The 72089-nt window shown below is 48.5% G+C and overlaps 1 protein-coding gene across 3 annotated transcripts; it reads right to left on the bottom strand.

The window, feature by feature from the left end:
* Nucleotides 1-13038: 13038 nt before the first annotated feature.
* LOC123116927 (vacuolar-sorting receptor 1) lies at nt 13039-60220 on the bottom strand. Of its 3 annotated transcripts, XM_044537797.1 has the most exons (12): nt 59739-60218; nt 45447-46139; nt 45096-45184; nt 44889-44958; nt 44725-44808; nt 44567-44643; nt 44387-44468; nt 28089-28171; nt 20739-20805; nt 20102-20230; nt 19912-20021; nt 13039-13303 (listed from the first exon to the last, which is right to left on the bottom strand). In XM_044537797.1, exons 1-12 carry the CDS (start codon nt 60043-60045, stop codon nt 13196-13198), a joined length of 1899 nt encoding a protein of 632 aa, XP_044393732.1. In that variant the 5' UTR covers nt 60046-60218; the 3' UTR covers nt 13039-13195. The 3 variants fall into 3 exon arrangements, 2 of the variants coding, with proteins under 2 accessions (XP_044393732.1, XP_044393739.1); XR_006457242.1 differs by lacking the exon at nt 20739-20805 and having other exon boundaries at nt 13089-13303; nt 59739-60220; XM_044537804.1 differs by lacking the exons at nt 20739-20805; nt 28089-28171 and having other exon boundaries at nt 59739-60219.
* Nucleotides 60221-72089: the final 11869 nt, after the last annotated feature.

The following is a 72089-nucleotide window of genomic DNA, read 5'->3' as shown; positions in this document are numbered from 1 at the left end:
TTGCATAGAACTGGCATCTGTGGCAATGCTGAAAGATCTCTTTGGCTGCTTCATTAGCACGTGGCCAGTAAAAACCGGCTCGGTATGCTTTCGCGACGATTGTCCGAGAGGACGTGTGGTGGCCACAGGTTCCCGAGTGAATCTCTTATAGGATCAATCGTCCTTCCTCTGGAGAAATACATCATTGGGCCATGCCAGTGACACTTTCTCTGTATAGTTATCCGTTCATCACAGTGAAAGCTTTGGACATGCGGACAATCTGACGTGCCTCAACTTCATCCTCTAGGAGTTCTTGTTTGAGAAATATGCAATATACAGCACAGTCCAGTCGGGTGTGATCACTAGAATCTCCATAACCAAGTCGATGACTGCACGGACCTCAATTTCAGTCGGGTTAGAAGGGCTTATAGCCTGAGGAGGCTCCTTAGTGAAAGGATCTTCCTACACTGACGGGGAATGGAGGTGCTCAAGGAATACATTCCTGGGGATAGGTTTCTGAGTGGACCCGATCTTTGCCAAATCATCAGCTGCTTGGTTTTTGACTCAGGAAATATGATAAAGCTCCAGACCTTCGAATTTCTTCTCTAACTTCCTCACTGCGTTGCAGTATCCTGTCATAGCAGGGTTTCTGACGTCCCATTCCTTCATCACTTAATTGACCACCAGATCTGAGTCACCGTATACCATCAAGCGGCGGACGCAAGTGAGATGGCCATACGCAACCCATAGAGGAGTGCTTCGTATTCGGCCTCATTGTTGGAGGAATCGAAGTGAATCTGGAGGACATAACTGAGCCGATTGCCTTTTGGGGATACCAGGACCACCCCGGCGCCAGAACCATTCAACATCTTGGAGACATCGAAGAACATAGTCCAATGCTCTAGGTGGATCTGAGTCGGCTGTTGCTGTTCTATCCATTCGGCCATGAAATATGTGAGTGCTTGGGACTTGATTGCCTTCTTCACTTCAAACTTAAAATCAAAATGGAGGAGCTCGATGGCCCATTTGGCCACTCGACCGGTTGCATCCCGATTGTTCATGATTTCTGACAGCGGGGCATCTATGATGAATGAGACTGAGTGTTCTTGGAAATAATGTGCAACTTTCTTCGCTGTTAAGTAAATACCGTAGACAAGCTTTTGGTAATGGGGATACCTCTGCTTGGACGGAGTCGGGACTTCAAAGATGTAATACACTGGTCATTGAACTTTGTAGGCCTTGCCTTCCTCTTCCCACTCCACTGTGAGGACTGTGCTGACGAGTTGGCCAGTGGCCGCAATGTACAAGAGCAGAGGTTCTTTGCTGTTCGAGGCAGCGAGCACCGGTTGGGTGGAGAGCAGGGCTTTGAGCTCAACAAATGCTGCTTCTGCTTGGGGGTCCACTCGAACGTGTCGGAATTCTTCATCAGTCGATATAAAGGCAGTGCCTTTTCTCCGAGACGAGAAATGAACTGACTCAGTGCCGCGAGATAGCCTGTGAGTTTCTGGACATCATGCACTTGCTCAGGGCGCTTCATTTGGAAAATTGCACTGATTTTCTCAGGATTAGCATCTATTCATCATTCGGAAACGAGGAAACTGATTAACTTGCCTCCAGGCACTCCAAAGGTGCACTTGGACGGATTCAGCTTGATGTCGTACCTCCTTGAGTTGGCAAAGGTTTCGGCAAGGTCAGTCAGCAGGTCAGAACCTTTGTGCGACTTGACCACGATATCACCCATGTAGGCCTCAACATTCCGACTGATCTGAGTGAGCAGGCACTTCTGAATCATGTGCATGATGGTACCACCAGCGTTTTTGAGACCGAATGGCATGGTGACATAGCAAAAACACCCGAAGGGGGTGATGAAGGCAGTTTTTATTTCATCTGGTCCATACAGTCAGATTCGATGGTACCCGGAGTACGCATCAAGGAAAGACAAACGCTCACATCACGCAGTGGAATCCACTATTTGGTCGATGCGGGGGAGCGGAAAATGATCTTTCGTGCAGGCCCGATTGATATGTTTGAAATCAATACACATACGGAGTGACATGTCCTTCTTAGGAACCATGATGATGTTAGCAAGCCACTCAGAGTGGTAAACTTCACGTATAAACTCAGCTGACATGAGCCGAGCTACCTCTTCCCCAATCGCCTTTCTCTTCTCTACAGCAGAGCGATGGAGATGTTCCTTAATAGGCTTGGCCTTCGAGTCAACTCTCAAACGGTGCTCAGCCAGTCCCCTGGGCACACCTGGCATGTCAGATGGTTTCCATGCGAAGATTTCCCAGTTCTCACGGAGGAACTGGATGAGCGCGGCTTCCTATTTGTTGTCGAGTGTTGTTGAGATGTTAGTTGGAGCGGCTGCAAGATATTCCGGATGAACCTAAACTTGCTTTGTCTCACCCACTGACTAGAAAGTAGATTCAGAGGCTGGCTTCTTGGAATGAAGCAAATAAGTTAGATCAGCATTTCTCTTGTACTCTTCCAATTCAACCATTTCCATCTGCTCATCAGCAATTTTGGATCCTTGTTGAAGGCACTCCTCGGCTTTCTACCTATTCCCCGTGACCGTGATTACACCCTTGGGCCTGGGCATCTTCAGTTTGAGGTACACATAACATGACGGGCCATGAAACGAGCGTATGACGGTCGGCCAAGGATAGCATGATAGGCACTGTGAAAGTCCACCACTTCAAATGTCAGCTTCTCCTTCCAAAATTCTTCGAGTCACCGAAAACCACATCCTGAGCAATCTGACCGAGTGATTTTGCCTTCTTCCCTAGAATGACTTCGTGGAACTGCATGTTGCTCTCGTTGAGTCGGGACATCGGAATGCCCATTCCCTTCAGGGTCTCAGCATAGAGTATGTTCAAACCACTCCCACCATCCATGAGGACCTTAACCAACCGAGTGCCTCCCACAACTAGATCAACCACCAGCGCCTACCGCCTAGGGGTAGCAACGTGGGCCGGGTGGTCCGACTGATCGAAAGTTATGGGAGTTTTTTACCACCTGAGGTGCATCGTAGTTGCTGGAACGGCCATATTCAGCTCTCGGTTGACAACATTCAGTCGGCTTTTGCTCTCGACGTCAGCGAAAATCACCAGAGTGGCATTGACTATGGGGTAATCTCTGACTTTTTCTTCAGTGTCGTCCTTGTTAGAGCTCTTTTCACTCGGCTGACCCTCGCGGAACTACTAAATCAACAGCCTGCATTGCCTAGTGGTATGCTTGGGTAATATCAGGTTACCCTCTTCGTCTTTCTTGGTGTGAATGGCACACGGCAGATCGAGGACATCCTGTCCGAACTGATCTCTCTTCTTATTGGTATCTACTGCTCTTTGGCTTTCCCCTTGAACTTGCCTTGTGCAGCCAAAGCGGCTGCTTCTGCTTGACCAGTACCTTCAGCCTTGCGCTTCTTTTTTTGACTAGAATTGTTGTTGCCAGGATCAGGATCACCAGCTTTTCCCTTGCCATTGCAAAGACGGTCTTCTTCCTCACCATTTGCGTACCAAGTGGCTATCTCCATCATTCTGCTCATGGTCAAGGTTCCAGCCCAACCAAACTTCAGAATGAGCTCTCTGTATCTGACACCAGCCTTGAAGGCACAAACTGCCTGATGTTCGGTGATGTTCTCAACCACATGATGAAGCATGGTCCAGCGATGTATGTAATCTCTCAAGGTTTCATTCGGCTTTTGAACACAATGCTGCAATTTAGTTAGCCTGGCGGGACGCTTGCACGTGCCCTCGAATGTCTTGATGAACACTCAAGCCAAGGTGTCCCAGCAATATATGCTAGCTGGAGCCAACTGGTTCAACCACGCCCGAGCCGACCCTTCTAACATCAAGGGTAAATGCTTCATGGCGACATAATCATTGCCTCCGCCAATATTCACAGCCACTCGGTAATCCCCTAACCACGTCTCTGACTTCGACTCGCCAGTGAACTTGTTTACTCCTGTGGCCAACCTGGAGTTGGGTGGTATCTCTACATCCCGTATACCCCTACTGAAACACTCAGGCCCAGAGACGAACACGCCACTTCCACTTGGATGATCGCTATCCAGGCTCTCTCGGTGAGCTCTGCCCCTGTCGACTAGATTTTGAACGAGAACTGACCTTGCATTGAATCCTAGATCTCGGGTGTCGATAGGCTCCCTCCGCTCATCATCGTATGGGCGCCTGTCGTCGTAACGTCGGGGCGCATATGAACCACCCCTCGGAAGGGGGCATCGGCACTCGACGATGGTTATCACGGTGATGTCGAGGAGCAAACTGACTGCGGCCTTGGTCCAGGTATGATCCTAGTGGTAACCGCGATCTTCACGTCGTGGAGGCGATCTCGGGCTATGGGTCGACTGAACTATGTCCGCCCTAACGCATTTGTTGTGAATTCTGTTGCGTGACTAGGAAACGGTTGTATTCTGCTCTCCAGCTGCTCTGAGGAGCTCTCGGATCTTTTGTAGACCTTCTCCAGCCTCGGATCAGGACGGCTGGATAGAATCTTCAATACGGGCAGTAGCCGCAACATTTTGGATCGGAGTGCGGAATACCTGGTACTCGCTTTGTGATCCACTCGGAAACAATTGCCGCTGCCATTGATTGGAGCTTGGGAGTTTTCTGCAAGCATGGTCGTCGAGTGATTTCTGGAGCTCCTCGAGACGTGTGCGCTCAGCCAGAGTGGCTACACGCATAGCTTCCAAAGCCTGGGCCTCGGCGGTCATGCCGACGATGGGAGTCTGCAGGACATGCTCGTTCCTGCGATGCAGTTCCTCCTTTTGTTCCACAATGAGAGGTTGCGGGTAATACTCGTTGTTGACATGCGACGGACCACCGCTCCCATCTCCACCACGGGGAAATCCTGGTGGGCTACGCTGAGAGAAAATCACAAGAACTTCCGCCGCCCGTTCGTTGCTCTCGCACTCGGAAGGAGTATCCGAGTGATCGGACAATGGATTGATCAAGTCGTAGAGGGATTCATCAGGCTCGATTGCCGCGATCTGCAGAGTGGATGACTAACGAGCCACCGCATGCCTCACCCACTGCCGGAGCCTAGAACGACAAGATTGCTTGCGACGGTGAGCAGTGGGGAGGGAAAACGCCACTAGAGCTGACTGGTACTGAGTCAACGGCTGCCGGAGGAGGACGCCGCAGGGGCCTGCACAGAAGTGCGCTGCCCCGCCAATAGGGAGCGCCTCGACGTCCAGAGGGGCTTCTTGGAGCCACGCCAAATAGTCGACAACGAAACTGAGAGCATCGAGACGGATCTCCCGACCCAGGGACAATCCGCCGCCAGAAACCATGGTGAATGAGTTTGAAGAACGCAACAACGCCGGAAGTCGCTTAGACGTCTGGCCCACGGTGGGCGCCAACTATCGTGTGAACAGATCTGACAGTAGAAGTTAGGGGTACGTAAGGAGGGCAGAGCCTAGCTACGGCAAGGTTGTACACTCGGATTTACGAGTTCAGACCCCTCTCAGAAGAGGTAAAGACCCTACGTCTCGGTGCTGCAGGAGCTTTGTTATCTTGTGTGATGTGTTACAGGGGGTCTGAACCCTTGTGCGGGAGCGGTGGGGTGGCTTATATAGAGTCTACTGGCCCCTCATGAATGCCCCATTACCCAAGGGTTCAATGGAGAAGTAAAGGATTCAGTGTTACTGGTAACGTCTGTATTTGATGCTCTTTATGGTGATGAACTGATTGCCCGACCGCTGCCATCTCAGGGTGGGTCTAGGTCTTCTGCCTTCGAGTGATGCTTGGTACTCTGAGTGAATAGGGGAGGTCGAGTGGTGGAGAGGTTTCCGAGTGGATCATGTGTTCGAGTGACTTGTACGCTGCGGTCATTCCAGTCGGTGCCTCCTTTCTAACTTTGTAGGTATTGGATTCTTGTATGTAATGCCCTTGGGTAGGGTATGTAGGTCAGGCCTGGGACCCTACCCTAGGTACATGTCCTTGTCATCCGTCAACGAAATTTCACTATATCGAAAGAGTTAACAAACGTCGGAGATTTATAACAGTGATCTTATCTCATGCAGCAGCATAAAGAGGTACTCCCTCCGTCCAGGTTTATTGGGCCCCTTAGCCAAATCAGCGGGACAAAGTAGCCTCATATGCAAAGATATTTTTTGTTATATAGCCAATAATTATAGGTCATTAATTATGGAGAGGTATTTTGGAAAACAACAAAGTTAATGCCTTTCCTTTGCGCGCACAGCAACGCATGAGAGCAACTGGTTGACGAGCGCTCCTTCGAGAGCCTCTCAACGATCACTTCGAGGTGGGCTGAGAGTGCATCGCTCTCAGCCGCCGTCATGTGTCGCGCTCTGGGCGCTTCCTTCAGATTTTGTTTTTTCATTTTTTCCGCACGCATTTTCGACTTTTTAAACGTTTTTTCTAGGGTTTTTCAACTTCTCGATTTTCCACCGGTCTCTTTTAGCTTTGGGAGAAAACATTTGATTTATTTTTATTTTTGCATGAAAAAATGTGTTTTTTCTTCCATGATAGGCACGGATTTCAAAAAGCATCTTTTCTCTTTTTTCCTTCCACGAAAGGCACGGTTTTGTTCTGCGAAAGGCACGGTTGTGCCTCTTGGAAACGAAGAAAAATCTTTTTTCGCTTCAGTGATAGGCACTGTTACGCATTTTCTCTTCTTTTTCTTCCGTGAGAGGCACGCTCGTAAATGAAAAAAGACGTGTTTTCTCTTTTCTTTCCATAAGAGGCACCATTTTGCTTCCGTAACGTGCCTCTCGAAAAAGGGAAAAAGAATCATGTTTTCTATTTCTTATTCTTCTGCGAGTCGTCCGGTTTTTTCGTGGAAAAAATAGTTCGTCAAAACCTATCAATATGGGATCTAGTTTTGAAGATCCCGACGCGAGAAATCCAACAGCGAAAATGGTTTGAGATTTGAATGCACGGTTTAAGAGATAAAATGTCTTGAATAAACTGATGTACAAAAAAAGGAAAAATCCTGACAAGTGGCACACATGCAACGCGCCACTTGTCGCAATCTTGAAAGGTGAAAAGTGATCTTTGGAAGAATTACTTCTCGGTTAGTGATTTCGGGAACACATGCATCCGCACCAATTCCAACTGCATGGGCCCATGCATGCCTATTGGAAAAGAAAAATGCATCCATTGGTAAGTCGTATGAGGCAGTTTCCCTAGTTATGCACATATAAGTGACTCAATTAATCATAAAAAGAAAACCCACAGGAATCTCCGCATAAGATCAATGATATAGATTAGATGTGCTTTAGCAAAACTGTTCCGTTTTAATCACGGTGCCATTAATTATGCTGATTAATGGGCCTTAAAAAGGGGGGGGGGGCGTGCTTGTATTGCCCACGGGCCTAACAAACCCATAAACCGAGACAAAGGGAGTAATATATAGCAATGGTAATCTAGGTTGAAATTGAATTCGCCATTAGAAGTTAGCCTCAATATGAATTTGGATCACAACTCAACAAATGTTATACGCTAATAGTGCATGAACATTCACACGCTACAAGTTTTTGTGCAACAACATGCATATAAGAACATCAGCGCAATAAATGCAATTTTTGAAACTTCAAACTGTTTTAAGACATGTTCGATATACAATTCATCTTCACGGTCTTCTTTGTCTCAACAAGAGCATCATTACTAGATCTCACATGCGTAAGTTTCAATGGTAAAAATCAACTTACGAATTTGCCTCCTAATGATTAATAAAATTTTCAAGGTATTGGTATTAAAGTTACCATGTGGCAACTTTGATAAAAAAACACATCAGCAATTTTGACACAAACACATCTTCATATTTCTTTATCACAGGGCGACAAAAAATCCATCTTAAAAGTTCTCACCCAATAATTAATTAAGTTGCCATTGTGTTGATATCAGAGTTGCCATATAGTAATAATGCCAACACGATGGAAACTTCATTTATAATGGGGTGGCAACTTTAGGGTAAAAAAAAGGTTTGCCAAAATATTCACGAGTGGAATCTACTCCCTCCGTCCCATTAAGCCTCAAAAACGTCTTACATTTTAGGACAGAGGGAGTAGTTACAAAGTCCTTGATAGTACAAAGCCACAGCTTAAACACATTGTGAATTGGGCATATGGTTCGGTACGCAAAACATTTTTTGGTTTAAAACAAGTTGAAATTAGCTTGCATCAGTCAGCTAGATGGAATTGTCGTAATAGTTTGCACTAGTATTGCTCAGTTTATATACATCAAGTACAGCTTCAGTTACAGATCAAAAGATGGTGGATATTTAAGAGAAAGGTCTCTAGACCTTCTACATTCTAGCACTAAGCTATAATGATCATAATAGGCAGCACTAACTGAATCCAAAAGGATGTGTTGCTTAACATTCCCCTGCAATCTTAACCTGTGCTAAGGTTTAGATTGGAACGTAATCGAGTAAGCATAACCTTGGTGAGAGGCTTGGTGAATGCATCAGCTACCTGATCTGTTGAAGAAATAAATTTGACCTCCAAAGCACCCATGGCTACCTTCTCTCTCACAAAATGAAAATCAACCTCGATGTGTTTCGTGCGGGCATGGAATACCGGGTTCGCCGTGAGATATGTTGCGCCGAGGTTGTCACACCACAAGACAGGCGCACGAGGCTGAGGAACACGTAGTTCCTTTAATAATGATTGTATCCAGGTTGCTTCAGCTGTACCATTTGCCAAAGCTTTGTATTCCGCTTCTGTCGATGATCTGGACACGGTCGGCTGCTTGCGTGCACTCCATGAAATAAGATTCGGACCGAAGAAAATTGTGAACCCGCCAGTAGAACACCTATCATCGCTACAGCCAGCCCAATCCGCATCCGTGAACACACTCAATAGAGTTGAAGGCGAGCGTCGAATAGTTAAGCTGGTCGACACCGTCCCTTTCACAAACCGAAGTATTCTCTTCACTGCTTCTCAATGAATATCAGTGGGACAGGACAAGTACTAGCACACCTTATTAACGGCGAATGAGAGATCAGGCCGTGTTAAGGTCAAGTATTGGAGAGCGCCAACCGTGCTTCTGTAACGAAAAGCTTCATCTTCGGACAGTCCATGACCAGATTCCCGACTAAGCTTCTCATGAGTGCACATCGATGTTGAGACTGGTTTGCAACTCGCCATGTCTGTACGTTGTAAAAGATCAAGAGCATACTTCTTCTGATTAAGAGTGATTCCCCCGGAATTGCGAAGCACCTCAATGCCGAGAAAATAATTAAGACAGTCAAGATCTTTCACAGGAAATGTGATGGAGAGTTGTTGAAGAAGTCGTGTCATGGCCGATGATGAAGAACTCACAATGACTATATCATCAACATAAACCAACATGTATATGGTGACACCACCGCGTATAAAAATGAACAAAGATGTGTCTGCTGCTGAAGGATAGAAACCCAGCTGCTGAAGACGTTCACTCAGTCGGGCGTACCAGGCACGAAGGGACTGTTTCAGGCCATATAAAGCTTTATGCAGCTTGCACACATAATCTGGACGCGAAGGATCCTGGAAGCCGGGTGGCTGCTGCATATAAGCTTCTTATGTGAGAATACCATGAAGGAATGCATTGCTAATGTCAACCTGACGAAGCTGCCATCCATGGGAAACTGCAAGAGAGAGCACGAGTCGCACGGTTGCAGGCTTAACCACGGGTGAGAAGGTGTCGGAGTAGTCAATTCTGTACTGCTGTGTGAAGCCGCGTGCGACTAGACGAGCTTTGAACTTGTCGAGAAAACCATCAGACTTGTGTTTCACCTTGAAAATCCATTTGCGTCCAATAACATTTTTTCCAGGCGGTCATGGAACCAAAGTCCATGTCTTGTTCTGCTGAAGGGCGGAGAACTCGGCCTCCATGGCGGGGCGCCATTGTTCATCCTAGAGTGTGTCGCGGTACGTGTGTGGCTCGGCATGAAAGGCCCGACGCCGAGGATCATAGCGCACGGTGCCATCCGTGGGCGCCAGCGTCTTCACGACGTTATTACAGAGACGCGTCATCATCGGATGTGAAGTGCCTGTGGCAGGAGCAGCGGGCGGACGCTGCTCGACAGTTGGAGCAGAAGGAGGCTCCTGTTCGCTCGGCGAAGTCGGAGAAGCTAGGGATGCCGCGCCAGGAGAGCTCATGCCTGGGCTAGGCGAGGTGCAAGACTCGGCTGTAGACGAGGCTGGAGTCTACGACCCGCTCGGAAGGACGGGGAACGTCGGAGCTGGCCCGTCTGCATGGTGATGATGCGGCGTGCGTGGCGACGTAGAGCCAGAGGACGTCGAGTCGCTGGAACCTGCATGCACATCAGAAGGACTTGACGACGCATTAGTAAGCAAGGTTAAATTATATCTCTGCATGCGATCATCCACTACGGCCGGCTCGGCTACAGGAAAAACTGAAGGAGGTGTAGGTAGAATGGGTGTGGTGGTGGGAGTAGTGGAAGATGCGGCGGCAAAATGAAAATTTTTTCATCAAATACAACGTCGCGGGAAATATAAATACGACCAGTTGATCGATCAAGGCACTTGTAGCCTTTGTGCATAGAGCTATAGCCCAAGAATACGCACCGTCAGGAACGAAAATCGAGTTTACGATTATTGTATGGGCGGAGGTTCGGCCAACATGCACATCCAAAGGCACGGAGAAAAGTATAATCTGGTTTCTCATTAAAAAGACACGTGAGTGGCGTGGTGTTCCGAAGAATACGAGTTGGCATGCGATTCATTAAATAGCAAGCGGTAATGAAGGCTTCGTCCCAAAAACGGACCGGGAGAGAGGCATGAGCGAGGAGTGTGATGCCGGTTTCAACGATATGGCGATGCTTGCGTTCAATGATGCCATTTTGTTATGAGGTGTGTGGGCAGGATACACACTGAGTAATGCCTTCCCGCTGAAAATATCTAGATAGTCGACGGTACTCCCCACCCCAATCAGACTGGACAGTTTTGATTTTAGTATTAAGCAAGCATTCAACATGTTTTTGGAAGGTGTAAAATGCTTGCTCGACATCGGATTTTCGCTTGAGAAGGTAAATCCATGTGAAACGACTAAAGTCATCAAAAAAACTCTGCATAATATTTGAAGCCTCCAACGAGGTAATAGCAAGTCCCCAAACATCAGAATGAATAATTTCAAGCGGAGCATGAGTAACATGACTCGAATCTCGAAAAGGTAATTGATGGACCTTAACTCGTTGGCAAGCATCACAAACATTATTAGACTCGATCGAAGGTGCACAAGCAAATTTATCTGACCTAAGAATGGACTCAACGACACTTTTGGATGGGTGGCCTAATCTTCGATGCCAAAGATCCGAGGAGAGCTTGACACCGGAGAAGGCGCGATGACCAGACACGATAGGTGAGGACTTGAAGCTTGGCACTGGATAAAGACCACGACATCTACTGCGAAGAAGAACCTTCCTTGTTGCTCAGTCCTTTAGATAAAACAAGTGAGGATGAAATTCAGCGAAAGCATCATTGTCAGAGACTAACTTGTTCACGGATAGCAAGTGTTTGTTTACACGAGGAACATGCAAAATGTTGCGAAGATAAAGAGGTTTGGATGAGCCGGAAATAGTGGAGTGACCAACATGTGAGATAGAATAACCTGCCACATTGGCGACGTGCACCTTGTCCTTGCCACCGTAGCGCTCATGGACGGTGAGATGGTCGAGATCGTTCGCCAGGTGGTCGGTGGCACCGGTGTCCACGTACCAGTCCATGTCCACGGAGTAGGAGCCGGTGTTGGCGACGTTGTCGGAGCGCTCGCGGTGCTCCTCCGGCTGGTACGTGTGGTTGAAGCAATTGCGACAGTGGAGCGCGTCATGGCCGAACTTGCCACACACCTGACACTTCAGGTTGGAGCGCCCATTGCCGCGACCACGCCCACCACAACCACGAGCTTGTCCGCCTTGCCCGCCATGTGCACCATTGCCACGTGCTGCAGCGTTCGCGGAGGGATGGATCTCTCCAGTTGAGTTTTGCTGCTCAAGACGAATTTCAGCGCTGAGAAGAAATGCATAAAAGCTGTTGAGGCTCACGGGGTCATCACGTGCCGTGATCGACACGACAAGAGGCTCGAACTCGGAGCCCAGCCCAGCAAGCATGTACCCAAGCACCTCGTCATCAGCAAACCCCTAAATCTTGCGATAGTATTCCGACGCGGAGAGGTCGTTCTTCTCTAGATAGAGAGCTGGTACCTCAATTGCATAACACGAGCTCGATTTTGTGATGCAAACATGTCATGGAGAGCAGTCCAAACAGCAGTAGAGGTCGTCAACTGTGTCATCTGACCAAGAATATCCTCAGTCATGGATCCTAGGAGAGCAACCATCACAAGCTGGTCTTGCTGGTACCAGTGAAGGAACTCCGGGTTGGCCACCTCGATAGCCGCCTTTCCAGTTCCTTGCATGATGGTATGATGGTGTGCGGTGGTGCTTCCACGGTGCCGGCGACATAGCCGTACAGGCCGTTTGCGGCGAGGGCAGGAACGGCCTGGGTCTTAGCAAGAAGCTATCCCGCGTGAGATGGATCGTTATGAGATTGGCAAGTGACATGACAGAGATCGGAGCTGAAGAGCTGGAGCCGGCGGTGCCGGCCATGGGGATAGGATCTTTTTTGCTATGTATACAAGTCAGCTAGATGGGATTGCCATAATAGTTTGCACTAGTATTGCTCAGTTTATATACATCAAGTACAGCTTCAGTTACAGATCAAAAGATGGTGGATAATTAAGAGAAAGGTCTCTAGACCTTCTACATTCTATTCCCTCCGTTCGAAATTACTCGTCACAAAAATGGATAAAAATGGATGTATCTACAATTAAAATACATCTAGATACATTCATTTCTTGGACGAGTAATTCTGAACGGAGGGAGTAGCACTAAACTATAATGATCATAATAGGCAGCACTAACTGAATCCAAAAGGATGCGTTGCTTAACAGCATCATCACATGCATGTATGCAACTAACTACCCCACATGTTGTGGTTGGGTCGCGCCAGGGACGAGCTGAGCGAACGTTTGCTCATTATAGAATCTGTTAATATTACCGGAGATGGAGTTGCCGTGACCTCTAAGGTGAAAGTACTGTAGATAAATTTGTACGTGAGTCTCACATTCATGTCAGACTCTAAAATCATGCTGCCATTCACCTTGGTATGCATTCTGTATATTTCAACGCTGTTCAAACCACATTTCTGCCTATGTTAGTTGTACAGGTTCAGTTAGTGAGCAAGTGGATGATCTTCGTGTGAATCATATGGGACCTCTCCTTGATTGTCCAGTGGCATGTACTGTGCCATGATAGCTCTAATCTCAGAGTCCATGTATGCCTGAAAAAACAACACAAAACAACTATGTAGAATTAGACATCTGTCAATGAAGCTAAGGACAAGAAGCCTTAGTTAAAACATATTTACAGTATTGCTGAAACTCAACATCATAATAGGGATTTGGTGATATCGGCTTTTCAAAACCATAAGCATAAGCTACAGCGGAATGTGGTCATTTGTTACCCTTCTACTCCCTGCGTTCCATCATAAGTGTCGGTGATTAGTACAACTTTGAACTAAATCAGCGACACATAATATGGACGGAGGGAGTAGTTTTCTTTGCAGATAATGTGGGAAAATATTAACCACATGGAAGTTGTCATATTACATAAAATTTCAACCACTCTTGGTACAACAGCAACTAGGATAGAACTTTCTTTTCAAGAACAAGCAACTTCAGTTGCATGTTGTTTTCGTTAAGATAAAAGTGTGAAGTGTGAAGTGCGCCGTCCAAGGCTTCTGCACAGACGCGGCATCTCCTGGCCGCGATGGAGAATCAAACATCCAACCTCTCGGCCCTCATGGAGAAGTTGCTCGAGCGCTTCGATGAGAAGGCGGAGGCGGGGAAGCGCGCCGAGGTGCAAGCCGCCTTCAACAGTCAGGTCTCCCACGAGCTCAAAAGCCTCTCCAAGCAAATCGGACTCACCCAAGCAGAGGTCGACGACGTCCGTAGGGGGGCCTCTTCACACTCGTCGGCCCTCTCCGCCATATCTGACGTCGACGACCCGGCCGCGACCGTGCTCCATACGCCGCCGCCCAAGGATGCACCTCAGCATAAGGCGCCACCACCACCGCCGCCGCCACCCGAGCTGCGCGGCGCCCCGCCCCCGAGCGCGCTGCCACATCCGCACATCCGCAGACGCTAGCTGGAGGCCAGCCGCGCACACGCCTGGCCAACGACGGACTGCCGCTGCTTTCAGTACCAGAGCAGACACCACCACCGGAGCGCACTCATCACCAACCACGAGAGGATTACTTCACCAAGCCACCCAAACACAATTTCCCTCGCTTCGATGGGGAATACCCGCGCGTCTGGCTGGATCGATGCCTGGCATATTTCAAGCTCTACCGCGTGCCGGAACACAACTGGGTGATCACAGCAGCACTCTATGTGGAGGGGCATGCCGCCCTCTGGTTACGGGCATTTCGGCAGCAGAACCCGATTCTCCGCTGGGACATGTTCCGGCGAGCAATTGAGGAGGAGTTTGGACCGGAGGAACTTGAGTCCCTGATGCACAGTCTCTTGCAACTGCGGCAGACTGGGAGCGTGATCGAGTACAGACAGCAATTCGAGGTTCTCATGTACAATTTACTGGCCCTGGATACAACCCTGAGTCCCAAATTCTTTGTTACACAATTTCTGCTGGGACTCAAGGATGAGCTCCGCGCTGCTGTACGCCTTCAAGCACCCAACAGCATCACCCAGGCCACAGTTTTTGCAAGAATTCAGGAAGAGGAGCTCGCGAATCTGCACCCAAAGTCACGACCATTGCCGGCCGGTCAACCGCCTCCACTGCCCTACTCTGCACCAACGCAGGGACGCCCACCGGCAGCAGCAACCATTTTGCCAGCGGGGAACCCACCGAAACCGATCGCAGCAGCCAAACCAGCGACAGATGACTTCGGCAGAGAGCGGCAGTTACGGGATTACAGACGCCAACATGCCCTGTGTTTTCGCTGCGGCGAGAAGTACTCCAGGGAGCATCAGTGCAAGCGATCAGCTCAGTTACTTACCATTGAGGTTGGGGAGTATGGAGAGGTCCTGTCAGATGATGCCGTGCGTGCTCTAGAATTGTTGGACGAACCAGTGGGGGCTGACGCCGCGTGCTGCCTCCTGTCGGCGCACGCTGCGGAGGGCACGGAAGCGGCAGAAACCATCAGGCTTCGCGCTACTGTGGGCGGACAGACCATGTTGTTGCTCGTAGACTCCGGCAGTACACACAGTTTCGTCAGCACGGCTTTTGCAGAGCTTTTGCAGAACGTGTTCAAGCTCCGACAACCAAGATTCCGACAGTGGCTGTTTGCGTCGCCAACGGCCAACGGTTGACCTGCACAGCCATGGCACCCCAGCTCCGTTGGACCATTCAGGGTCATGAATTTGCTACCGATATGTGCCTGTTGGAGTTGGGCGTGTATGATGCCGTCCTGGGAGTTGACTGGCTTGCTCAGCATAGCCCAATGAAGTGTGATTGGAATCTGAAATCGATGGAATTCGTCAAGGAGGGAGCCACGGTACAGCTGCGTGCGCACGGAGGAGCAGCCTACACTAGCCGCAATGGATGCTGCTACGCTTTGGCAATTGCAGGAGGCAAACGAAATCCGGGGCGCGGCCTGTTGGAGATTCAGGCCCCCTCATCAACCCAAGAGGAACCAATTCCCCCGATAATCCAACGGGTACTGACAGACTTTCGTGATGTCTTTGAGGAGCCAACCTCATTACCTCCTCGTCGACAATACGATCACGCCATCACCCTGGAACCGGGAACAGCACCAATCAACTGCAGACCATACCGGTACTCGCCACTGCAAAAAGATGAAATCGAGCGACAGGTTGCTGAAATGCTCCGCAAGGGTCTCATCACCCATAGCATGAGCCCGTATGCTGCGCCGGTCCTCTTGGTCAAGAAAAAGGATGGATCATGGCGATTTTGCGTGGATTATCGAAGATTGAACGCAGTCACCATCAAGAACAAATTTCCCCTTCCGGTCATTGATGAGCTCCTGGATGAATTGGCGGGTGTGGCTCCAAGATTGATTTGCGTTCGGGTTATCATCAGGTCCGCATGCGAGAAGGTGATGAAGAAAAAACGGCCTTCAAAACTCGTCGCGGGCACTTCGAGTTCCGCGTGATGCCGTTCGGAGTCACCAATGGACCTCCAACCTTCCAATGCGTCATGAATGCAGTACTCTCTGGCCCGAGCCGTATGTATGTCATAAGTTTTCTAGATGACATTCTTGTGTTCAGCCATACCTTGCAGGAACATGTCGAGCACTTGCGCACGGTGTTGACCATCTTGCGACAACATCAATTGTACGCCAAGGAATCCAAGTGTTCATTTGCCCAGCCTCGCATTGAATACCTCGAACATGTGATCTCCAAGGAGGGTGTGGCAACGGATGCCAGCAAGACCAGCGCCATGTGTTCGTGGCCCACACCGAACAAATGCCACGGAGCTGCAGGGATTACTCGGTCTCACTGGCTACTATCGCAAGTTCGTTCCAAGATATGGGATCATCGCCAAGCCCCTCACTCAGATGCTCACCAAGAAAGGATTCCTCTGGTCTGAACAAGCCCAAGTCGCCTTCGACCTACTCAAGCAAGCTATGATCAATGCCCCGGTCTTGGCACTGCCGGATTTTTCGCGTCCATTTTCCACCGAAACAGATGCTTGTGACACCGGGGTAGGCGCGGTGTTAGTCGAAGATGGTCACCCGGTGGCCTATCTCAGCAAGGCGTTGGGGGTCCACAATCAGCGGCTATCAATCTACAAGAAAGAGTTTCTCGCTGTCATCATGGCCATTGATAAATGGCGTGCCTATCTGCAGAGAGCCCCCTTTGTCATTGTCACCAATCACAAAAGTTTGTGTAGCTTGGGGGATCAACAGTTGGAAACAGAGCTTCAGCGCAAGGCTATGTCAAAGATGGTGGGGTTACAGTTCTCCTTCAAATATTGCCGGGGCCAAGACAACGGCGCGGCATATGCCTTGTCTCGCGTTGGTCACTTACTGTCCGTCGAAGCAGTCGAAGCACTGTCCGTCTGTCAACCCCAATGGCTTCAAGAGGTCGCTAACTCATATGAGACGGATACTAAGGCACAAGCCATGTTGCAGCGATTGGCCCTTTGCAGTCCAGACGACCAAGGTTATGAGCTACAGCACGGCGTGATTCGCCATCATGGCAGACTATGGATCGGAGCAAACACTGCCCTGCAGACTATGCTGATTAGTGCGTTCCACGCGAGCGCAGTGCGAGGACATTCAGGAGTCATGGCCACCTATCAACGCCTCAAGAAACATTTCACTTGGCGTGGCCTCAAACCACCTGTCAGCTGTGGAGGATTTTGTGAGACAGTGTGCAGTTTGTCAACATGCGAAATCTGAACATATCCGGACCCCAGGTCTGCTTCGGCCACTACCAATACCCACACAGCCGTGGCAGGATTTGACGATGGACTTCATCGGCGGCCTACCGGCATCCGATGGATACAAGGTGATCATGGTCGTCGTCGACCGGTTCACCAAGTACGCGCACTTTGTGCCACTCCGTCACCCGTACACTGCTACTTCTGTCGCGCGTGCTTTCTGGGACATCATCAAGTTGCACGAAGTGCCCCATTCCATCATCTCTGACAGGGATAGTGTTTTCACCAGCAAAATGTGGCGGGCAATGCTTGATGCTGCTGGTACAAAATTGAGCTACTCCACGGCCTACCATCCTCAGACCGATGGGCAAAGTGAGAGGGTGAACCAGTGCCTTGAAATGTATCTTCGTTGCGCCGTCCACGAGACACCGAAGCAATGGCGCAAGTGGCTGTCAACCGCGGAGTTCTGGTACAACACAACCTACCACTCCTCACTCAATACTTCACCATTTCAAGCCTTATATGGAAAGGAACCCAACTTGGGAGGTTTGCCTGCCCTGGCCACCAACTTACCTGAAGATGCGGGAACAGAGTTGGACTGGGCGACACACAACACAAGGCTGCGTGCCCAGCTCGCGCGCGCAGAATCAGTGCAAACAGAAGGCAGACAAGCACCACTCGGAGCGTTCCTTCCAAGTGGGAGAACAGGTTCTGCTCAAGCTTCAACCCTACATTCAATCAACTGTCGCCAACCGCCCCTGTCCCAAGTTGGCATACAAGTTCTTTGGGCCATTCACCGTCGAGCAGCACATCGGCACCATGGCGTACAAGCTGGAACTTCTGGAGGACAGCCGCATCCATCCGGTCTTTCATGTGTCCCAGCTCAAGCCGTTCACGCCAGACTACTCTCCGGTCTTCTCCGAGCTACCACGCACTCCAGACCTCACTGCTGCTCCACTGCAGCCGATGACCATCCTCGCCCGTCACCTCATCAAGAAAGGTAACTCCTCGGTGCTGCAGGTTCAAGCCAGTGGTCTTCGCTGTCGCCAGACTCTGCAACCTGGGAAGACTACACCGTGTTGCGTCACCGATACCCGATGGCTCCTTGGTGGGATGAAGACGACGCTTCCGCTCAAGGAGGGGCGAATCTCACACCTGATGCGAGTGCATCGATGGACTAGATAGGGGATGAGAGCACATGGGCCGGAGCCTAGTGGGTGTAGTGGGCCGCTTGTGGCCAGCGTGTGTTGGATGTGGACTTGTACTTAAGCGGTGACCGCAAACAACACAGACAGGAAATGAAATACGATCTGAACTCTCTCATCCCCTTCCTCCTCTGCTACTCACCTACCTGCTTCCTCCCTCATCCCGATCTCCCCTCCCGTGCGATCGATCCCCTCCCTAGGGTTCTTCGGTCGTCACACCTAATATCCATGATTTACCTGTGATTAGCCAAAGCCTGGCCACTGATCTTCTTGTCGCACCACACGCTTTAGCAAAGGAGAACAGTGTTGGTGCAATGTCATGGGCACTTCGCCCATTAATACTGCTCGTGCCAAAACTATGATATATCTCCTACATACACCATGCATTGGGTAGCCGCCAAGAAGAGGGTTGTGGCTCTTTGCTAATCGGCACTTGCAGTCCTGACCACGCCCTCGGCTCCCCGACGCAACCCTGCTAGCTCCATCTGATCATATGTGCCTCATTCAGGAACTGAGGATTGTGAATCCCAAGTCCTCCGAACTCTGTTTCACATTTGGTCCAAGGCAAGCGCAACAGCCACCGACATCACCATGGACACACCGCCAAGCCCAAGTGGACCCATGAAAAGGACACGTGCACGAGCCATCCAAACTGAGATGACTTCACTCCTCTTTGAGCTCCATATACCTTGAATGAGACTTGGCTACTACCTCAAAGTGGAATCCTATGTGTGATTAGGTTTGTTGGGCCAGGTCCAAGATGAGGATGAGAAGACGAGGAAGATGAAGGAGTAAGGCGTGAAGCCGGAATCGGAAACCCGAAAGACTCCAAAGTTTGTCAACTCTAGTCTCTCCAAACCTGATCCGGACTCCATCAAGAATACGGCCTGTTACGCTTCATGCACTAGCCAACGCAACCAAAAGTCCGAACTGATGGAAAGGGATAGGCAATCCACATACACACTTCAATACCCCCTCTCACGTGTGACGTGGGAAATTAACACGTGAATAGACTCAGAGGTATGGCTCAAGAGGCCTATACGTGGACACCGAGGGGGGCAGCATCAATTTTTGGATGTATTGTGAAATCCAAAACTTGAACTCAAGACCTTAGGCCCTGATACCATGTTAAGCTTCATGCACTAGCCAACTAGGACTTGAACTCAAGACCTTAGGCTCCCATAACATGTTAAGCTTCATGCACTAGCCAACGCAACCAAAAGTCCGAACTGATGGAAAGGGCTAGGCAATCCACATATACACTAGGTTTACAAATAAAAACTATATGAATGAAGATAATATTCTGCACCAGCTAGCTTACCCTTAATCTGTATTTGTATACCACATAGCTTCCTGCCGCCACAATAACCAAGGCTACCAAGATCCCCCACACAGCAGCCCATGCTGCTTTAGCCTGAACTGTTGTCTTACCTACAGATTAACCATACAAGATTAAGTGATATGTACAAAAAATGATAGATATTTGTTACATAATCAAAGTCTAAAATTACTTATGCAAGTGTCGTGCTCCTTGATGTACAAAAGGTCGCCACTACAAGTACAATCATAGCCACCCCATGTATCTCTGCAGCTGCATTCAGGACACTGGCAAGCTTTTCTCTCCTTGCACTCGTCAATATCTGCAAAGGTAAATGACAAGCAGCAGTTTAAGAACTATTGTACCTGCTGCATTGCACTAATTTTTTACTGCCTTTTTTCACAAAATATATAACGTTTTTGCAGAAAACTTGTTAATCGGAAAAATATTCATGTCAATTGTCCATATTCCAAGTATGTGTGAAGTCATTTTTTACTGCCTTTTTTCACAAAATATATAACATTTTTGCAGAAAAAATGTTAATCGGAAAAATATTCATGTCAATTGTCCATATTCCAAGTATGTGTTTAGTCATTTGCATCTGCAAGAAAGACCCATTTTTGTTATAGAAAAAAGAGAATCATTTGTATGTGCGAGAGAGAAGAGAGATTATCTAGAGAATAAAATTCAGAGCGAAAAGACGATCAGTGCAGTACAGGACCATTGGTAGAACATCACTTATTCTGAGATGCAGGTCAGCGGTAATTTCCTAATTTTTGTGTGTGTGATCGGGTGGGTGGTGTGGAATGGGGGGTAAGGCTAAAGAGTACCATGACATTTTTTAACACCGTCCCCTCGGAAACCAGCTGGACACTTGCACTTTTGATCTCCTGATTCCTGTAAAATAAAATTTGGGTACGCGAATACTTATCAGAGTTAAGTAAAAGAACTGTAGAAGTTATTACTGTTAGTATACTATATATATATATAGCCATGTAGGCTTTTGTATTTACCCCATTGTATAAGGGGTTTTCTGCATATTTCCTGCACCTGTACATGTATATATACTGGCCTATGGCCCATGGGAATACAAGTTGCATATTCCTAACATGGTATTAGAGCTAGGTCAACTTTTTCGCACGCTGCAACTTGTGCTATTGATCCACCGCCGCGTCGCCGCCATCCTCTGTGGCGGCTGTTGTTTTCTCTATCTCCCGTTGCCGCCAGATTTCCCACGCCCGCTACTGCTTCTTGCCCCGCTCGCCTCTCTCCCGTCTACCTCCAACGCCTCTCTGCTCCGTCCCCTGCAGATCAACGCCCCAGGTCGGCTGCTTCATCCCACGTGTCCGCCGCTGGAGTGCTGCCCGCACATTACATCAAGCAGCTCGGTCCTGCCTCCTGCTCCGGCCCGTTGGTGCAGCCGCTCAGGTCAACGGCTGCTAGATCCCGTCCAAGTCTCCATCAGCCTCAAGCCACAGCCGCGACCTGCCAAAGCCGTGATGATCGCTGGCCTCCTGCGCCCAGCAATCAGCGGCTGCTGATTTGCTAGCTCCAGTCTTGCCTGCTGATCAAAGGCACTGCTGGTTGCACCTTCTATTGAATCAAGCCGCCGGCCACTTCTATTGGGGCTGATGCGGCTGGTTGTCCTCTTGTAAAAAAAAAGGAGAAAAAAAAAGGTGCCTCCGGCTTGTCCTTCTGTGATGTTCAAGGGTGTTCCCTACACTGACCACATCTCGCACATGCGCTTTTCCTCGGTGCTTGGTGCTCATCCGCCTGTGATGTCATCCCTTCGGCGTTTTACGCAGGCTGTGCTGGTCGATTTACAACAACTTCTCTCATGACCTCCGCATGGTGATTGTCACTCTACACCAACTCCTCTCGCTACTTTCACCGGCGATTGTCACTCTACACCGGCTCCTCTCGCGACTTTCACCGATAGTGCTGATGGCTCCATCGACTACGCCTCGCACACGCGCCTTCCCTCGACGCATGGTGATTGTCTGCATGTGACCTTGTCTCCACCACCAGCCTCTGCAGATGATATCGGTCATGCTACATCGCCTCTAGCAGCTTCCACAGCTGGTGGTGGCCGTTCCTTTTTCGATGCTGCTATGTTAACTACTCCAGTTGTGTCCTTCACTGAGCAGGAAATTTTGCGACTTCGTGACTTGCTTATTGCCTCCGGCACTTCCTTGTCGGGTGCATCTATGTCTACCTCTTCAATTGAGCCCCTGACTGAGCAGGAGATTACACGACTTCGATGCTTGCTAGCCGCATCCTCTGCTTGTTCACCAACTGGTTTCTGCTACCGACTATTTGGCATTGTGGGACCACCTTCTACACAGGCAGGTACATCTCCATGGATTCTTGATACTGGAGCATCTTTTCATATGACTCATGATTCATCCACTTTGTCCTCTATTCAACCTCTTGCTTCTCATGTCCATGTTCTTACTGCTGTTCATGTTCTTACTGCTGATGGTACCTTCCCTCCCGGTTAATGGCCGAGGCATTCTTAACACTCCAGCTTTTCATGTTCATCATGTTCCTCGACTTACCATGCAGCTCATTTCTGGTGGCCAGATTGTTGACTCTGGTTGTAGGGTCATTCTTGACTTTGACTCATGTTCAGTTTTGGATCGTCACACTGGTGCTCTACTTGGTGCTGGCCCTAGACGCCATGACTTGGGATCTCTAGGAGCTTGACTGGCTTCACCTTCCCACCCCTGCCATCACCGCCAGTCTTTCCGCTTCAGTTGCCTTGTCTACCAGCTCTTTTCAGTAGTGGCATCATCGCCTTGGTCACTTGTGTGGCTCTCGTCTTTCATCATTAGTTCGACGTGGTCTTCTTGGATCCATCTCCAGTAGTGTGTCTCTAGACTTTCAGGGTTGTCGGCTTGGTAAACAGGTCCAATTACCTTATCCTCATAGCGAGACTCTATCTCAGCGTCCTTTCGACATTGTTCACTCTGATGTTTGGGGTCCAGCTCCCTTTGCCTCGAAGGGAGGTCATCACTACTATATTATCTTTATAGATGACTTCTCTTGACACACTTGAATATATTTTATGTTTTCTCGTAGTGAGGTCTTATCTCATGGTTCACACTCAGTTCTCCACGCCTATTCATGTGTTCCATGCTGACTCTACTGGAGAGAATATCTCCAAGTTGTTGCATGGAGTCCTTGTTGAGCAGGGTACTCTTGCTCAATTCTCTTGTCCTCGTGCTCATGCTTAAAATGGTGTGGTTGAGCGCAAGCATCGTCACCTTGTTGAGACGGCCCGTGCATTGATGACCAACACCTCTCTTCCGCCTCACTTTTGGGCTGAGGTTGTCTCCACTTCCACCTATCTCATCAATCTTCAGCCATCCACTGCTTTCCAGGGTGGCATTCCTTTCGAGTGTCTTTTTTATTGTTCTCCCGATTATTCGACGCTTCGTTTGTTTGGTTGTGTTTGCTATGTTCTTGCCCCTCGTGAACGCACCAAACTGACAGCTCAGTCTGTTGACTGTGCCTTCTTAGGCTATCGTTTGGATGCGTATTTCTCGGGATGTGACTCTTGATGAGTCTCGTTCCTTCTATCCGCGTCCATCTTCCTTGACCTTTTCGGTGGATGATATCTCTTTCCTCACTTCTTGACACACCTATCACTTCCGTTGAGCCCTTGTCCATCCGTCCTGCTGCCCCTGCTTCTACAATTATTGTAGATCCGACGTCGTCATCTCCCATGGTTTCCTCACCCCGCTTGTCAGGATTCTACACCTTCATCCCCGGTGACTTCTCCATCTCCATCACCCGAGTCTACCCTGGTGATTCTCCTTGCATTCTTCCATCGTTTCCTCACTTTTATACTCGTTGTCTGCGTGTATGGATGCCTCTAATGATGTGTCATCTACTTCTAATGTGCAGTCTTCCTCGTCTCAACCTACCTATGGCTTGCGTCCTCGTTCGCTTCCGCCTATTGAGCGCCTTGGTTTTCCATGCACTGGCGCTCGACTTCTTATCGTGAAGCTGTTGTTCATCCCGAATGGCATCTGGCGATAGCAAAGGAGCTGGCTGCTCTTGAGTGGACCGGCACATAGGATCTTGTTTCTCTTCCTCCCCGTGTCTGTCCCATCACTTGTAAGTGGGTCTACAAGGTTAAGACTCGCTTTGATGGTTCTCTTGGGTGTTACAAAGCTCATCTTGTGTCTCAGTGCCTTTCAGCAGGAGCATGGTCATGATTGTTAAGCTTCATGCACTAGCCAACGCAACCAGAAGTCCGAACTAATGTAAAGGGCTAGGCAATCCACATATCCACTTCAACACCCCCTCTCACATGTGACGCGGGAAGTCAACACGTGGATAGATAAAGGGGGGGAAGAACAATTTTTGGATAAATTGCGAAACTCAAGACTTGAACTCAAAACCTTGGGCTCTGATACCATGTTAAGCTTCATACACTAGCCAACGCAACTAAAAGTACAAACTGATGGAAAGGGCTAGGCAATCCACATATACACTTCAACAGTGATTACGATGAGACTTCTGCTCATGTATCCATATGACCCACTGTTCGCACACTTCTCGCCGTGGCTTCTGTTCGCCACTGGTCTGTCTCGGCTTGATGTTAAGAATGCCTTTCTTGATGGTAAGGGCAACTCCAACGCACGACCCCAAACGGACGTCCGTTTTGTTCGGACTTTGTCCGTTTGGGGATGGCAATGGGGCGGCGTCCGCCCGGATTTTTGGATGCAACGACCGTGCGCCTAACGCGCAGCCGCATTTTGGCCGCATCTGTCCGACGGAGGCCCTTTACGCATTCTTTGAACTAAAATCAAGCATAGCAAATAGTTCATAATCAAATAGTTCCACATCCGAAATAGTCTTACAACCCAATCGAACTAAAAACAATATCAAATAGTCTTAGAACCCAATCAAAATTGTTTTGCATGAAAAGATATTGAACCGATAGATCTATTGGTTGCCAATGTGGGTCCACATGTGCTCAACCAAGTCATCCTGGAGCTGCATATGAGTACACCAATCACGCATTTCACGATGAAATTGGATAAACTGTTCAAAGGTTGCAGGTTGTTGGTGCTCAGGCTTAACATTTTCACCCTGAAAATCAAACCCTTGGTGATAGATGCTATCACCACGCTCATCCTCCACGATCATGTTGTGCATGATCACACAAGCAGTCATCACCTCCCAAAGCTTCTGAGTGCTCCATGTCAATGCAGGGTTTCGAACTATACCCCATCGAGATTGAAGCACACCAAAAGCACACTCCACATCCATCCTAGCACTTTCCTGCATTTGGGCAAATCTCTCTCTCTTCTCTCCTTGCGAATTGGGTATGGTCTTCACAAGAGTTGATCACCGAGGATAGATACCATCAGTTAGGTAATATCCCTTGCTGTAATGGTGGCCATTGATCTCAAAGTTGACCTCTGGGGAGTGGCCTTCTGCAAGCCTTGCAAACACTGGAGAACGCTGAAGCACGTTGATATCATTGTGAGAACCAACCATGCCAAAGAAAGAATGTCATATCCACAGATCTTGTGAAGCCATCGCTTCTAGTACGACAGTGACACCTTTCACATGCCCCTTGTACTCCCCCTGCCAAGCAAATGGACAGTTCTTCCACTTCCAGTGCATACAATCTATACTACCAAGCATGACCGGAAAGCCCCTCTCAGCTGATCGCCAACCACCTCTCTGTATCAGCAGCAGTTGGCTCTCTCAGGTACTCAGGGCCGAACACTGCCACCACGGCCTTGCAAAAACTATACATTGAGAGGAGACATGTGGACTTACTCACACGCACGTACTCATCCACAAGATCACCAGAAATTCCATATGCAAGCATGCGAATAGCCGCAGTCCATTTCTAGTAAGAGAAGCCAAGCTTGCCAAGGGCATCCTCTTTGCACTCAAAGAATGGGTCATATCCTACCACTCCCTCCCGAATACGATTCAACACATGTCTCATTCAGAAGCGGCGACGAAATTTGATGTGGTTTGAAGAGTGCGGTATTCTCAAAGTAATCGACATAGAGTAGGGCGTGACCGCTCTCCCTATTGTGGTTCAAGGTCGGAGCATGCCCCGGGATTGATCCCCTGAACCGAGGCCGCTGCCTACCAATGTAGTCATGGACGACCAATGCAGCCACCACAAGATCTTCGTCATCCAAGGACGAATCATCCGATGAACAAATGAAGTTGTGAAAGAAATACTCATCCCGCTATCCATGGTACCTTGTGAGCAAAGCGTCGAACACCTTGCGGTCGCAGAGACGTGGCCGGAAAGAGCACATCGAGCTCCCCTCGTAGGCAACAAAGCAAGGTTGGTGTTGGCGGGTGGCGCCCTCCGGCTATGCAGCGCCTGCCGAAAGTTCTTGGGGTCGATGGGCGGCGGCGGCGACCGTAGCTTCTCTCCCACCGGCAACAAAGAACAACGAACGCCGGCAAAAAGCTCCTCCAAAACGCGGGCGTAGGCCAGCTATGGCATGGCGTGGTCGTGGTTCGGACGACCTTGCAGGACGGCCATGAGGCCGGGAAAATGAGGGTACAGACAAGGTGGCGGCGGCGATGCCAGGGGGCGGGGGGCGGAGGGATGGCAGGGAAAGAGAAAAATTGGTTGTGTCCCCAACGGGCGGGCCAGGGGGGACAGGGGCGCGCATCCCACCCGTCCACGCGTGTCCGTTTGGATGCAAACGCGGCCCAGAGTTGGGTCGGGAATGGGTAAAAGCGAACAAAAAATGGACATTTGTCCATTTGCACCCGCGCGTTGGGCCGTGTTTTGTGTCCCCCCAAACGGACTTGGTCAGACCATTTGGGCTCGTGCGTCGGAGTTGCCCTAAGCTGCGTGAGGAGGTTTATATGCAGCCACCACCTGTGCATTTTGTTCCTGATGGAATGGCATATCGTCTTTGTCATTCTCTCTATGGCCTTAAGCAAGCCCCTCGCGTCTGGTTTGAGCGTTTTGCTCTGTGGTGACTGCCGCTGGTTTTTCAGCAAGTGCTCATGATCCAGCGTTGTTTGTCCGCCATTATGCTCGTGGTCAGACTTTTTTATATATTGACAACATGATCATCACTGGCGACGACCCCGGGTATATTGCATTTGTGAAGGCGTCTTAGTGAGCAGTTTCTTATGTCTGATCTCGGCCCTCTTCACAACTTTCCTGGGATCAAGATCTCTTCTACCTCTCATGGCTTTTTTCTTTCTCAAGAAAAGTATAGCCAGGATCTTCTTGCTTGTGCTGCTCTTACTGATGAGCGAGTTGAGACTCCCATGGAGCTCAATGTTCACCTCCGTGATACTAATGGTGACCCCTTGTCTGATCCGCGAGACTTTATCGTCATCTTGTTGGGAGTCTTGTCTATCTAGTTGTCACTTGTTCAAGTATCTCTTATCCTGTCCATATTTTGAGTCAGTTTGTGTCTGCTCCCACTTCGGTCCACAAAAGTCACCTCCTTTGTGTTCTTCGATATCCTCATGGCACGATCTCTCACCGTCTGTTCTTCCCTCGCTCCAGTTCATTATAGCTTCAGGCCTATTCAGATGCTGCGTGGGCTATGATCCCTCAAATCACCGTTCAGTTTCTGCTTACTGTGGTTTTTTTGTGGTTCTCTCATTGCCTAGAAGATGGAGAAACAGACTACATTTTCCTATTTGAGTGCAGAGGCTGAATTGCGAGCTATGGCTCTTTTGACAGCAGAGCAGACTTGGTTACGGTGGTTACTTCAGGAGTTTGGTGTTTCTGTCACTACACCTACTCTGCTATTGTTTGACAGTACAGGTGCTATTAGAATTGAGCGCGACCTTGTGAAGCATGAGCTCAACAAGCATATTGGTGTTCATGCCTTTTTGTGTGCGCTGGTGTGCAGGATCAGGTTATTGCTCTTTAGTATGTGCCTTCCAAGTTAAATTAGCGGATTTCTTTGCGAAGGCCGAGACTAGAGCACAACATGGCTTCTATTTCTTCAAACTCGGTGTTGTTGATCCATCATGAGTTTGAGGAGGGGTGTTGAGTACTATATATAGTCATGTAGCCTTTTGTATTTACCCCATTGTATAAGGTGTTTTCTGCATATTTCCTGCACATGTATATATACTGGTCTATGGCCCCATGGGAATACAAATTGCATATTCCTAACAATAACATGTACTTGTTACATGCCTAAATGTACCTGACAAGCAGAGAATGTTTTTCCGTTGCGAGTTTCATGCCAGCACCCACCATGGTTTATCAAGCATTTTCCGGGACCAGCGGCTGTAGATAAAATGGTTATTCAGTATAAACTTCTCTCGCTGTTAATCATCCACTACACACACAATAACACCTGTGCAAGTTCACAGCATGTGTCATATAATCATGCAAATCGAAACAAATTGTGCAATCCTAAGATGCGAATGTCAACATTACACTGCAGATACTTCTGAAAAGAACAAATCTTAGAACCACAATCATGATTTTTAACTAATTCATCATTCAGTGCTTACTGCCCTGCTAACCAGCAAATGATTAGTACAAGACTGTACGAATATATCGTATTTCCATGAAATAATACTATATGATTTGGATTTAATAAACTGGGAGTTGGACAGTTAGCTAGAGGTGCATAGGTGCATGCACCTAACCCACCAAGGCGCCAGTTTTTTTATATTTTCGGATCTTAATAGGCATATTATGTCACCTTCAAGCATGACCATCGCCATACAAATTTATAAGACCTTTAACTGAATAAAATGAAGCTAGCAAGTAGACTTAGAAGTTAGAGACGGTAGTCACAACTCACAACAACAATCCATAGAAGAGTTTATGTAATGTAATGAGATGAAATCAAAGAGTGAAAAAGAAGCAGGGGTGCATCGTATGTGATTGTTGTTGTGGAAGGTAGCTAGGGGAGTGCTAGGGGTGACGCACGGTAAGAAGCAAGAACCCAAAGACACGTGGTGGTGGAATGAAGATGTCCAAAAGGCTATCAAAGAGGAGTGCTACAAGAGTTGGCACCATGATAGAAGCATCAGCAATGTGGAGAAATACAAAGGGGCAAAGAAGAAAGCAAAGCAAGCAATGAGTGAAGCAAGGGGGTTAGCCTATGATGAGCTATACCGGCAACTAGACACAAAGGAGAAAAGGACGTTTACAAGCTAGCGAAAATCATGAGAGGAGGACAAGGGACCTCAACCAAGTCCAGTGCATCAAGGACGAGGCAAATTGACTCCTAGTGAAAGATGAGGAGATCAAGAACAGGTGGGGAAAATACTTTGACAGGTTGTTCTATGTAGGGAATGAGAACACTATGCCTGAGCTAGATGACTCCTTTGATGAGAACAATAATAGACGGTTCATGTTGAGGATACAAGAGCTCAAGGCTAATGAGGCCCTAACAAGATGGAAGGAGGAAAGGCCTTGGGACCAGATGGTATTTCTATTGAGATGTTGAGGTGCCTTGTGAAAATGGCAGTAGTATGGCTAACTATGCTATTCAACCATATTTTTCAGTCAAACAAGATGTCCGAAGAGTGGAGGAAGAGTACACAAGTACTACCTTCATGAATAAAAGTGATATTCAAAGTTGTACTAATTACCGAGGAATTAAGCTTATGAGTCATACTATGAAGCTTTGGGAGAGTGATTGAGCATCGCTTGAGAAGAGAGACGGATGTCATGAAAAAACAATTTGGTTTTATGCCCAGAAGATCAACTATAGAAGCGAGTTTTCTGCCACATTAGCTCATGGAAAGTTATAGGGAGTAGAAGAAGGATCTTCATACCATTTTCATCGACTTGGAGAAGGCATATGACGAGATACCAAGGACGGTCATGTGGGCACTAGAGAAACATAAAGTCCCGACAAAGTACATTACCCTCATAAAGGATATGTATGATAATGTTGTGACAAGTAATCGGACATGTGATAGTGAGGCCGATGCCTTCCCAAATACTAATGGACTACATCAAGGATTACCCTTGAGCCCATACATTTTTGCCTTAGTGATGGACGAGGTCAAAGAGGATATACAAGGAGATATTCCCTGGTGTATGGTTCTTGCCGATGATGTGGTAATAGTTGGCGAGACTAGGTTGGGTGTCAATAGGAAATTCGAATTGTGGAGACAAGACTTACAGAGTCCAAGGGCTTAGTAGAACCAAACCGAGTATATGAGGTGCGACTTTAGTGGTGTTAGGTGCAGGAGGGAGATATTAGTTTAGAGGGGCATATAGTGCCTACGAGGGACACCTTCCGATACTGAAGATCACTGCTAGAAAGTAAAGGTGGTATCGATGAGGATGTTACTCATAGAGTCAAAGCATGGTGGATGAAGTCGCGGCAAGCATCTGGCATCCTCTGTGACAAGGTCCCACAAAAGCCCAAAGATAAGTTCTATAGGACGCCAATCAGACTTGCGATGATATATGAGAGTCGAGTGTTGGTGATGCGGAGCATCCCACGATCATCCCATGGACGTATCTACATCTCCCACGACACCACTTGGACCAATGACAAGAGCTCGAGCAAAGGCTATCGAAGATAAGGTGAACTAGCACCTCTCCGAACTCCCACTTTCTACACATGAGACATGGCTACTACCTCAAACGGAAACACTATGTGTGATCAGGTACTTGGAGGAAGGCCACGGAGCAGCTACATCCAATGGTCAAGACGGCGAGGACACCGAGAATGAAGGACAAGAAGAAGAGCTACCGAAGAAACTCCAGCGAGCGGACGTCTGCCCAGGACCAGACGCCCGGTGCCTGACGCTCCAGCCAGCGGACATCGGACCAGGACCGGACGTCCGGCGTCTGAAGGCCCAGCCGACCCAAGTCCCAGCCGACGAGAGCTACAGCGAGCGGACGCCCGGGCCCCTACGGACGACCGGCAACACTACCCAGCGTGCGGACGTCCGGCCCCCATCGGACGACCGCAATTCCACTCCCGAGCCGATTCTGCGGAAGACCGAAGCGACCGGACGACCGGCCACCTCCGGACGCCCGGCACCCCGTTTACAGAACGTAATTAGCGGAAGTCCGAGCCCTACCGGACGTCCAGACCTCCGCGAGCGACCGGTAGAGACCGGACGTCCGTTGCCTGTGTGTGCGCAGCTTCGGGCCCGAGGCTCATGTACCCCTTCATTCCGCCCCCTTTTGCACTTAGACTATAAATAGACCTCCTCCTCCTAGATAGGGTTAGCATTGGTTTAGCTCACATTTGAGATAGAGCTTTGCTCATCCACTTGGTTACTTCTCCTCGAAGCTCGCGACCTCTTCGGAGAAGATCCCTCAAGCGGATTCAAGACCCCATCATGGGAAGACCCTTCAAGACCTCCTCACGGAGAAGACCTTTTGCATCGTCTTTTGTTGACCTTGAATCATGTATCACTCTTTGCGTTCCGAGGATCTAGCATATGTGTGACCCGATCTTGTTGGTTGAGTGATTTCTCTTGTGTTTCCCCTTGTGTTCCCCTCATTTTTCCCCTCGTGTTCTTCGTGTTCTTCGTAGGATCCCCTCCAATCATGAAAGATCGAGCATCTAGGGTTCTACCCTACATCATCTTGGTATCATGAGCCACGTTGATCACGAATTTGGAGCCCCTACCCCTTGTTTTCTAGCTTGATTTTGTTATGTTCTTCCCCAATTTCGAAAATCCCCACCAAAAATAGCCCCAATTTTTTTTTGTGATTTGTTGGTGTGATGAAGTTTTGTTGGATTTGATCCATGGATTTGCTTTGCCACGAGTGGATCTAGCTTTCCCCCATCATCTCCACCATTTCCATCCACAAAATCGCTCGGATTTTGACCAATTTCGCCACCTCCACCATGAGCCCGAGCTGTTCATCTCGTGCCCGAAATCGCCCAGGCATCGGACGTCCGACGACCGGACGACCGCTCACCGACCGAACGTCTGCTGTTCCCTGACGAAACTGAATTTTTTCGCCCAAAATTTTCAGCCACCGCCACCACTCCCGCATACGCACTTCAACTCCCATTCCACCACCGCATACGCACTCCAATACCACCATCGCTCTCCGCAAGCACCACCTTCACTTAACCGCTACCACCTCCGACAATTTTGACCCGTTTTGGTCTCTGGGAATTTGAGTTGTGGTTCCCATGTCCTATTGTGTTTCGGGCTTTCGGCTATATAGGTACGGTTCGACATCAACATCACCACTGCTCATCTTCGCCAAGGACTCGTCATCGCCAACAACCGTCCCTGCTTACAAACGACTACCTCGACGGTAACCTCGACGACATCTTTGTCTATTCCTTGCCATTGCATTGATAACCACCATAGCCTTACTTTTGCGTTGCTTACCCATCGAGACTAGCCTTTGAGTATTGCCGGGAACGTGACTTGTGCACATTAGTGATCATACTTCCCATAGCATACATACCATATCATCATGGTGCATATCTTGATATCATCTCTTGTGTCACAAAGTTGTCATAGCATATACACAATTGCTATCTTGGTTCGTGAAGTTTTGCATGAGAAAAGTACTCAAAAGAGAAAGAGCCAAACAAGCTTTTAAGCAAGAGGGAAAGATAAGCAAAGAGCTTATAAGCAAGAACCATAGCATCATACCACATTAAGATTGTCATACTCGATCATCTTGGATCATATCACCGGAATACCATACATATAGCATACTTGGGATAGAAGTCATTGCATTTTTGCCTAGTAGGTTGTGCTTAAGTTTCTTATCCGCCTATTGTGCAATCGTGCTAGCGTCTCTCTAGTGTTGTGCAACAAGAGCATTTTCATGGATTCCACATTTTGGCTCATTCCTTGGTTGCACGACCCCACTTATCTATTTGCGTGTGTGTTTCCGTGTACCATATCTTGCTATTGATCTACTTGTTGCATTTGCAAATTTGTGAATCTTGTCCAACATTTTTTAGGCTCACTAACAATTGCATCAAATTTTGTGCCACCATCCTAACCAAGCTCCACCATAAGCTTTTACTTGTGTAGGTGTGAGAACCGACAAGAATTGGTACCAATTGTGCTATTTCCTTGTTCCACATTTGAGTGATCATTGATCCATCTTCAACATCGGTCAAGGTACATTTATAAGCTCTTCTCTTTCTCCCACTCACATATTTGCTTGGAATGATGGATAGGCCAGTTCTTCTACCAACCCACTCTTCATCGAGCAAGACGACGACATGTCATCCTATGTCACCAAGAACCACCTCTTCGGTGCACAAAGAGCTTTGCATCAAGAACAACAAGCAATGAGCGACCGCATCGACAGTCTCGCCACCGACTTGCGACTCTCTGAGCAACGAACAAGAGACTACTTCGACAACAAGCTCGACGCACACAAACAAGAGAACGATGCAAGAATGGACGAGATTCGTGCCTTGTTGGTAAACCGCTCTTCTACCACTCCGTCCTCCATAAGAACACCGACATTGAACACACTACGTCGAGCCACGCGCCAAGACCGTCGAGCAACTCGCAATCCTCTACACGGCAATCATCCACAAGAGCAATTCGACGAGCAAGCACATCGTCATCGCCAAAACCAAGCTACTCTTGCACAAGCACAAGAAAGGCAACATCAACGCCACCAAGAGGAAGAGCGAGCGCGCCAACACCAAGACGAACAAGATGCCGAGGCTCAACGTCTTCAACAACAACAACGTGAAGCTCAAGCACTTGAGACGCAACGTGCCCTTCGAGAGTCAAGTCGAGCCGTCGCCAACCGCAACCGAGATAGGCGCAATCAAGAGGAAGCACTTCGCGAAGAAATTCAAGAGCAAAACTACCAAGCAAGAGTGCATCGTCAAGTCCCTCAAGCTCCTCCACAAGCTCGACAAGCTCCCCCACAACCTCAAGTTCATCAAGAGCATGATGACTATGAAAATCCTCCACGCCAAGAGCAATATGAGGTTGACAATCCTCCACACCAAGAGCATTATGAGATTGACAATCATCCACGTCAAGGGCATCATCATCACCCTCGACCCCAAAACAATGAAGAGCAACGCTACGGCAAGCTCAAGTTCACCATGCCCAAGTTCAATGGAAGCAATGATCCCGAAGAGTACCTTTCATGGGCATTGAAGGTCGACAAGATCTTTCGTTTGCACAATTATGAGGAAGAGAAGAAGATCGCTATGGCATCCCTTGAGTTCCAAGACTACGTGCTTATATGGTGGGAACAAGTCCTTGAGCGCCGAGAGGCAAGAGGTGAACCACCAATCACCACATGGGATCAAATGAAGGATGTCATGCGAGCACGCTTCGTGCCAACATACTACAACCGCGACCTCTTCAAGAAACTCCAACTCCTCAAGCAAGGAACAAAGAGCGTTGAAGAATAGTACAAGGAAATGGAGATTGCCATGATAAGAGCCAATGTCACGAAAGATGATGAGCAAACTATGGCCTGTTTCTTGAATGGCCTCAATCATCCCATCAAGAAGATTGCCGACTTCCAACCCTACTCCAACCTCATTGAGCTCATGCATCAAGCTACCAAAGCGGAACGTCAAGTGCAAGATGACTTCAAGTACGCCAAGTGGTCGTCCAAGAGCTACGACTTCTCCAACACCCAAGCTTCAACGACTCCAACACCTTCTACCTCAACCAAGCCATCTACAAGCAACGGTGACAAGTCGAGTTACAAGAAAACTTCGACGACCTCAAGTTGTCCTCCTACTACAAGCAACTTCAAGCCGCGAGCTTCATCATTTACTCCAACCGATGAGACCGTCAAGACAAGTTCTATCAAGTGTTTCACATGCGGCGGCCGAGGCCACAAGTCCTTTGAGTGTACCAACAAGCGCACCATGATCCTCAACGACGACGGAACCTATGACTCCATGAGTGAAGAGGAAATGAAAGCCCTTGAGCAAGTGGCCATGCACCGACGCGTGAACAAAGATGAAGATGATCAAGTCTTTTGTGATGAGGATTCGAGCCCCGCTCTCGTTGTCTCCAAGGTCTTGACTCTTCAACATCAACAAGACGAAGACCAAAGATGCCATATCTTCCACACCAAGGCCGGCATCAATGGAAGGTCCGTCAAGGTCATCATCGATGGAGGGAGTTGTCACAACTTGGCAAGTGAAGAACTATGCTCCAAGCTCCAATTGGTCAAGATGAAGCACCCGCACCCATACAAGGTGCAATGGCTAAGCAATTTCGGCACTATCTAAGTCGAGCATACGGTGCAAGTTTCTTTCAAGATAGGAGCATATGAAGACACTTGGAGTGTAATGTCGTCCCGATGTTCGTTTGCCATCTCCTTCTTGGTCGACCATGGCAATTTGACCGCGGCGTCATCCACAATGGTCGTACAAATCACTATAGGTTCAAGATGAAAGGAAAGGAGTACATTCGATGACCTATGTCTCCAAGTCAAGTGATCGCCGACAAGCAAGCCATCTATCATGGAAAAAAGAGTGAGAGAGTGACCCACCCAAAAGAGAGTGAGGGCCACAAGCCAAAATCGAGTGCCTCCACGATGAGCGACCAGAAGAACTTAGTCCTATTTGCCACCAAAAGTGAGATGAGAGAAGTTGTGAGAACCCATCAAGTGTTATGCACTATGTCCTTGTGTGCAAGGACGAGGCACCAAAAACTAACACCTCTCACGATCTACATTTAGTGTTGTCTTCTCTTTTGCAGGAATTCCAAGATGTTTTCCCTGATGAGCTACCTCCGGGTCTACCTCCACTATGAGGCATTGAGCACCGAATCTACCTCATCCCCAGAGCACCTCTACCTAACAAGGCCCCCTACCGCGTCAACCCCGAGGAAACTAAGGAGATCCAACGGCAAGTACAACAACTCATCGACAACGGTCATGTACGTGAAAGCTTGGGCCCTTATGCCGTTCCAGACATCCTTGTTCCAAAGAAAGACGGTACTTATCGCATGTGTTCCTATTGCCGTCCCATCAATGCTATCACCGTTAGATATCGTTACCCTATTCCACGCCTAGATGATATGCTTGATGAGCTTAGCGGAGCCACCATTTTCTCTAACATTGATCTTAAGAGTGGCTACTATCAAATACGCATCCAAGAAGGTAATGAATGGAAAACCGCATTTAAGACCAAATTTAGCTTATATGAATGGCTAGTTATGCCAATGAGTTTATCTGAAGCACCCGGTACTTTCATGCGAGTCATGCATTTTGTTCTTCGACCCTATATTGGTGTATTTGTTGTGGTCTATTTTGATGATATTCTTGTCTTTAGCAAATCCCTCAAAGATCATATCACCCATCTTAGAACCGTGTTGCAAACCCTTAGGAAAGAGCGACTTTATGCTAATATGGACAAATGCCTTTTTGGTGTTGATAAGCTTGTTTTCTTGGGTTTCGTTGTGTCTTCTAAGGGTGTTCATGTAGATGAATCTAAGATCAATGCTATTAAAACTTGGCCCCAACCAACCAACTTGCAACAAGTGTGTAGTTTTCTTGGTTTAGCCGGTTTCTATCGTAGATTTGTGAAGGATTTTAGCACCATTGCTTCACCTTTACATTCTTTTGAGTAAGAAAAATGCGCCTTTTGTTTGGGGACCATCCCAAGATACCGCATTTAATGAGCTTAAAAATTTGCTTACTCATGCTCCCATGCTTGCATTACCCAACTTTGAGAAACCTTTTGAAATTCATTGCGATGCTAGTGGTAATGGCATAGGAGGTGTGTTAACGCAAGAAAAGCGCCCCATAGCATACTTTAGTGAGAAACTTTCCGGAGCGCAACTCAATTATCCCATCTATGACAAAGAGCTATATGCTTTAGTGTGAGTTTTGCGTGAATGGGAACATTATCTTCGCCCTCATGAATTTATCATCCATACCGATCATGAAACGCTCAAGTACCTAAAGGGTCAAAAACTAAGTTGAACAAGCGTCATGCTAAGTGGAGTGAATTCATTGAGTCCTTATGTTATCAAGTACATCAAAGGTAAGGAAAATGTTGTGGCAGATGCTCTTTCCTGCATATGCATGCTTGTCACTAAACTTGAATTGAGTGTCATTGGCTTTGAGCACATAAAAGACTTGTATGCGCATGATCCTACTTTTGCTATTCCTTATGCCAAGTGTTTGACGCATACATCTTGGGAACGCTATCACATCAAGGATGATTACCTTACGAGAGCTAACAAACTTTGCATTCCCAAGTCTTCTCTTCGTTTGCTCCTTTTGCAAGAGGCTCATGGAGGCGGACTAATGGGACACTTTGGACACAACAAGACATTCGCTACGCTCTTCAAGAACTATTTTTGGCCCAAGCTGTTCTGCGACGTCTCACGCTTCACCAACCGATGCTCTACATGTCGCAAAGCTAAAGTCAAAAGCTCAATCCCATGGTCTTTACATGCCCCTTCCTATTCCTTATCAACCTTGGGAAGACATTAGCATGGACTTTGTACTTGGTTTGCCTAGAACTCAAAATGGAAAGGATTCTGTGTTTGTTGTTGTGGACCGATTCTCTAGGATGGCTTATTTTATCCCATGCAACAAGATAGACGATGCTTCACATATTGCAAATCTTTTTTGTAGGGAAATCTTGCGCCTCCATGGAGTGCCAAAGACGATTGTCTCAGACCGACGTCAAGTTCTTGAGTTACTTTTGGAAGACTTTATGCGCCAAGCTCGGAATCAAGCTCTTGTTCTCTTCGGCATACCATCCTCAAACCGACGGCCAAACGGAGGTGACGAACCGAACACTCTCCACTCTACTACGCGTGCTGATCAAGAGGAACATCAAGGAGTGGGAGGAGTGCCTAACCCATCACCAAGTACGCCTACAACCGTGCAAGACATTCGACTACCGGCAAGTCCCCCTTTGAGGTCGTCTACGGTTTCAACCCATTGTCCCCATTGGACATTCTTCCTCTTCCACTACAAGAGCGCACCAACATGGACGCGAGTGCACGAGCAAGCTACCTCAAGAAGATGCATGAAGATACAAGGCACACCATCGAGCGCCAAGTACAACGACTCGCGACCAAGCTCAACATCAACAAGCAACCCATGATATTCAACATCGGAGATCTTGTGTAGCTACACCTTCGCAAGGAACGCTTCCCCAACGAACGCAAGTCCAAACTTCTACCCCGAGCCGATGGACCCTTCAAGGTGCTAGCGCGCTAAAACAACAACGCTTACAAGATCAACCTCCCAAGCGACAAGTACAACGTGAGCGACATCTTCAAAGTCAAAGACCTCTCGCCATACCATGGTGATGAAGCTTTCAATCCGAGGTCGGATCTTTCCCAAGGGGAGGGGGGAGATGATGCGGAGCATTCCACGATCATCCCCATGGACGTATCTACATCTCCCACGACACCACTTGGACCAATGACAAGAGCTCGAGCAAAGGCTATCGAAGATAAGGTGAACTCGCTCCTCTCTGAACTCCCACTTTCTACACATGAGACATGGCTACTACCTCAAACGGAAACACTATGTGTGATCAGGTACTTGGAGGAAGGCCACGGAGCAGCTACATCCAATGGTCAAGACGGCGAGGACACCGAGTACGAAGGACAAGAAGAAGAGCTACCGAAGAAGCTCCAGCGAGCGGACGTCAGCCCAGGACCGGACGTCCGGCGCCTGACGCTCCAGCCAGCGGACGTCCGACCAGGACCGGACGAAGGCCCAGCCGACCCAAGTCCCAGCCGATGAGAGCTACAGCGAGCGGATGTCCAGGCCCCTACGGACGACCGGCGACACTGCCCAGCGTGCGGACGTCCGGCCCCCACTGAACGACCGGCAATTCCACTCCCGAGCCTATTCTGCGGAAGACCGAAACGACCGGACGACCGGCCACCTCCGAACGTCTGGCACCCCGTTTACAGAACGTAATTAGCGGAAGTCCAAGCCCTACCGGACGCCCGGACCTCCGAGAGCGACCGGACGTCCGCTGCCTGTGTGTGCGCAGCTTCGGGCCCGAGGCCCATGTACCCCTTCATTCCGCCCCCTTTTGTACTTAGACTATAAATAGACCTCCTCCTCCTCCTCCTAGTTAGGGTTAGCATTGGTTTAGCTCATATTTGAGATAGAGCTTTGCTCATTCACTTGGTTACTTCTCCTCGGAGCTCACGGCCTCTTCGGAGAAGATCCCCCAAGCGGATTCAAGACCCCATCACGGGAAGACCCTTCAAGACCTCCTCACGGAGAAGACCTTTTGTATCGTCCTTTGTTGACCTTGAATCATGTATCACTCTTTGTGTTCCGAGGATCTAGCATATGTGTGACCGGATCTTGTTGGTTGAGTGATTTCTCTTGTGTTTCCCCTCGTGTTCCCCTCGTTTTTCCCCTCGTGTTCTTCATAGGATCCCCTCCAATCGTGAAAGATCGGGCATCTAGGGTTCTACCCTACATCAGTTGGCCTACTAAGAGACAACACATCCAACAAATGAGTGTCACTAGGATACGCATGCTAATGTGGATGTTGGCCATACACCGACTAAAGAGAAGCTTGTCCACCGACTAGGCCTGGGCATTTGGTCTAGCTGAGTCGACCGGTTAGGTTCCTCGGGTTATTGAGAAATACGGTTATCAAATATTCATGACCGATCGGTCATTTGAGAAACTGCTAACCAAGGCTTCGGTCAACCAAAAAGTCAGTTCGGTCCTCGGTTTAACTCGAACGAAACCGGTTCTCTGAAAATCTGAGCTATGGAAGAAAGATAGGAAGGGAAAAATGTATCGTACAGGCAAGAACACCTTGTATGTCCTAATGACTACTTATGAGGACGTGAATCCACCAAAAGTAGTCTCAACGGGATGGTAAAGGAGATAGGTAAAGAAAAGAAGATGCTGTCTCCCAAGGAGACACGGGAGACACGAAGGAAGGAAAGAAATAAGGCGTTGGGCGCCGGTTGCTGGGCGGCCGAGGCGCCTCCACTACCGGCGCTGGCTGCAGCGCTCACTGCTGGCCGAGGATGAGACGAAGGAAGGAAAGAGAAAAGGCGTTGGGCGCCGGTTGCCGGGCGACCAAGGCGCCTCCACTGCCGGCGCTGGCTGCAGCGTTCACTGTCGGCCGAGGATGAGACCAAGAGTCTAGGAGAGAGACACCTGTGGTGGCTATGTTAGAAATGGAGAATCGGAAGGTGTCCTCGCGTGGGGGTGTGGCTGCTACTGCTGTCGAGCAGCAAGGGTGGGTTGTACCTGTGCGTTCTTTTTTTAGGATCCAATACAATGTGTGCCTTAATTGGGCCACATGGGTTGCTTGGCTTTGCTAGTCTTTTTGGGCCAATGCGTAGCATTTCGGTGTATTCGGTCAGTTCAATCAACCCTGGATGGAAACAGAGATCACCGAATAAATTTCGGTTTTTCACACCTCAGGACCGTATAGAGCACCGAATTTTCGGTCTTCGATCTATTCGGCTTCGGTGTCGGTTTTCAATCTTCAGTTTTTTTGCCCACCCCTGCCACCGGCTAATATGATTTGGACGTATCCAACATAAGGTATTCTAAAGAGTAGCGAAAATACTAGGAGTGTCAGGGTGACCGAAGTTGACATGGGAGGAGGTGGTAAAAAGAGACCTGAAAGACTGGAAAGTACCCAGGGATTTGGCTCTTGATAGGACAGCATGGAAATCAGCAATCCATGTACCAGAACCTCAATTTACTTTCATTCACTTTGTTTTGTTAAGCTTCATGCACTAGCCAATGCAACCAAAAGTCCAAACTGATGGAAAGGACTAGGCAATCCACATATACACTTCAACACCCCCTCTCGCGTGTGACGCAGGAAGTCAACACGTATATAGACTCAGAGGTATGGCGAAATCTAGGACTTGAACTCAAGACCTTAGCTTCGATACCATGTTAAGCTTCATGCACTAGCAAACGCAGCCAAAAGTCCGAACTGATGGAAGGGCTAGGCAATCCACATACACACTTCAACAGCTTGTACTCTCTTTTTGGGGGCGTTCTGACAGGTTCTATAGGGTTTCATCTCTAGCATACCGAACTTGCTTGGGACAACAAGAGGTTTTGTTGTTGTTGTTGTTGTTGTTGTTATTGTTGTTGTTGTTGTTGTTATATTACATGGACTCTTCCCTCCACATTAACCTGACTTTACGTCTGCTTGTTGACTTCACAAGTTGCAAGGGTTCTTCATCATCTTGTTCATACAATAATAATGTCATGGATGGTAAGGAGTTCCCAATTATTTGTTGTTTAATGGCACTTGATCGATTTGTGCATTTTCTTCAAGTGTTTTCAGCAGAGCCCGGAGCCGGCGGTATCAAATAGGCGCCCAGGCTGTGATAGTAAAGATAGATCCGGTTGGTAAAGCAACTGGCAAAGTATAATAAAAAGGTTGCAACGACTAGCAAACATAAAATGTTGGCCAAACTGAACTTATTTCAATTATGAAACTCCTATTGCCATATGGACTGGACTCTTGATTTCTTAAACCTCTTCCGCACTTCCATAACTGCAGACTGTGGAGCTCTACTGTCTCGGCACACCATTGGCATCTCTCGCTTTTCGACAGCAAGTCCTACAGGCTTGCAACAACTCATTGTCATTATCAAAGTTCTCCATCATGCCTCCTCTAGTATTTTGTGATGTCCCCCGATAAGAGCTCATAACATATACAAACAGAATGACCATGACAATATACCAGCACGATTTCATAGCCCACTGTGGTTTACATGCTTCTTAATGCTTTAAGAGACACATTAGCATACATATAAATAACTATACTGTAGCGAACTGAGTGTAGCTCAGATGGTTAGGTCCCTTGTGGTGGAACCAACCCATCAGGATTCAACTCCTAGACTTCGCAGTGGTGGTCGCAGTTTCCTGGATTTATTTCAGGCTTCCGACAATGTGCGTTTAGTGGGAGGAGACGTTACCGTCGACTACGAAGGCGTCTGTGGCGACTTTGTCAATCTCAAGATGATGGGTCGGCTCAGTCTCTCGGAGGTGCTCATCAGGGTAGGGTGTGTGTGCGTTCATAGGGTTAAGTGTATGTGCGTATGTACGAGCGTCTGCTCTGTACTGTGCTAAAAAAAACTATGTTGTACATGTATTTCTTCAAGAATGGGGGGAGGGGGTGTTCAAACTTGTAGTAATTACAGTGGAATTAAGCTGATGGACCATACAATTAAGCTATAGGAGAGTCATTGAGCACCGCTTAAGAAGAATGACAATTCATGCCCGGTAGGTCGACCATGAAAGCTATCTTCTAGGTAACTTATGGAGAGATATAGGGAGCAAAAGAAGGACCTGCATATGGTATTCATTGATTTGGAGAAGGCCTATGATAAGATATTGTGGAATGCCATGTGGTGGGCCTTGGAGAAACACAAAGTCCCAACAAAGTACATTACCCTCATCAAGGACATGTACGATAATGTTGTCACAAGTATTCAAACAAGTGATGGCGACACTAATGACTTCCAAATTAACACCAAGGGTCAGCTTTGAGCCCTTATCTTTTTGCTTTGCCGATGGATGAGGTCACAAGGGATATACAAGGATGCCCGATAGGTCGACCATGAAAGCTATCTTCTAGGTAACTTATGGAGAGATATAGGGAGCAAAAGAAGGACCTGCATATGGTATTCATAGATTTGGAGAAGGCCTATGATAAGATATTGTGGAATGCCATGTGGTGGGCCTTGGAGAAACACAAAGTACCAACAAAGTACATTACCCTCATCAAGGACATGTACGATAATGTTGTCACAAGTATTCAAACAAGTGATGGCGACACTGATGACTTCCAAATTAACACCAAGGGTCAGCTTTGAGCCCTTATCTTTTCGCTCTGCCGATGGACGAGGTCACAAGGGATATACAAGGATGCCCGGTAGGTCGACCATGAAAGCTATCTTCTAGGTAACTTATGGAGAGATACAGGGAGCAAAAGAAGGACCTGCATATGGTATTGATTGATTTGGAGAAGGCCTATGATAAGATATTGTAGAATGCCATGTGGTGGGCCTTGGAGAAACACAAAGTCCCAACAAAGTACATTACCCTCATCAAGGACATGTACGATAATGTTGTCACAAGTATTCAAACAAGTGATGGCGACACTGATGACTTCCAAATTAACACCAAGGGTCAGCTTTGAGCCCTTATCTTTTCGCTTTGCCGATGGATGAGGTCGCTTTGCCGATGGATGAGGTCACAAGGGATATACAAGGAGATATCTCATGGTGTATGCTCTTTGCGGACGATGTCGTGCTAGTCGAGGATAATCGGACGGGGGTTAATAGGAAGTTAAAGAGTTGTGAAGCAGACTTTGGAATCGAAAGGTACTAAAGTTGCACCATGTAGTAATAGAGTTGCACCATATAGCACCAAATTTGGCATCAAAAATATTCCATCGAAACATACTCATGGGGGTGTAGTTTTAAAGATCTCATCGCGAGGATTCCAACGGTGAAAACGGATCTCAATTCCGACACACGATTTGAAAGATATGGATTTAAAAAAAATGAAAACCCGAACAAATGCATGTACACATTCACATTCATCAGACATGGAATTGAAATGCGTTGTCAGTATGTGCCACGTCAGATGAATAAAGACAAATTTGGACCATGTGACTGCATGCATGCGTGTGTGAGGCGGCCGCTTGCTTCTCCCAAATCGTGCGCATGCACGATTAAGAATTTGGGTTTGATATTGGGGTCAATGCTGCAAAAGGATGGTGATATCCATGAAGATGTGAGCCATCGAATCAAAGCTGGATAGATGAAGTGGCGCCAAGCTTCTAGCGTACCCTATGACAAGAGAGAGCCACAGAGGCTAAAATGCAGGTTCTATAGGACACTGATTCAACCTGCGATGTTGTATGGCATAGAATGTTGGCCAACTAAATGGCGACATGTTCAATAGTTAGGAGTAGCAGAGATGCGCATGCTGAGATGGATGTGTGACCACACAAGAAAGGATCAGGTCCAAAATGATGATATATATGGTTGGGGTAGCAGTAGCACTAACTGAAAAGAAGCTTGTCCAACATCATCTGAGATGGTTTAGGCATATACAACGCAGGCCTCCAGAAGTGTCCGTGCATAGAGGAAGGATAAAGCGTGTTGATGATGTCAAGAGAGGTCGGGATAGACCAAACTTGACATGGGAGGAGTTTGTTAAGAGACTTGAAGGACTGGAATATCACCAAATAACTAGCCATGGACATTTGTGCATGCAAGTTAGCTATCCACGTGCGCGAACCATAACTAGGTTTCGAGATCTTATGGGTTTCAATTCTAGCCTACCCCAACTTGTTTGGGATTGAAAGGATTTGTTGTTATATACATGTATTTCTTACACAATTTAACTTCAGTATATAGCAAGTTTTAACAACAGAACTTACTAGCCAATAAAATGTTTATCAATCATGGTTTCACTACTAGCCCCTTACTGACGCAAGCAGTGTTAAAAAGGAACTGTAAATTGCAAACTGGAAGATAATTGTTTCTACAGTCATTCATGTACAGAAGTTGCAAAGATAGCCAGAAAGAATATTACGTTCACAGTTGCTGTAGCCATCTCCTTTAAATTGCACGCCATTGAATGTGGGGCATTCACACACTCTGCCACGAAAAGTGTCCTGGACAAGTATTGATCACAGCAAATTAAGAAAACCAGAGAATGTTTAAGAACACAAGACTGATGTCCAGTGAAAATCATCAACCTATTCATACATACCCTACAAGCTGTTACATTAGCAGCTTTGTCTTGCCAGCAACCTCCATTATCGCTCAGACACTCGTTTGTTTCTATGTCTGTTAAAACAACTCAGGATTAGCACTCGATATTTTAATAAACATAGGTACATAAGGAAAGGTGTAATGTCTTGTCCTTACCATCACTCAGACAAACATTTGGCTCAGTAGTTTCCTCAAAGCCAGCACAAATAGCTTTGAGGACAGCTTTCCTTCCTAGCTTTCCTGTTCTTTTCAAAACTAAAATCAGCTAGAGCAGGTGCAATTTGGTTACATCCTTACATTAGATCTTGTGGAACATTTACCTCGATATTGTCGATTGTTCACAACAAGAGTAGGCAATATGGTAACATCTCCTCTTGACCCTTTCCCAATCTATCTAACATCATAGATCATATTAAACCCCAGGATACAAAAGTGTATTTAAGTTGATAAATTGAATTGATAATAGTCTACAGTGTTTCAGTTTTACTTATAAATTTCACTTGACTAATTCTATAAGGTCAGTTCACCTGAGAGTCCTGCTCCATTTTAAGTAAAGGGTGGTCAGAATCATCATTTGGATCTCCCATGCACTTGTCAATCTTCTGCATTTCCAAACCTGTTGAAGTGTAAAATGACTATTACCTTCATGCTTAAATTAGGGATCCATTTTAACTATCAGCAAGGTATCTGATGTCATACAATGCCATTTCTACAGATTATGCACATACGCATGTGAATTCAAATGCATACGAACTTATGTACATTTCTTAAAAACATGAATGTGTTATGTTAATTGTAATAAAACAAGCACAATTAATTACAATGAACATGTTTATTGCTTAGTTAAGGTGAGTCTCAGAAAGAAAAGAGGAGCCAACCTAGTGATTTAACGACTGTCTCTGCGCACTTTTTGTTATACTTCTTCTCCTTCATTGGGCACCTTATGTGAAAATCAGTCACATAATCCCACCAGATCCATGGTTTTTTTATCTCATTTGCAACATTAAACACACAAAGCTGTCTCAAGTTCTCTACAACAACATCTTTTCCATCATACCCAGTACTAAAATCTTGTTCTGGATCAGGTGCACAATACCTTCCATGGTTTATACACTGGGACTTGCATTGTTTGCTGACAACAAATGCTTGAGGGCAATACCAAGTAATATAATGGGGTGTGAACTGACTATAACCACCTTTTTCAAGTAACTGCGCAGCTCCCTTAAATTCCTTCAGAAAATGCATAAGCATATCACATTTAGGCCCACATTCATCATTGCTATTTGTCCACAACTCATACTCAACTCGGTTATCAGGATGTGGGACAGCCTCCCTCCAATCAAGATCCACATTTACCATTTCACCATCTTTAACAGCCTTCTTCAATTGTTCTCCAAATTTCTTATCAATTAAAGCAGAAGGAATGGATATGTTCTGTATATATTTTGCAGCCTCATCATCTTCCTGAAGTAAGTCCATTGTTATCAGTGGCTCATCCTTGTCATCAACTACAAGCACTGCTGAGGCACCAGCATATTGTGCATTCCAGACCTTCTTAGCAAACAGGCAATCTGGATAACATACATGGAGAAAACAACATTAGCCTTTTCTTTAAGTTGCTTAAGTGGCTAAACAAGATGAATACTCCCTTTTCAGTTTAGGGCATCTCCAATAGTTTGTACATAAGCATGTATGTATAGACATCCACATCAACAACCAACATTACAACATATTCTACTCCAATAACTTGTATGTAACACAAACCCATACTTATATATTCTATATTATTTCTGTTCTTTCATGTTATAGTCTTCTCTCTACTTTTGCCTTGGCTTGCCTGTAGCTATGGTCATGAAGTTATACCAACAATGAACCAACTCTCTCCTAACTATTACTCCCCTCCATATAGGATTTAGCTGATGTGGCAAAAGCTAACTAACGATGACAAGACATTGTTGGAGATGCCTGTTGCAGGTATAATTTGGCTACCAAGTTTATTTGATCTGCTAGATTAGTGTATATGCTAATGTTCAGTGCAGAGACACCAAGTCAGGCAAAGCAAGTTATTTCCTTGGCAAAAGTAGAAGGGGAGACATCTGGATGGAGGTGGCGCAAGTGAACAAGGCAACTAGTATAAAACTTCTATTATCTGGTATATGATTAGCGTCCTGGCCGGAATATTTTATTATTTCCATTATAGGCCAATGAAGCCCTGTACGAGACATGGCAGGGGAACATGGCTAGCAGGCAGGTTTTTCTGTATACATGGCAACCAACTTAAAGTGGCCAAAACCTATTCGGTTTGGACCTGGAGTCCTGCTCCTAAACGCAAAGTCCTGCGTGCCTTATATATATAGGCCTTGGCCGATTGGAAAAGGTGCAATCAATCGATCCTTTGCAACCTTACGTTACTTTTTTCTCCTACGTTCTTTTCTTTCCAGCACCTAGCTCGTAGCTTCTGGCCAGCCCTAGCAACCCTAGGGTTTGGCTGATCTTTGCCGTTTTGCATTGAAAAACGGTCGGTTTACCTCCACGAAAGTGAGGATTCTGTGGTGCTGTGTGGATCAATTTCGCGCAGCAACACAATTGGCGACTCCGCTGGGGAAGAAGAAGAGGAACACAATGAGCACCGACCCCAAGGACGGGAGTGATCTCAACCCCGACAACATCATCGCCGTCACACTTGAGGATCTGCCTGAGGATGAACGGCAGAAACTTGAACAGGAGCTTGAGGAAGAGAGGGTGGAAAAGCTGAAGCAGAAGTTGGCGGGCTTCCAAAGGACAAGAAACGGCGTCATCCAGAAGGTAGCTACACCAAGTCATCCTGCTGGGGTGCAATCGGCCATTAATGACGGACGATTGGTATTTACAGAAGGTACTAAGATGAAGCTCGATAGTGATCCTTTTCCTATCAATGTGGTTGAGTTTGAGAATAAGAAAATGCTTATTCGGTCGGATCAGACCGAATCCGCAAGAGAAAAAAATGTTGTTGATGATAGTGCTCCTCCAAGGATGATCAAACCAAAGAAACCATAAGTAGGAGTGTGGAAAGTTAATGGAAGAAGGAGACAAGCTCCGAGGCCAAAGCCGACAGTTAACATGTTGTTGGAGAAATACACTTCATGCAAGGCCACCAATGTATTTAACCGGCTTGGAGGTAATAAACGTCCTAGATCTCCTTCTGGACCTGCCGGTCATGAGCAATGGCAGAGAAATTCATATGACCAGCAGCCATATTTCGCAATGGAGCCAGCATATTGGGGCTGTGCACCTCCTATGTATCCGCAAATTCCTCCATGGGGTTTTAATCCTTGGGCGTCATATCCTATAAGGCCAGCAGGTTATTTTCAACCAGGATGGATCCCGCCTAGGCCTATGTTCAGACCAAACATGCATGAGAAGAGGGCTCGATTTAATCATGAAGCAAGATCACGTGATGCTATTGTGGTTCGAGGTAAAGATGGTTCACGCAAAGGGGCTGAAGATAGCTCATCCAGCAATAGATTTGCACAGAGCAGATTGCCTAGACACAATGCGGATGGCAAGGTTCACATAGGTGGCCAGAAGTTTGCATGGGTACCGGTCAGGTCTAAGGGTGATGTAAAAGATTCAGTTGAACATGATGAATGTAGGTCTGGTTGTGCTACTACAAACCAACCTGGGTTGGGTGCTGCTCATAATGTTGATAATGGTAAGCTCAAATCAGCTGCAGGTGTTGCCCCTGATCCAGGAACAATCATGATTGGAGGTTTCAGATTTGGTTCAGTTCAGAAAAGAGTTCCAGGTTCAGAAAAGATTAGTAATGATGCATTGCAGCAACAGGGACCTGATACATCGCAGCAAGAGGAAATTCCAGTAAAAGAAAGCAACTCACATGCTGATTTGGGGCCCAATATGCAGAAAGATGGGACCGCTAGCACAACTGATCAATACAGAATTGTTTTGGCCAAAGACAGAATGTTTGCTCCCCAAGCAGCAGCACATCAGTACAGACCGAGGAACTCGGGGGGCGGCAGAATTAGGTCAGTGGCACCAGGAACTAAACCGAAGCTTCGATGGTGCCCGACAGGGCTCACACATACTCAGAAAAGAAGGGTGCAGCGGCTGCGGGCATTGGAAATTAGAGAGGAACTAGCTGAGAAGAAGCGCGACGAGTGGTTCAATAAAGATAAACCAATGGTGCCCTCGAATATGACTTGGAAAGAGAAGCGCATCGCAAGGGAGGAAGGCAATAGTGCTGATGACATGGTTATGGATGGAAACTCTGAGGATAAACAGGATATGCCTGCGGATATGGACATTAATATGGTATTTGAGCTGCCCGCTGAATTTCGTGCGCCTAAGGCTGAAGAGGCTGAAGTTGCAGAACTTGTTCTTGGCCCAAAAAGTGTTACATTTGAGAAACCAGAGAAGCATGGACAACACCTAAAGCCTTTGTTTATCAAGGGTCACATTGATGGTAAACCTATTGGTCGCATGCTTGTTGATGGCAGTGCCGGTGTTAATATCATGCCTTTTTCGGGTTTTTCTAAGTTGGGCCGAAAAGAGGAAGAACTGATGAAAACCAATATGGGACTTAGTGGGTTCTCAGGAGACTTGTCTGAAGCTAAGGGTGTTATTTCTATGGAGCTCACGGTTGGTAGCAAAACATTGCCGAATGCTTTCTTTGTAGTTGATGTCAAAGGCCGATATAATATACTTTTGGGGCGCGATTGGATCCATGCAAATTGTTGCATCCCTTCTACTCTGCATCAATGTTTGATTCAGTGGGTTGATGATGATGTTGAAGTGGTTGAGGCGGATAATTCGGCCTGCATTGCTTTGGCTGAGGCTCCGGTTGATTGGCAACACGGTGAGATGCGATGCTTGACGGGTAGAGATTTATCAGATTATGATTATATTAGTATTGGCAGAGATGATTTTGTTCCTGTACATGCACAGCCGGCTAGTGTAGCTCGGCTTAATGACTTATCCTTGTGAACAATGAATAAGGAAGATAGTGTTAAATGGATGCAAAGGCGTGTTGAGGAGTATCGTTCAAGAAAGAACGATATGCATGAAGCTATTGAGGATTTCGATGACATGGAGAAGCTTGGACAAGGATTCTCATCGGCTGACCCACTTGAGGAAGTTGATATTGGTGATGGAAGTGTCCCTAGACCTACATTTATTAATGCTAATATGGGGGCCGATCAGAGAGGAAAGGTATGTGCATTACTTAGGGAATTTCTTGATTGCTTTGCTTGGAATTATACTGAGATGCCCGGTTTGAGCAGGGACTTAGTTGAACACAGATTGCCTATTAAATCTGGTTTTACGCCGCATAAACAGCTCCTTAGGCGATTCAATCCTAGTATATATGACCGCATCAAAGATGAAATTGATCGGTTGTTAAAAGCTCGGTTTATTCGGCCGTGTAGATATGCGGAATGGATTTCTAATATTGTTCCTGTTGAAAAGAAAAATACTGATAAGATTAGAGTATGTATTGATTTTAGGGATTTGAATAAGGCTACCCCTAAAGATGAATATCCTATGCCTATAGCCGACATGTTGATTAACGATGCTTCTGGACATAAAGTAATCAGTTTTTTAGATGGTAATGCTGGTTATAATCAGATATTTATGGCCGAAGAAGATATGTTTAAGACTGCTTTTCGATGCCCTGGTTTTGTTGGTTTATTTGAGTGGACTGTTATGACTTTTGGATTGAAGAATGCCGGAGCTACATACCAGCGTGCTATGAATCTGATTTTTCATGATCTTCTAGGCATCGTATTAGAAATATATATTGATGATGTAGTTGTTAAATCGGATGGGTTTGATCATCATTTAGCCGATTTGGCGATTAGCTTTTGAAAGAATGCGTCGGTACGGGCTGAAATTGAATCCACTCAAATGTGCTTTCGGTGTATCGGCTGGTAAGTTCTTAGGTTTTATAATTCATGAGCATGGCATAGAGATTGATCCTAAGAAGGTAGAGGCAATCAGAAAATTGGAGGAGCCCACATGTAAAAGGGATGTGCAGAAATTGTTAGGAAAAATTAATTACTTGAGACGATTCATATCTAACCTTGCGGGAAAAATTGAATCGTTTGTTCCTTTACTTCGGTTAAAACATGAAGCTGAATTCACTTGGGGGGCAGAACAGCGAGAGGCTTTTAATAATATAAAACGGTATTTGTCAAGTCCTCCGATGCTTCGAGCACCCAAGTCTGGTGTGCCGTTCAGGTTATACATTGCCGCACAAGACAAGGTGATCGGCGCAGTTTTAGCACAAGAGAACGGCGGGAAGGAGTACATCATTGCATACTTGAGCCGCCGGTTGCTTGACGCTGAGAGTCGGTACGTGTTTATTGAAAAATTATGTTAATCTTTATATTATGCATGTACAAAATTTCAGCCATATTTACTTTATAGTACATGTGTAGTAGCTTGCCAAGCCGACGTGATTAAATATATGCTGCAGCAGCCGATTCTTAGTGGCAGGATTGGAAAATGGGCTTATGCACTAATAGAATATGACTTGGCATATGAATCGTTGCGTGCTATGAAAGGTCAAGTCATCGCTGATTTTATTGTTGATCATAGGATTAAGGATGAAGAAGATATTAATTATGTTAGTGTGTGACCGTGGAAGTTTTATTTTGATGGATCGGTTTGTAGGGAGGGACAAGGCATCGGTAATGTTTTAATTTCACCAAACAATGTCGTTTATGAAACATCGGTCCGTTTGGAATATCCTTGTACAAATAACCAAGCTGAATATGAAGCTTTGTTATTTGGTTTACAAAATTTAGTAGATATGGGTGTAAAGGATATAGAGGCTTTTGGAGATTCACTTCTGGTAGTCCGGCAAATTGGTGGTGAATTTCAATGTTTTGATGGATTATTAAACAGCTATTTAGACCGATGTTTAGATATAATTAAGTCTCTGAATACTTTCACCATCGGTCATATACCTAGGGAAGAGAATTCTAGAGCTAATTGCTTAGCGCAGCAAGCATCCGGATACCAAATCAGTAGGGAAAAGTTTTTCATATTAGAAAAACCGATGCTAGATGCTGTTAATAGTAATGTTGATCTGTTGGCTATTAATTTGCTAAAGGATGCAGCAGGTTCTTGTTCAATCCAGCAGCAAATAGTACATGGCAAAGAAGATTCGGTGCAGGAGTCACAAATAACCGAATCAGCAGCTAATTTAGAACCAGGTGATTGGAGAACTCCTCTGATTAATCATCTAAAGGATCCTGGGCAAACAAGAGATAGGAAAATTCGGCGACAAGCTTTAAAATATACTTTGCTAGATAGTGAGTTGTACCGCCGAACGATAGATGGATTACTTTTAAAGTGCTTAGGTCCTGATCAGTCAAGCGTAGCTATGGGTGAAGTACATGAAGGGCTATGTGGAACACATCAGTCGGCTCATAAGATGCAATGGTTATTGAAAAGAGCAGGTTTTTATTGGCCGACGATGTTAGGGGACTGTTTTCGCTATTATAAAGGGTGTGAAGAATGCCAGAAATTTGGAAATGTTCAATTGGCACCTGCAGCTATGATGCATCCCATTATTAAGCCATGGCCGTTTAGAGGATGGGGTTTAGATTTTATTGGTCAAATATATCGTGCTTCATCTAAAGGTCATCGCTTCGTCCTAGTAGCTACAGATTATTTTACCAAATGGACTGAAGCAATTCCTTTAAGAAATATGACCCATAAGGAAGTGATTAATTTTGTTTTGGAGCATATTATTCGCAGATTCGGTATTCCTCAAACTTTGACTACTGATCAAGGTTCTTCTTTTATGTCTCATCAATTTCGTGAGTTTGCCGAATCTTTTAGAATTAAATTGTTAAATTCGTCGCCTTATTATGCTCAAGCTAACAGGCCGAGTCTAGCAATAAAACTTTAATTAAGCTTATAAAGAAGAAAATTAAGGAGCATCCAAGAAAGTGGCATGAAGTGCTTTCGGAGGCTTTATGGGCTCATCGGATATCTAAGCATGGAGCAACTCAAGTGACACCATATGAGTTAGTGTATGGACAGGAAGCGGTCTTACCTGTAGAGGTTAATTTGCAAGCTCTTAGAGTAGCCAGACAAAATGATTTGTCGGCTGTAGACTATAATAATTTGATGATGAATAGAATTGATGATGTTCCAGAAGAAAGACTAAGAGCCTTACGAGAAATTGAAAAAGAAAAATTAAGAGTAGCTAAGGCTTATAATAAAAGAGTGAGGGAAAAATCGTTTCAAATAGGAGACTTGGTGTGGAAAACGATTTTACCTCTTGGAACTAGAAATAATAAATTCGGCAAATGGTCGCCGAGTTGGGAAGGCCCATATAAGGTTTTAGGAATTGTTCCTGGGAATTCATATTTTGTACAATCTTTGCAAGGGGAGAAATTGCCTAAAGCACTCAATGGAAAATATTTGAAGAAGTATTATCCTAGCATGTGGCAAGAGGCTTGATGGCACTATGGCCGATATTGTTTAAGATATCGCCCTGAGCAAAATATGGCCGATATGATTTCAAGTATCGCCCTAAGTAAAATTTGGCTGATGTGTTATTTGTATGTCACCTTGAGAACCAGTGAAAGCAGTCAACACTGTTCTGTGGTATTATTAAAGTGTTTTTGGTGAATACAAGTGTACCAAAAACAGGGGGGCATGTGTTGCAGGTATAATTTGGCTACCAAGTTTATTTGATCTGCTAGATTAGTGTATATGCTAATGTTCAGTGCAGAGACACCAAGTCAGGCAAAGCAAGTTATTTCCTTGGCAAAAGTAGAAGGGAAGACATCTGGATGGAGGTGGCGCAAGTGAACAAGGCAACTAGTATAAAACTTCTATTATCTGGTATGATTAGCGTCCTGGCCGGAATATTTTATTATTTCCATTATAGGCCAATGAAGCCCTGTACGAGACATGGCAGGGGAACATGGCTAGCAGGCAGGTTTTTCTGTATACATGGCAACCAACTTAAAGTGGCCAAAACCTATTCGGTTTGGACCTGGAGTCCTGCTCCTAAACGCAAAGTCCTGCGTGCCTTATATATATAGGCCTTGGCCGATTGGAAAAGGTGCAATCAATCGATCCTTTGCAACCTTACGTTACTTTTTTCTCCTACGTTCTTTTCTTTCCAGCACCTAGCTCGTAGCTTCTGGCCAGCCCTAGCAACCCTAGGGTTTGGCTGATCTTTGCCGTTTTGCATTGAAAAACGGTCGGTTTACCTCCACGGAAGTGAGGATTCTGTGGTGTTGTGTGGATCAATTTCGCGCAGCAACAATGCCCTAGAACCATCTCAGAAATCACTGTAACCAAGAAGGATCTAATAAAGTGGTGGACCACGTATTAGTGCAGCATGGCCACTTCTCTCCTTCATAAACTGTCAAGATGGGAATGGGCCGGGTCCCAAAATGTCAAGGCCAATGGGCCAAGTGGGTTGGCCTTAAATTATACATGGGTCAGTGGAGCCGGCACCGTGCGACCCGATGGATCAGATGGGTCGACCCAGTCAATTCGCTATGCACTAGTCGCTGCTGGCCGCCCCCGAGCGTCTCTGCCGCCGGCCGCCCCGAGCATCTCTGCCGCCGCCGGCATTTCTCCCGCTCCTGGTGCGCCTCTTGCTCGTCGTCTTGGTCACCATCGAGCTTGCCGTCCCGCTGCCCTGGCCACCATCAAGCTCGCCATCCTAATCGCCGTTCTGTTCCTCTCGAACTTGGCCAACACGCCGTCTCAGTGGCCTTCCCAGTCTCCGGATTTTACTCACTCTTGCCGGCTTCCTCTCCTTCCCAGCGCAGCTGCAAGCCAAGCATAGGCAAGACTACTACTGTTTTGGTTCTTGGTCAGTAAGTATATGTGTAGATTCTGTAGTAGGAGTTTCAGAGTTTCAGTAGGTGCTTCAGTGCGTATAAGGATTCTGCACAGGTGAGACAACTATAGCTTCAGTGTAGATTCTGTAGTAGTTTCAAGTGTTGGTTCTGCAGTAGTCCCGGTGCGTATATGTGTAGGGAGTTTTTGACTCTTGTAGACTGCAGACATGGAATATTTAGGTTGACCTGTAGGAGTTCTGTAGTAGTCTGGAATATTTCAGTGTTGGAGTTTGGGTTGTCCTGTGCATACGTGACAATTTTTATCAATCTTGATCTTCACAGTAGGCTACACTGAAATATTCTTCTGTTCATAAATATGACAGTGTCTTCGGGGCAACAATTTGCTGAACTTTTGGATCGGCCTCATGTACCCAACGGGTCAGTGAGGCCACAAATTTCTGATGAAATAGGTCGACCCGTGGCCTCATAAATTGACCTTGGGGCCACTGGGCCAGGTCCGGCTCGGCCCATTCCCATCTTGAATAAACTGGTTGGTTCCACATCCAGGCTCTCCTGCCTGCGCAGTGAGAGGGTCAAAGGCCCATGTATCTTTCCCCTTTTGCCTCTAACTTACCCCATCGTGAGGGAGACTAGAAATACTCTTCCACCACCTCCTCTCTAGGGTTAGCTTAGAGGTAGAACTTAGCTCCACCTACCTCCCCTTGTGGGAACAAGGCCACCTCCCGGTGAAGACTCCGATAAGTACAAGATTGTTAGCCTGAGCTGTGAGTGCTCGGGGCCGAACTACGAGTACTTGGGGCGCTGTAAGCAGCTAGAAAAGGAGTTATGGACTAGCAAGAGAGACACTTGATTTCTGCTGAGAGGAAGCTATATTCTATTGCTAGCTCTTGGGTTATATTTATAGTACAAAGGGAGGGTAGGATCCTGATGTCTAAACCGACTATGTAGCTGCTAGTACATGCAAAACTACATGTCTAGATGCATTCACTTCCTTACTAACTAAGAAGGCTCTAGCCGACATGACTATTGCTTCCTAGCCAAGTAATATCTAAGTCTGCTATCTGCAGACAGTGCTGGAGCCCACAATCTCCCCCTCAACCCTGTCAGAGGGGCTTGATGTCGACGATCCTGACCTTGCCGCGCAGGACCTGGAAGCGTATACGACCAAGAGGCTTTGTCAGAATGTCCGCCTTTTGCTCGCTGGTTCTGATGAACTCCACAGCCACCATGCCCTTCTCGACACACAGTCCCGTATGAAGTGGTAGCGGAGATCAATGTGCTTGCTGTGGTCGTGAAGTACCGGATTTTTGCACAGTAAGATGGCGGACTTGTTGTCAACGTACAGGATCGCAGGGGCAGCATCTCGTTTTAGTAGCTCGCCGAGAAGACAAGCCAACCAGATCCCTTGGCACGCCGCTGTCGCCGCTGCAATGTACTCGGCTTCGCACGAAGAGGTGGCGGCGACCTTCTGCTTATGTGATTTCCAGCTCATTGGACTGCTCCCGAGGGAAAACAGCACGCCTGAGGTGCTTTCTGGAGTCCACGTCACCGGCGTGGTCCGAGTCACTGTAGCCGACCAAGGTCTCGCCGTCGCCACGGTGATACACGCATCCTGTTGAGGGTACTTCTGCCAAAGAGAAACCAGCAGGAAAGACAACAAACCACCTTCCCCTGTTGATGGACAGAGCAGTGTTAATATGGGCACCCCTCTGAATAACTTTCCTATGATTGCACCTTGTCAGCCCTATATCCTCAATACAATACACCAGTGAGAAATGCTAGGTTGTAGGACAGTCAGGGCAGGGAAGTGAACCTGGATGAAACTCCAAATCTTCCTTACAGACATCCCAATTATGGTAGCCATCAAGGACAAACCAAAACAAACCTGAACAACAGAACTTGCAGCCTCAGCAACAGCAAGTTGCAGTTCAGACTGTTCAGGTGCATGAGCAGTTTCAAGAAGAGCAAGTGGACTGGGAACAAGCCAGACATGCTAGTAGGCAAAGGGCACAACCACAGCAAGACCCCAGAAGAGCTCCTGGTGCTTTTAAACCTACTAAAGTAAATATTCCTGCGTACAAGCTATGGAGCAATACTTTGAAATGCTAGAATTCCATTGGACCAGACAACTGAAGTTGCAATTACTTATTTCACTGGTGATGCAGTGCATTGGTGGAGAGGAACTGGTTATACTGCTCATGCAGTGCAATGACACAGGTTGTGCAGGTTTTTAGGAGACAAATTCTCTGAATCTTCAGTCTATGAAAATGTCAAGACATTGCATGCCCTAGCGGAGATCTCATCTGCGGCTCAATATATAAAGCAATTTGAGACCCAAATGAATATCATGAAAGGGACAATCCAGCAATACCCAATGAGTATTTCATGAACAGTTTCATTGCTGGCTTAAAGGATTGCATACAAGGCCACTTGCAATGCCACAACCCCACTGACATACAAAATGCAATGTGGTTAGTAAGAAGATTGGAACACCCCTAACAGGTGCAAAGGCCATCCTTTCTTTACCAACAACCGAGTGCCAAAAGACAGGTAGCATTTGATGCAAATGAATTACCAAAACCTGCTGTTGCAATACCTGCTGCAATTATACAGCAAGAAAGAATTAAAGGAATTTGCGAGAAATGCTTTCCTGGACATAAAAAAATTTGCAAGTATTCCCAACAAGCACGAATTCATGTTTTATGAGCTCAATTTCCTAAAGATGCTGATATTATTCATCTCACAGATTATGAGGAAGGAACTGAGGAAGGAACACCTGGGAACAATGAACAGGGACTGCAAATCTCAATGCATGCTCTAATGGGAACCAAGGCCAAGAAAATGTATTTTCTGTAGCTGTGAAAAATGGGAAAGCAACAACCATGGCCCTAATAGATAGTGGGAGTACTGCCACATTTATCGCCCCACAATCTGCTGAATTAGCAGCATGTCCTTTGACATCAACTAGCAAGGTCAGATTTATGGTAGCTAATGGACAAAAATAATGGTCTGAATCACGTCGGTGTCCTTATGAAATTCAGTAAGAAAAGTTTTGCTTAGGTTTCAGAGTATTAAGCTTACAAGGCTATGATGTGATCTTGGAGCTGACTGGATATATGACCATAGTCCAGTGCAATTAGAATCAAAGAAAATGCAGATTAAAGCTACTCTTGCTGATGACAGGATTGTTCCATGATGAGAGCTTGCCATTTCATGGTTGTTTGCAACCAACTTGTCTAGATTGAAATATTGACTAGAAGGAGCTTAGATAGTATTTGTACTACTACGTAATCGCATTACCTAAAAACAAACCATTTTTCTTTCTTCCTTTTGTACTGTTTTATCATTATCCTATTTAGATGGCTCGGCTGCACAAGGGTTTGAACCCACGATCTCTACTCCACATATCCGACGCTCTTATCAACTTTATTAGGTTCAAAAGTTACCAACCCCAAAGGTACAGAAGTTATCAGTCTTGTGGTACGTAACTTACCGCACTTCTTACACATGAGTTATTGGGAGATATTTGAACATTTTTTTTGGGTCAAAGTTACCACAGGGTGTTGTACATAAAATTATCATGTTTTGTGATCCGTAAAAACCATGCTACTTACACAAAAGTTATCGAGGGATCTTTCAGTAACTTTTTCCCAGGTCAAAGTTACCATGATGTTTGTGCGTAAGTTATCATGTCAGCGGTACATAACTTATCATACTATTTACACAGAAATTATCAAAGGTATGTTTCAAGCACCCTCCATGTCAAAATGTTACCACCATGTTTGTATCTAAATCATCAGGGTTGCGGTGCATAAAATATGATGCTATCTACATATAAGTTAATTTAAGGGGGGGGGGGGGAGGGTTGTTCAACAAAACAATTCCCCGAGTCAAAGTTACCATAGCGTTTGAACGTAAGTGATCAGACATGCTGCGTGAAAATTAACATGCCATTGACACAAGAATTACAGAGGTTATGTTTCAACAACTCCTCCCCCTCCCCCACCGAGTCAAAGTTACGATGATATTTGTATATATGTTATCATGTATGTGCTGTGTAGATTACCATGCTATGTACAAAGAAGACCGGGGTGTTGTTGGGCCAACTTGCTTACAAATAGACCATGCTTGGGTTAGAGATACCATGGGTGTTGCTCATATGTTTTGAATTTTTTTTCTTGGGTTAGAGTTACCATGTGTGATGCTCATATATTATCATGTTTTGCGGTCCCTAAAAATACCATGTTATTTACTCAAAAGTTATTTGTGTGTGTGTGTTAGGGGGGGGGGGGGGGGTACATTTTGAATAAAAAAACCGGGGTCAATCTTACCATGATGTTTGTATGTAAGTTATCAGGTCAGAATGCTTAAATTATCATGTTGTTTACAAAAGAATTTGGGGGGGGGGGGGGGGGGGGGTATGTTTCAACCACCCTCCGTATCAAATGTCACCGCCATGTTTCTACATAAATTATCAGGGCCATGGTGCACAGATTATCATGTTATGTACACATAACTTACATGCCATGCCAAAGTTACCATGGTGTTTGAGCGTACACGCCTGCTGTGTGAAAATTTCCATGTTATTGACACAAAAATTAAGGAGGTTATATCTCCCCCCCCCCCCTACTCCCCACCGTGACAGAGTTGCCACCATATTTGTACATATGTTATCATGTCTATGTTGCACAGAATACCTTGATACATACCCCCTCATAGAGGAGAGGTTGTTGTTGGACAAACTTGCTTATCAAGAGACCATGCTTCCAAACCAACAAATGTGTGTATTTCCCTTTTCTCAAAAAAAATCCTGAATTTTCGCATATGTTTTTCTGTTCTAGTAGATTACACAAGAAAAGTCAACTACAAAAACTTCCTCTATCGGGACAAGAAATAAACTTGGTGAGTTGGTTGTTGGGCTAGTTTATGTACCAAACGATCAGGGTTCAAATCCCCTATAACACATGATTTTTATCACCCAAGAAAGTCCTTACAGGAGAAAAAAGGGGTGTGTGGCGAGAAAACAGAACGAAAACCCAGGAAAACCTGGGCTGTCGCAGGATCGTTCGATGCGCATCCGACGGCAATCGAAGCGTGCGTGCCTGTCGCTAACGAACAGTCGACAGGAATTTAGCTTTGTCGTAATGTATAATGTGTGGTGTGTGCAATACAGGCTGGAATATGATGACTCTGCTAGAGTTGCTCTAAAGCAGCTCACACTGCGAGTCCTGCAAATATATTCAGCGGATCCACCAGAACCCCAAGCGAACCGCATAACATCGCAAAACTGCGGAGCAACGGTGACAAAGATTAAAATCAGGAGAAGGCATCACTCACTCCCGCGGTCTATGAGAAGGAAGCTGGGGAGCGCTCCAGGCTTGGTGCGGAAGAGGTGCTCCTTCCTGCCGCTGTTGAAGGCCTCGCAGGCGTCTGAGTTGCCCTTGGGATAGACGACGGCACCAGCCATGCTCCCGCCGTACTGCGGGATGCCGAAGTTGCCTATGGCGCTATCGTGCCGTCCCCGCAGAGCCGTCGGCGACGTGACCATCAGGCTGTTCTTCTCCACCACAAACCGCGCCTCCAGCTCCACCGCCGCCGCGAACGCCAGCAGCAGCAGCAGCCACCTAAACCCTAGCCCCCACATCGCGCTCGTGTTCAACTGCTCTGGTGGCGGCGGGGAGCGAGGGGACGAGCCTTCAGATCGGAAGCGGAACTGGACTGCCGAGATTATTGGGGCGATTTGCCGGTTTCTCTGTCTCTCTCGCGTCCACGGCGGGTGTTGAAGTGCGACTGAGATTAGTGTGTGACGCTGTCAACTGACTTCGTTGAAGAAGTTCGTGGACCAGGTGCATCGAGCAGCTGTATATCGGGCACGCACAACAAGCAACTTTCTATAGATTCCACTGCAAACTAAGTACGGATGTATATAGACATATTTAAAAGTATAAATTCATTTATTTTGCTTTGTATGTAGTTCACAGTGAAATCTTTAAAAAGATTTATATTTAGGAACGTATGGAGTATAAGTCTGGTCATAGTCGGGAGTAACATAAACTGGTAATATTGTTACTACCTTCATAATGGGTAGTAACATATTGATGTACTCCTTGCGTTCCTAAATATAAGTCTTTGGAGAGATTCTACTATGGACTACATAAGGAGCCAAATGAGTGAATCTATACTCTAAAATGCATCTAGATACATCCGTATGTGGTCTATAGTGAAATCTCTACAAAGACTTATATTTAGGAACGAAGGGAGTATCATGCAAGCCTTCATTAATTGAGATAGAGACTCATTTTATCTCGGGGTGTGTTATGTTACAATAGCATATTATGTTATCTGTCGTGGTAATATCACGTCAGATGTTGGAGGGCAGAAGTACGTCGTCGGGTCCTGAAAGTGGGAGTGAGCACAAGCTCGGACGGACATGAGATGTACCCAGGTTCAGGGCTCTCAGAAGAGATGAAACCCCTACTCCTACTCTGCGGGGTCTCCGCATGATCATTATATCACAAAGAGTATAATGGTGCTCCTAGAGCTGTTTGGCTAGAGGAGGAAGAAGGGCAAAGGCTAGCTCTTGCTTCTCCCTAGCTGTGGGTGTGGTGGAATGAGGTGGGAACCCTTTGCATGGGTGAGGCCTGGGGTTTTATAGGCCAACCCCCCAGGGATACAATGGTAATGTGGTCGGGCGATAGGTCCCGGCTGTCAGTCTCTATGGTGGCCGGGCTCTCCGCCGGCTGCTGGGGCCCGCCTCTGGTGGGCCCTGCTGGCTGCCAAGGAATCGGTCGACAGGTGGGGCCCGCCGCCCATCAACGGCTCTTCACTGTGGCGTCGTCCGTGCTGACGAAGGCCGTGTCGGGCGCGCCATGGCTACAGTGCCGCGCCGGGCGGGTCGGCGGCCGCCTGGCGGCGTTTACTGTAGCCACGTCTGCTGGGATTTGGGGGAGGCATGGTGCACTGTAGCACATGCCCCAGCTGGTCGCTTGATCGGGCTCAGACTCCTAGGGAGGGGCGGGCCGCCTGCGAGAGGTCGGCCCGTACCCTCGCCGCCTTCTGGAGCACGTCGCCTTCTGGAGGCCGGCTATGCGCCACCAGTCGGCTCTGGAAGCCGGCCGTGAGATCTGTCGGTCTGAGGGGCTTGGCTTGCCCCGATGTCTTGAAATGTTGATTAGTGTGGATGAGGCTACCCAGGGTTTGTCCCCCCGATAATAGTCCCCGAAGCTGGTGAGGTTCTATGGCTAACCGCCGAAGGGCCTCAGCGGTTTCCCCTTTAAGGGATCTTCCGCCTTCTGCTCCGTCCGGCTGGGAGGAGCCGGGTGCCAGGAGCCGGCCACGGCTGCGGCCGCCTGATGGAATTCGAATCGACAAGGCGGGAGCCAGAGAGGCGTCGCCCGTCACGCGCACGCCACGTGGCGTCAGCAGGCCAGGCCGGCCTACCAGCCCACATGCGCGACGGGACGTCGCTGCAGGCGGGGGCCCGCCACTACAGGGCCTCGGCTCGCGCGCGGATCCTCTGTGGCCGAGGGAGGCGGTTGCCCTTCCGTGGCGCAATTAAGGTGCCTTTTATCACGCGGAATACGCGGGGCGTGCGGAGCATGGGGCCTCCACGCCCCCACGTCGCCTCGGCTTCGTCGAGCCAGCTATAAAGAGGGGGAGGAGGAGGAGCGGCAAAATGCATGCGCGCTCCCTCCTATTCTCTCTTCTTCCTCTCGCCGCCGTCGTTGCTGCGCTGCTCCATTGCCGTCGCTGCTCTGCTGCGACCGCTGCTTCCCTCATGTAGCCGCTTCGGCGCAGCCACCGCTCCACCTCAGTCGCCTCATGCTTCCGCCGCGTCGTTCGTTGCCAGCGTCTTCGAGCTTCTCCGAGCCGTCCTCAAGCCATGGCGAAGAGCGGCTGGTTGGGCGCCAATGTGCACGACGACCACATCGACTTCCTCCGCGCGATAAGGAGGCTTCCCCAAGCCGACAACATGGGCGTGCATCTCCCTCCCGAGTGGGAGATCTCGCCGCGGTCGGAGCCCGGTGAGTTCGTGGTCTTCTGCACACATTTTCTTCGCGGGTTCGGGCTCCTGGATAGCAGCTTTTTTCGGGTCTTCCTCGACTTCTACCGCCTGCAGCCGCATCACCTCACCCCTAACACGGTGGTGCTCATGGCAGCCTTCATCACGTCCTATGAGGGATACCTCGACGTCTTGCCCACGATTGAGCTCTAGAGTAGATTCTTCTACCCCAAGCTGGGCACGTCGGCGAAGGATGAGCCGGCCCAGTGCGGGGCGTGCGTCGCCGTGAGGCGCTTAGGAGGTGGCACCCGCTTCCCGTCCATCCCTCTGCATGAGTCGGCCAAGCTCTGGCAAAGGTCTTATCTCTATGTCCGGAATCTCCACCAGGTCAACGACTACATCAACTTGTCAGCCTTCACGCCCGGGGCGCCTGCTAAGCCACAGGACAACTGGCAGCAGCAGCTGCCCAAGCGCCTGTCGGCCCACATCGCCAGCGTCCTCGCCCGGCTTCAAGAGATGACGGACCAGGAGGGGCTCAAGCCGGCCGACCTGCTGGTCGGCTTCGTCATGCGCCGGGTGTCGCCTCTCCAACTTCGGTCGCATCTCATCAGCGAGATGAGCGGCCGGCGGGATCCCTGTCGAATGTCCACCAAGGAGATGTCGGAGGTGGAGGTAGCTCGCCATGTGAACTACTTCTCCAACCGCAAGCTCACTGAGGAGTGGCACATAGGCAAGGAGCCCTACAGCCGTGCCAACCCGCCCCCAGCGGTAAGTATAAGGTCCAGCTGCTTTACTTATATTGCTCTTTTTTCCTCCGTCCTGACCAGCCGGCCTTGTGGCAGCGCTTCCAGGCCAAGGCGGGCAACGGCGGACCAGCAGTGGATGTCAGACCGCGAAGAGAGCGATGTGGGCGACCCCGAGCAGGGGGCGGCTGTCATGGAGGAAGGCGGCGAGGACGAGGCCACCGCGGGAGGCGGCGCTGGAGCAGGCGGCGGAGGAGGAGTCGCCGACGTCCGGTCCTGGCCGGACGACGACGAGGATGACGAGGAGTGGCGCCGACCTGGCAGAGGCGCGGGGACAGGAGCCGGCCCTTCTACACCGCGGTCAGCTGCTGCACCTGGCGGACAGAAGCGCCGCCTTGCGGGGAGGTTCGGTGGCCACCTGGCAAAGAAGGCCAAGCAAGCAGACGCGACCAGGCGGCAAGAGGCCTTGAAGGTGGCCACCACCCGGAAGGGGCCCAAGCCCATGCCGTACACGTCCGGGTAAGCGCGATTGCCGCCCTGATTTCATATTTTTCTTCTCTCTTGGAGGATTTTCTCATTTTTGCTCTCTTGCTGAGCAGAACGGCCTGCGTCACCACGCGGGCTCCGTCCGCTTTGCTAATGGACCCAGCAGGCGGCTCCGAGGAGGCTTGGTGCATGAATCCGGCTGCTGCCCAGAAATGCACGGGAGGCATGCGAGGAGCGGGAGGCCATGGAGAAGGCGCAGGCGGAGGCCCAGGCCGCGGGAGGGCGGAGGCGGAGGTGGCGACAAAGGCGCAGGCGGAAGTCGCGACCAAGGCGCAGGGGGAGGCCGACGCTAAGGTCATGGTGGATTCGGCTGGTGGCGGAGTCCCGGAGACCATCACCCTTGAGCAGTCGGAGGTGCAGATGGCGGAGAACCGGACGCCGCCTGGAGCAACCGGAGCCGACCAGTCAATGTCGGAGCTGGTGGTCCCCAACACCGCCATCCCGGGGGCGGAGGAGGTCCAGCACGTGTCGGATGCTGGCCAGCGAGGAGGCGGCGAGCCCAGCCAGCCGGAGGCACCACCAGCCGGCACTGGGCAAGCGATGAACCGAGTCTTGGTGGCGCGCATTCCTGGGCGCCAACGTCCGACGCGGGCGACCTCAGAGCCAAGGCGGGTGGAGGCCGCGGCCTCGAGCTCGCGGGGGGGCAGCGCTGGGGCCACGAGCGCTGGTCCTTCAGGTTGGGTGGCAGGGGTCGGCCCAGCCGCCCTGAACCTGGCGGTGCGAGATGTGGAGGACCAGTTCCTCGCCCACAACGCCACTCTCCTGAAGGCAGGGGAAGAGCTGCTGGCGCTGCGGTCATCCGTCCGGGTACACGCATCTTGCTTTTGCTTTTTCATCTTGTAATATTCCGTGGGGGTACGCCAGTGCACCAACTGGGTGTAGCCCCCGATTTCCGAGCCAGCTGCTGAGCAGGCGAGTTGGAACTCAAAGATATTCTTTTTGTTTGCTGAAATGCTTGCTTCTATTGCAGGACTACCATAACATGCGAGCGGACGCCTACAATACGCAGAACCGGACGCTCACCACCTGGACCACTGAGCTGACTCAGAGCCGAAGTATGTAAGCCGGCTTCCAGCGGGGACGCGCCAGCGCACCCACTGGGTGTAGCCCCCGAGATTCTGGCTAACTGCTGAGCAGTCGGGCCGGATCTTCTCCGGCAGCTTGTTATTGGTTTTGTGGGAGTAGATGATGACGCCTCTTGTCTTCTTTTTGCAGCAGCTACTGCCCAGCTGAGGGAGCGCACGGCCGAGCTCGAGGGCTAGCTCCGGGTTGCGGGGCAGGAGCGTGACTAGGCGACCGTGGAGCGCGATCGGTTGGAGAAGGAGCTGGCGGACCAGACCGAGCGGCACGTGGAGCAGGTCTGGTGGCTGAAGGCGGACGAGGAGCGCCTCACGACTAAGTTTGAGACCCGGCCCTCGGACTGGGCCGAGAAGGAGAAGATCCTCCAGGAGGGCTATGGCGTGATCGAGGATCTGCTCGACGGTGCGTCCCTTCCTTTTTGTTATCGATTGCTAGCTGCCGACTGCTGCTGGAAGCCGTCTTCTAAAACTTTTGTCTTCTTTTAAACAGAGTTCCTCCCAGGACACTCTGTCGCCGTGTGCATGGCTATTGAGGCTCAGCGCGAGGAGTGCAGGCGTAAGGGCAAGGAGATTGCGCAGGACCGGCCTCAGACCTTGAGCGAACAACTCACGGCCGTCTGGATGCGCCTCGAGCCGACGCGCTGCCTGCTCCGCCGGCTTCAGCGCGCCAGGTCACAGGTCTTGGAGGACTTGTGGCTGGGTGCTTGGATCCCGAGGACTCCCAGTTGGACGGCCGACTAGCTGGAGGTGGCGGCAGACTGGCTCGAAGCCTGGAAGAGCTCCGCGGCGTGGTCTGGGCTGCGATGGCGCTGAAGTTCGTCAAGGCCTGGTACCCTGACGTGCGTCTGGCGCAGCTGGCTACCTTTCGCCAGGAGGCGCTACCGGAGCTGGCGGCGGAGCGCGAGGACATCGCCATCCGTGCGCTGGCTCTTGCCGACTACGCGGATGTCAGCGTCTTCGTCCCGGAGCGGGGAAACAATGGCGTTGTAGTGCCCCTGTCATGGTTCGATCTGAAACCGTCGGACGGGGAGGACTCGGCGGAAGAGATCGCCTCCAGCGACGAAGGTTACGAGGACGACGAAGACGAGGACGGCAGCTATGTCGCACCAAACGATGGAGCGACCAGCCAGACTCGGCCCGACCCGGCGCCGACTGGAGATCAGCCGGAGATCACCTCAGCCGCCGCCGATAGCCAGGCCGAGATCCAGCAGCCGAAGGCCCCGCCAGCCAGAGCTATGCCTACCGCCGACCAGTCCCGACAGCCCAAGGAGCCATCCGCCTAGATGGCCTTTTATCTTTTTTAAGTTTGTCTATCTCATGCTCAAAACAAGTTAGTTATGTGCAGTTCCACCCACTGAGGGTGTAATTTTAAACTTGATGAATGTCGGCCTTTGGCCGTTTTGCAATGTATAAAGTTTAAATCCCCACATTCTTGTATGTGTTGCCGGGTTCTGGCTTGAGTTTCTTTTACTCTCTTTGGCTTTTTCATTTGCCGCCTTCCTTTGGACGCCTCCCTGCCACCCGGACAGCCATGTTGCGGTCTGTGGCCGGGTCAGGGACTTGGCCATTTAGGACGGGTAAGTTACTTCAGCCATGTAGAGCATAGCTAGTTGAGCGAGAAGCCGGCCTGCCGGTTGCTGAGCAGCCAAACGAGGGATACGAAGGGCCAACTTGGCTAGAGTCAACGTTCTCCTTAGTCATTTTTCGTGTGGGCAGCGTTTCCAGCCTTTAGCTCTTGCCAGCCGGACAGTCGCACTGCGAGCTGTGGCCGGGTCAAGAGAGGGCTTTGGTGTCGGCACACTACTAGTCGGCTCCGGGTGGTGCTAACTTAGGCCAAGGCGGCGAGCTCCCGGGCTGGCTTGCCGGACCCAGACGGGGCAAGAATATAAAAAACTCAAATCATAGCAGAAGCTTATCTCATAGATAAAAAGGTAGCCCCCGAGTGCACCTCGGGGTATCTGAGGTCTTTTACTTAATACAAAAGGCAGTGTGGTACATACGCTCGCTTTAACTGTAAAATGGCAGGTTCGCGTTCCATGGCCGCTCCATCTCCTTGCCAGCTGTGCTTCGCTTGCTCGCCCTGGGCTTTTCTGCATCGATGAGGTAGGACGAGTCGTTGCCCAGGGCCTTGCTGATGATGAAGGGGCCTTCCTGATACGTCCATTTTGCATCATGCTTTTATATCAATATTTATTGCATTATGGACTGTTATTACACATTATATCTCAATACTTATGGCTATTCTCTCTTATTTTACAAGGTTTACCATGAAGAGGGGGAATGCCGGCAGCTGGAATTCTGGCTGGAAAAGGAGCAAACATTGGAAACCTATTCTGCACTGCTCCAAAAATCCTAAAACTCCACGGAAGTTATTTTTAGAATTAATAAGAATTTTTGAGCGAAGAAACTACCAGAGGGGGCCCACACCCAGGCCAGGAGGGTGGGGGGCGCGCCCACCCCTACTAGGTGCGCCCCCTGTCTCCTGGGCCCCCTAGTGGCCCTTCGGTGTCCATCTTCTGCTATATGAAGGCTTTTACCCTGGAAAAAATCACAGGCAAGCTTACGGGACGAAACTCCGCCGCCACGAGGCGGAACCTTGGCAGAACCAATCTAGGGCTCCGGAAAAGCTGTTCTGCCGGGGAAACTTCCCTCCGGGAGGGGGAAATCATCACCATCGTCATCACCAATGATCCTCTCATGGGGGGGGGTCAATCTCAATCAACATCTTCACCAGCACCATCTCCTCTCAAAACCGTAGTTCATCTCTTGTATCCAATCTTGTATCAAAACCACAAATTGGTACATGTGGGTTGCTAGTAGTGTTGATTACTCCTTGTAGTTGATGCTAATTGGTTTACTTGGTGGAAGATCATATGTTCAGATCCTTAATGCATATTATTACTCCTCTGATTATGAACATGAATATGCTTTGTGAGTAGTTACGTTTGTTCCTGAGGACATGGGTGAAGTCTTGCTATTAGTAGTCATGTGAATTTGGTATTCGTTTGATATTTTGATGAGATGTATGTTGTCTTTCCTCTAGTGGTGTTATGTGAACGTCAACTACATGACACTTCACCATTATTTGGGCCTAGAGGAAGGCATTGGGAAGTAATAAGTAGATGATGGGTTGCTAGAGTGACAGAATCTTAAACCCTAGTTTATGTGTTGCTTCTTAAGGGGCTGATTTGGATCCATATGTCTAATGTTGTGGTTAGGTTTACCTTAATACTTCTTTTGTAGTTGCGGATGCTTGCAATAGGGGTTAATCATAAGTGGGATGCTTGTCCAAGTAAGGGCAGTATCCAAGCACCGGTCCACCCACATATCAAATTATCAAAGTACCGAACGCGAATCATATGAGCGTGATGAAAACTAGCTTGACGATAATTCCCATGTGTCCTCGGGAGCGCTTTTCTCATTATAAGAAATTGTCCAGGCTTGTCCTTTGCTACAAAAAGGATTGGGCCACCTTGCTGCACTTTATTTACTTTCATTGCTTGTTACTCGTTACAATTTATCTTATCACACAACTATCTGTTACCTACAATTTCAGTGCTTGCAGAGAAAACCTTATTGAAAACCGCTTGTCATTTCCTTCTGCTCCTCGTTGGGTTCAACACTCTTACTTATCGAAAGGACTACGATAGATCCCCTACACTTGTGGGTCATCACTTCCCAAGGAGCTGCGAGCTTGTGCTGGCCGGTTGATCGCTAGATCAGGCAGAGCACAAGGTCGCCTTCGCGGAATGCACGCGGCTTGACCTTCTTGTTGTGGTAGCGGCACAGGCTCTGCTAGTAGATGGCGGATCGGCTGAGTGCTAGCAGTCGGGCCTCTTCCAGCAGGTCGATGCCGTCTTCTCGTGCCTCCTTTGCTTCCGCCTCCGTGTACATGGTGACACGAGGCGAGTCGAACTCGATATCCATTGGGATGATAGCCTCAGCCCCGTACACAAGGAAGAAGGGCGTGAAGCCAGTTGATTAGTTGGGCGTGGTCCGGAGGCTCCAAAGGACGGCCGACAGCTCCTCGATCCAGCAGCCGGCCGAGCGCTCCAGCGGCTCGACCAGTCGGGGCTTGATGCCAGAGAAGATGAGGCCATTTGCTCGCTCCACCTGGTCGTTTGACTACAGGTGGGTAATGGACGCTAGGTCTAGTCAGATGCCCTGATTTGTGCAGAAATGGGCCAAGGCGCCTTTGGCGAAGTTGGTGTCGTCGTACGTGATGATGCTGTGTGGGATGCCATACCGGACGGTGATGTCCGCGATGAACGTGACGGTTGTCGGGCCGTTTAGCTTCTTGATAGGCTTGGCTTTGATCCACTTGGTAAACTTGTCCACAGCCACCAGTAGGTGAGTCATGCTGCCGCGTGCTGTCTTGAATGGGACCACCATGTCTAAACCCCACACGGCAAACAGCCAAGTGATGGGGATGGTCTTGAGGGCGGAGGTCAGCTGGTGCTGCTTGGTGCTGAACTTCTGGCATCCTTTGCACTTTCGGACCAACTCTTTGGCGTCGTCCAAAGCAGTCGGCCAGAAGAAACCATGGCGGAAGGCCTTGGCGACGAGGGTCGTGGAGGCGGCGTGGTGGCCACATTCGCCTTGGTGGATATCTCTGAGAATCTCCATACCCTTCTCCGGCTCCACGCAACACTGGAAGACGCCAGTCATGCTGCGCCTGGCAAGCTCATCGTTGACGATGGTGTAGGCTCCTGCCCGATGTTGGATCTGCCGGGCCAACACTTCATTGGTAGGTAGCATGCGGCTCACCAGAAAGTCGCAGATAGGTTGTGCCCAAGATGGCGCTTCCACCATTGTGAAGACGGCAACTAGCACTAGGGTGGTCGGGTTGGGAGGCGGCGGGATGGAGCCGGCCGCTCCTGATGGTGTCGATGAAGTCCCCGGCCCGACTGCAGCAGCCCCCGGGCCGCTTGCCAGAATCTTTGGGCCGGGTGCGGGTGCTGCAGCCTCCGGGCCGCCTGCTAAAGTCCCCGGGCCGACTGATGAAGTCCCCGAGCCGGATCCGACTGTTGTGGGGTCAGTCGGCACGAAGATGGACTCAGATTGCGGCGAGGGCTTGATAGATGGCTTGCGCAGGCGCTCGAGGGAGACGCCGGCTGGTATGGCCTGCCGGGCAGAGCCAATGCGAGCAAGGGCGTGTGTTGCGTCGTTGTCGGCTCGTGGCACGTGGAGGAACTCACACCCGTTGAAGTGTCCGCTCATCAGCTGGACGAGAAAGTGGTAGCTTGCCATGTTTGTGTCCTTGGTGTCCCAATCTCTGGACGATTGCTGGACCACCAAATCTGAATCGCCGTAGCATAGGATGCGACAGATGCCGATCTCCTTAGCCAGCCGGAGCCCAAAGATGAGCCCATCATACTCGGTTACGTTGTTGGAGGTGGCAAAGTGGATCTGCAGCGTGTACTTCAACTTGTCGCCTTTTGGGAGAGGTGAGTACGATGCCGACTCCTTGTCCGATGCGCATCTTCGAGCCATCGAAGTGCATCCGCCAACGCATGGAATCCGGCGCTGGCGGCAGGTACTGGGACTCGGCCCAGTCAGCGAGGAAGTCGGCCAGCGCTTGGGACTTGATGGCGGTGCGGGGCTGGTAGAGGATGGTGTGGGGAGCTGGCTCAATGACCCACTTGGCCACCCGGCCTAAAGCATCTCTGTTGCCCATGATCTCGACCAGGGGAGCGGTGCAGAAAACCGTGATGGAGTGCTCCTGGAAGTACTACTTCAGCTTCTTGGCGGCAAAGTACACGTCGTAGCACATCTTCTGATAGTGAGAGTGTTCTGCTTGGATGCGGACAAGACTTTGCTCATGTAGTACACTGGCCTGTGGACCGGCTGCACCTTGTCGGCTTCTGCGCGCTCGACGACAACCACCATGCTGATGACCCGATTGGTGGTGGCGATGTAGAGGAGTATAGGTTCCTTAGCAGCCAGAGCGGCCAGGATAGGCGGTATGGACATCATGCGCTTGAGCTGGAGGAAGGCCTCGTCCACCTGGTCGGTCCACTCGAAGCAAGTGGATTTCTTCATGAGCTGGTACAGGGGGAGTGCCTTCTTGCCTAGCCGGCTGAGGGATGACAGGCACTCGATGAACTTTTGGACGTCACGCAGCTTGGTGGGTCTCTCCATCCGCTCAATGGCCTTGATCTTCATGGGGTTGCACTCGTTCCGGCGCTCAGAGACAAGGAAGCCAAGGAGTTGGTCGGCTGGTACTCCGAAGACACACTTCTCTGGGTTGAGCTTGATTTGAAAACAATGCAAATTATCGAAGGTCTCCTTGAGATCCTCCATGAGGGTGCCGCACTTCTCCGTCTTCACCACAATGTCATCCACATAGACGTGGGCATTGCGGCCGAGTTGCTTCAGGAGGCACTTCTGCATGCAGCGCTGGAAGGTGGCGCCGACATTTCTCAAGCCGAACATCATGGTGATGTAGCAGAAGGCGCCAAATGGTGTGATGAAGGTGGTCTTCAAGTGGTCGGCTGGATCCAGCTTGATCTGGTGGTAGCCGGAGTAGGCGTCCAAGAAGGACAGCAACTTGCAGCCGGCTATGGAGTCTATCACTTGGTCGATCCATGGCTGAGCGAACGGATCCTTGGGGCAGGCTTTGTTGAGGCTCGTCTAGTCGATACACATGCGCCACTTGTTATTCTTCTTCAAGACAAGGAGTGGGTTGGCAAGCCAGTCCAGATAGAACACTTCCATGATGAAGTCGACTGCCAGAAGCCGGGCGATCTCTTCACCGACTATTCTTCTCTTCTCTTCTGATAGGCGGCATAGGGGTTGCTTGACCGGTTTAGCATCTGGCCTCACATGACTCTTGTGCTTGACGAAATCCTTCGGAACACCCGGCATGTCTTTGGGAGACCATGCGAAGATGTCTTGATTCTCACAGAGGAAATCGACGAGCTCGCCTTCCTATTTGCTGCCAAGGTTTGACCCTATGACAGCGAACTTCTTCGGGTGTGACGGATCCAAGATGATCCGCTTGGTCTCTTTGGCTGCTGGAAGGAGGCCCCGGCTTCTGTCTCCTTGGGATCAGTCGGCACGAGCGGCTGCTCGCTGGCCATGGCTACCATTTGGTCAAGGAGGCGCTCCTCTTGAGTGATGACGAGGGACTCGACCATCCGGCTGCTGGCGGGGCGCACTCTAGTGACTTCTCGTAGTCGCCGACAATAGTGTTGATGCCCTTGGGACTCGGCATCTTGGCCTTCAGGTAGGCGTAGTGCGGGACCATCATGAACTTGGCCAGTGCAGGGCGGCCCAAGACCGCGTGGTAGGGTGATGCGGAGCATCCCATGATCAT

Source organism: Triticum aestivum, chromosome 1B, assembly GCF_018294505.1.
Source record: "Triticum aestivum cultivar Chinese Spring chromosome 1B, IWGSC CS RefSeq v2.1, whole genome shotgun sequence".
Lineage (NCBI taxonomy): Eukaryota > Viridiplantae > Streptophyta > Magnoliopsida > Poales > Poaceae > Triticum > Triticum aestivum.
Note: the sequence above shows the minus strand (reverse complement) of the source record. Positions and strands in the feature narration are given on the sequence as shown.

Excerpts from the sequence above, each read along its gene's own strand:
- LOC123116927 (XM_044537797.1), bottom strand. The coding sequence starts at position 60,045 with ATGTGGGGGCTAGGGTTTAGGTGGCTGCTGCTGCTGCTGGCGTTCGCG. Across the intron at positions 45,185-45,446 it reads GACAGTCGTTAAATCACTAG|GTTTGGAAATGCAGAAGATT; the intron begins GTTGGCTCCTCT and ends ACACTTCAACAG. Across the intron at positions 44,809-44,888 it reads GAACAATCGACAATATCGAG|GAAAGCTAGGAAGGAAAGCT; the intron begins GTAAATGTTCCA and ends TGAAAAGAACAG.